General features: G+C 40.5%; 5 protein-coding genes across 9 annotated transcripts; 3 read left to right on the forward strand and 2 right to left on the reverse strand.

Moving 5' to 3' along the window:
* Positions 1-7,701: 7,701 nt before the first annotated feature.
* LOC124278014 (cytochrome c oxidase assembly protein COX19-like) lies at positions 7,702-15,318 on the forward strand. 2 transcript variants are annotated; one of them, XM_046713747.1, is made up of 3 exons: positions 7,702-7,775; positions 13,497-13,608; positions 14,884-15,318. In XM_046713747.1, the coding sequence occupies exons 1-3, from the start codon at positions 7,721-7,723 to the stop codon at positions 14,954-14,956; spliced, it is 240 nt and encodes a 79-aa protein (XP_046569703.1). In that variant the 5' UTR covers positions 7,702-7,720; the 3' UTR covers positions 14,957-15,318. The 2 variants fall into 2 exon arrangements, with proteins under 2 accessions (XP_046569703.1, XP_046569702.1); XM_046713746.1 differs by lacking the exon at positions 7,702-7,775 and adding an exon at positions 11,955-12,142.
* Positions 7,783-11,889, reverse strand: LOC124278013. Of its 2 annotated transcripts, none has more exons than XM_046713744.1 (6): positions 11,641-11,735; positions 11,331-11,527; positions 10,040-10,270; positions 8,861-9,621; positions 8,547-8,614; positions 7,783-8,221 (listed from the first exon to the last, which is right to left on the reverse strand). In XM_046713744.1, exons 1-6 carry the CDS (start codon positions 11,690-11,692, stop codon positions 8,184-8,186), a joined length of 1,347 nt encoding a protein of 448 aa, XP_046569700.1. In that variant the 5' UTR covers positions 11,693-11,735; the 3' UTR covers positions 7,783-8,183. The 2 variants fall into 2 exon arrangements, with proteins under 2 accessions (XP_046569700.1, XP_046569701.1); XM_046713745.1 differs by lacking the exon at positions 11,641-11,735 and adding an exon at positions 11,800-11,889 and having other exon boundaries at positions 7,784-8,221.
* A 6,190-nt stretch (positions 15,319-21,508) lies between the features above and the next one.
* Positions 21,509-25,682, reverse strand: LOC124278015 (transcription elongation factor, mitochondrial-like). Of its 3 annotated transcripts, none has more exons than XM_046713748.1 (4): positions 25,551-25,682; positions 23,884-24,249; positions 22,663-22,812; positions 21,513-22,201 (listed from the first exon to the last, which is right to left on the reverse strand). In XM_046713748.1, exons 1-4 carry the CDS (start codon positions 25,620-25,622, stop codon positions 21,770-21,772), a joined length of 1,020 nt encoding a protein of 339 aa, XP_046569704.1. In that variant the 5' UTR covers positions 25,623-25,682; the 3' UTR covers positions 21,513-21,769. The 3 variants fall into 3 exon arrangements, with proteins under 3 accessions (XP_046569706.1, XP_046569704.1, XP_046569705.1); XM_046713749.1 differs by having other exon boundaries at positions 21,514-22,201; positions 25,557-25,682; XM_046713750.1 differs by lacking the exon at positions 22,663-22,812 and having other exon boundaries at positions 21,509-22,201.
* Positions 25,683-27,282: 1,600 nt separating this feature from the next.
* LOC124278017 (3-galactosyl-N-acetylglucosaminide 4-alpha-L-fucosyltransferase FUT3-like) lies at positions 27,283-30,975 on the forward strand. Its single transcript, XM_046713751.1, has 2 exons — positions 27,283-27,389; positions 28,800-30,975. The coding sequence occupies exons 1-2, from the start codon at positions 27,358-27,360 to the stop codon at positions 30,010-30,012; spliced, it is 1,245 nt and encodes a 414-aa protein (XP_046569707.1). The 5' UTR covers positions 27,283-27,357; the 3' UTR covers positions 30,013-30,975.
* Positions 30,976-32,572: 1,597 nt separating this feature from the next.
* Positions 32,573-38,358, forward strand: LOC124277919. The gene is made up of 2 exons (XM_046713645.1): positions 32,573-32,871; positions 38,112-38,358. The coding sequence occupies exons 1-2, from the start codon at positions 32,573-32,575 to the stop codon at positions 38,356-38,358; spliced, it is 546 nt and encodes a 181-aa protein (XP_046569601.1).
* Positions 38,359-72,089: the final 33,731 nt, after the last annotated feature.

A 72,089-nucleotide genomic window follows, 5' to 3' on the forward strand; every position in this document is an offset into this window, starting at 1 on the left:
ACAGACTATTGAAAATTACCCAGGCATGTAAGATATAAGAGGTCGATACAGATTAATATTTTCATTTTCAACAGGTGAAAACATACATATAGAAAACCACATCACATTCTTTCCAGGCATACAGCCTGGCCAGTGAATACTGTTTGCATTTTCGTCAAACCTGAAGCCAGTCCGTCAGGATACTACCTACACAATGTATGTTCCTCTCGCCAAGTGCTGTGGTACTTACCAAGAGACTTTACTAACACGTTTTAGATCAATCCCGATCCCGTTAGTCGCCTCTTACAAACATGGGTTACTAAAGACCAATTCTAACCCGGATCTTCAAGGGTAATATTCAGTGAAAGTGGTTAAGTGTAAATTTAAGGTTATTGGAAACTGAACTGAGTTAGGCCATGGTGTAAAACGCCATCGGTTCAATGAAAATCACAGACAACCAAGTTTTCCTGCCCAACCTCTCCCTCAGCTATGCATCATTTCACACAATCTGACCTCCTGGGGCCTGTTTACTTTGTTAGTACTTTTGTGTAAATAGAGATTATCATGAATTGGTTTTCGCTAAAAAGGTGCTAACTATTTCACATTTTAACCACGGGACGTCACATGTTGACCCACGTTACCATGCAACTAAAGTAGCCATGGCAATGCGGCCAGCGAATAAAATGAAATCAGGCGTGGAATGAGCCATTCCGATAAAGGGCACACCGTTGAAGAGACAGCACGTGGCGAGTGGACGGTTAATATGCCTGGCTAGTGATACTAACTGGACGCCAGAGTGCTGAAACACCTACCTGCATGTGAATGGAGACTTTTTTCTGAAGTCGGAAAACTAAGTGTGTTTTTTTTTTAATTTTAGAAGAAGAAGAGCTTTATTCAGTATTTATGGCCACATGACCAAGAGTACAATTCAATAAACAAAATATAGCACATTGACAGGTGAAAACTTTACAATTTATACAGGTAAATATAACTTAAGATAAATTACAATAATTTTTAGGAGTTTTACATTCTTTGTTGCAAGCAGCTGATTAAACTTTGATCTGGTTGGACTGACTGACTGAGTTTGGTTTTACGCCGCTTTTAGCAATATTCAAGCAACATCTAGGCGGGGGACACCAGAAATGAGCTTCACACATTGTACCCATGTGGGATTCGAACCCGGGTCTTCAGCGTGACGAGCCAACGCTTTAACCATTAGGCTACCCCACCGCCCCTGATCTAGTTGGAGATATAATATAAAAATCAGGAATGTATAATGATCGTTGTTGTGAATAAAATGGACATACGAGCAAGAAATGATACTCATCTTGTATCAAATTACATATCACATTTAATGAAATCAGCATTTACCTTATTATAACGGTTATGTTGAATTTTAAGTTATGACTCGTGCATCTGAATTTGAATAAAACACGTAAGAGATCTTTATCATAACAAAACTCTGATATATATATATTTCAGCTTCAAGTACACATTAATGACCAGTACAGATACTAGTATATGACGAGTAATGATTTAAGAATGCCGAAGAAGTGATTTTTGCATACCAATTTTGATTATCTATATCTTTACATCTCTGTTTAAAACCATTTACAAAACTAGTTACATCGACACTATCTTGCGATAACCACACAAAACCATCCAGGGTGAAATAAAAGTAAACGTTCACGGGATACCCAATTGCGACCACCTTTGTAGTCGTATGTTTTAAAACATTTCATAGCATGCCCTTGGAATACGATAACTTTCCATATTCAGGAGTCTACACCAGTACTTTATACAATGGGCGAAATACAGTAACAGTATTTAGATGTAATAATAGATATATAATAGATACTATAATAATAATAATAATAATAATATAGATGTATAAGTCTTAAAACGTGAATTTGAAGTTTGTCCTATCTGAAGTGATTTACTTTCATTGTTCTTCACGTTTGAAAACTCAAAACCATATATCTTCAAAATATTGTGGTCGATCCCTTCGTGTTCCCGACTCGCAACGCTTATATGTCTTGTGAAAGTAAGTAAGTGCTGTTTTAAGGACCATCAGCAACACTGTAACATACCTATTCGTGGAGACAGTTGTGACAGGGTACGACGTATATTAGCAAGGAAACGAAATTTCCACAATATTTCTCCATATACACTCTGACCGGGCTTTATGAACGCCGGTTCAAAATCAGCAATTTCCTTCAATAGAATCCACTGAGAAAGTGAATCGAAGCAATGTAATAGCGACGACATAACTTTTTAAATCATGAAGACTGAAGACAAATTAATTTCCTGTATTTTCTGGAAAAGATCGATCTCATTTAAATCAGATCTTAATCCTCACCACCGTGACTAAGCGATCCGAGGACGTACCGTTACATGTGCAGATCAGTCGACATTAGATAAGAAATCACCTTTCGCGAGCACTGGTTTGAATGACAGCTTCCATCCTAGACGATTCTTTGAAAAATACTGTGACAAAGTTCTCCATTCCTAATTTAAAAACAAAACTCCGAATATATTTATTGGGAAGCCCATTTCTGGTGTCCCCCACCATGATATTGCTGGAATATTGCTAAAAGCGGCGTAAAACTTAAAGTCACTCACTCACTCGAGTAAACGACGCACTCAGCAAAATTCCAGATATATGACAGAGGCCAGTACCTGTTTCGTGTCTGGTCCAGACAATCCAGTGATTGATATTTCTGAGCAACGACCCACACTGTCGGGGTACGATACGGGACCACCCGATCCCTTAGATTGTCCCACGAAGCATTGGTTGCTAGGAAACCGAAACACCCAACAATGCGTTTTGTACAATGTTCCTTTTCTTGTCACTTTAATATGTGAACATAGCCTGAAATTTTCTATGTATTTCTACCACTAAGGTGAAACCATCCCGCACACGTTTCATGCTAACAAAACAAGATTCACTGTCCAGACAAATCTTGGATTTGAACTCACGATCCATCTGCACAGGAGTGTCATCAACGACTGGGCAATCCGTTTTATCTTTAACTTGTTGAATTAAAATCAATATAAGTATAATGTGTTTCGTACAAATGAGCATTTTAAAGTTCTGAAAAGTAGATAAGTTTGCCTTACAATTCGGATCAGTACGGCGAGCATGGTGACACAAACAAGCCAAAACCTTGAAAATAATTGAAAATATTTTATTTCATTCACTTTCTTAGATAATCACAGCTGTCTTTTTAAAATCAATATATATACATGTAAATATATACATAAATATATATGTATGTATGTGTGTGTGTGTGTGTGTGTATGTGTGTGTGTGTGTGCGTGTGTGCATGTTTAACGCCGTAACAATCAAGTCATATAAGGCATGTACTGGAATGTTGTTCTTGAATTAAAACAAACCGTAATGATGCAAATTGTCAGTGCCGCACATATATTAGCCTACTGTCTATCGCCTGGCATATATATATATATACACAGGATTATGCTTCTTCGCAACCTGAATCGATGCATCAACTAAGGACACCTTTGGCTGAAAGCCAAACAACGTGTGTTTCAACCAATGGCCGTCAGTCTTCAATAACCGTGAACCAATAAGATGACAGGCTTGTTTCTGTTACTGCACATTCGAATATTCACGCCTTGGATTGGTAGTTTGGTTCAAAACAGTACAGCCAGCGATATTCAGACGATCGAGAGCGTGTCAGCTCAGAATAGCTTCCACTCAACACAGTGAACCAACCCATTTACTTCAGCAAGGTTTCGACACGAACATGCTAGGTAAACAACTATAGCGGTGAAAGATGTGTCACGGTTACTGAACATAAGATGTGCCTTCACATTACTTCTACGTTCAATATACTTCGGTGCTCGGGTTTGTTTGTTGTTTAACGCCGCACTCAAATATTCCAGCTATATGGCGGATGTCTGTAAATTATGGAGTCTTGGCCAATCAATCCAATGATCAATAGCATGAGCATCGATGTACGCAATTTGGACACTATGACATAAGTGCAGAAACGAAACAAAAAATGTTTGTAACATATGAAACTGTCAGTAGGAAAGTAGAATGTATCCATTTTCAACACACTGACGTACATAATTGTTTAGAATATCTCACCATAAAATGACATTACAAAATACCAAATCAATTCAAATTGGTAAAAAGTACATCCTGTTTTAAGCCAAATCAGACGGACATCAAACAATTAACATGTAACACATATCGGTATTTGAGTATTGCAACACTTGCTCCACACCGAGATGAAGAGGGATGGACAGCTGGGTTGGGCATAGCCATGAAATTCTCCTTTCTACGTCAGCAGGTAAGTGGTCGGTAAAACGCAATACGTACATAAGGCTATGCTGGATAGAAAAAGCGGGGCGTACCTTTCTGCGACCTCACTGCGGACGTGTGTTTTTAAAGCAGCTCTAACGTAACTATAGATCCTACTAAGGATAAGTTAGACCGGCGCTGAGAACGCGTTTACGAGAAGTAGGCGGTACGGCAATGAGCAAACTCATTTGGTTTGTGAAAGGTAGAGCAGATGTAGGCTAGTGCACGTGCATTACATGACGATGAAATTGATTCCGCGCGTAGCTGCACACGCCTTGCTTCACCGATCGCACTACACTTGATAGCGGACAACCCGGGGCCCCTTCGCTAACAATGGCTGGCGCCAGTGGGCGGCACCCATACATGCAAATACGAGTCAATTGTCAGGTCGGTGCTCAACTTATCCTTGTTTGCCAGTACCTATATATACCTTAAGTCATTTTATTCATAGGTAGTTGTCTTAAGTTCCATAGAGCAAATAACTGGGGCTCAACATTTCCCGCGTTTTTGACAGTTTAGACAATAGTGGTGCCATACGGGTTAAATGAGAGAATTTCCATAATTCTGAGGAAAATCGATTGGGCGAATACTGACATTTTGTTCTGTTAAAGTTGCACATTGCGCGATCTACCTAACCAAAAACATTTTACGTGACAAATTAGGCAGGAAAATTTGAAAGAGCATTTATTGGTTTTGTACGTTTTAAGAAATAAACTACATGTTGTGTTTTAATTTGTGAAGTGACCATGGTAACGTTTCCCGAACTATTTTGATATTTTGGGGCCAGTTTTACAGTTTCCGTTTCTTCTAAATAATCAACACACCTAATCCTGTGGACTGTCTAATTACCCTTTCATTTATCATTAAACAATATCATTATCTATGTGTTACAGCCAAACACTGCTTGGGTGCCATTTTCCAAGCCTTTTTCCGGCAAAAATGTTGACACGCGGTTCCTGCTTACAGAACAATGGTGTGAGGACGTATTGTACTAAACTGACGTACAATTAATATATTAATAACGCATACATACACGTACATGTATTTAAATCATAACATGAAATATTAATGAAAATTGTTATTCGTGTATAAATATAATTTGAACAGAGATGTGTAGCCTTGCTCCAAGGCTGTACTGAATGCTGAGCCCATGGATGTATGGTAATTCTTTCCTTTGAAGAGGCAAGTCAAGATATACAGACCCTGAAGCAAATATATCCAAGAAAGCCCACGCAAGTCTAGAAAATGTGTCCTGATTTCCACAGCTTCTGAAAATGAAGAAAGTCTCAGGGCTCCTTTTCATTAAATTTTATTTTTTAACTATACTACCCATCAAAAGTTTAGACTCACTAGTGTAAATGTTCTAAACTAGATTTTGCAAAATATTCCCTACTGTTTATAGTTTAGTTGAGTTGAGTTGGGTTTTACGTCATTATTCCAGCCATATAGTGACGAGAACAAGTTTGCATTAATGAACATTGTAAGTACATACACGGAATGAGTTTTATTTCAAAAACATATATTCATCACATTGTCATTTAAAAGTAGAAAAAGTCATAGCACTAAATTTAAAGGCAGGCAATTTGTAAGTCACATTACACAGTTACAACTTATGCCTACTGTTTATAGGTACTGTTTACACATGAACTGATGTACTGTAAAACAAATTCGTAATGTTGAAAATATTATTGTCATAAGTTCAATACATGATGGAACTCAGTGAAAATGGGGCCTACAAATCTTTACACCAAAACAAAGCTGTTCACATGCACGATATTAGCACTTACTTTTGAGAAATGTGAGGCATAATCCTTGTGAAGATTATCTGCATAAAGTGTGCAGTTGGTTCCCCCAAGTTAGTGGAGAAATTCATCTTCGATGTAACCATATATACATACATAATATATAGTGAGTGCTCCAAGTGAGTCAACTTTTGCTGGGTAGTATATGAACTTTTTTCTGTAAAATATGTTCAGTTTCAGAGACTAGTTGTTAGTCTACAGAGAGTACAACCTTGTGAAATACAGAATTTTACCGACAGTCTCAATGGACGAGCCTGACATGACAAGGTGGAATGCCTATGTCCCCCCTACCCACTCCCTGGATGCTGTCACCATCGTCCCTTCCCTTTCTGATTGATAATGACCACAGACAGCTGGGAATGTTAGTTCCTGAGTTCAACATGGCAAAACGATATTTTGCGCTTGGTTTCTTAGCTCCTGCTTCCTCCTGGTCGTCTTTCCTCAAGCGCTTCTCTTTTACCAGGAGATATTTTTCCGAAATGTCCCTCAGTGTTTCCTGACATTCGCTTTTTGGGCTTTCTAATTTAGTTTTACTTGCTGGAATTTCTTTGTGACACTTTTCTACACACTATATGGGTGTTCAGTTCTGGACCGAAACCAAATACCTATGGGTGTTTGTAAAAGAAAAATCTCTCCATCTTTTCCCTACCTGTGAACAATTTCCTTCCATAATTTTCCACACGTAATACAAGCACTGTTCTTTAAACTTGGAGCTGTGATCATGGATATCCATCATTTGGTTGGTGTTTTAACACTAAAATATTAATGAAATCTTTCTACAGAATTTTCCATCTGTTTCCACATTGATCCATTCCATTCTTCCAGCAAAATAATAGGATACTACCAGGCCTCTATACTACTGTGAGGCTATGAGAGTGAGTTTGAGGTCAAATCTGGCATTTTGCAGCCAAGTCATGAACATCATTGTAAACAACTAAGTCTCTAAGGACCCTGGTCTGTTATTTATTATTTTGTAGAAATCATCATTTAAACTATTAATTTAACCTTAGAGACTTGTGCAAGTCTAAGCGATGTGCAATAACTGGCATTAATCAGATATTAAAACCTTCCATATCTGATGATATCTGATTCCATATATTTCAGGGATTTAACTAGACCTGCCCAGAAGCAGACATTTGGCACAAACTCTGTAGTAAATGAAAGTAAGAATTCCTAATTAGAATTGTTTTAAATCTATACACCTGAAAATTGATAAAAATAAGAACATTTAAAAGTCAAAGTCTGAACACTATCACAGGTTTTCCTACCAATTTGATTACCAATGGCTCTCCTACATAAATATTTGCATTTCATTCTAATTAAGGATTGATCACAACTACATGTAAATGAGAGTCATGATATGGTCTTCCATTACATAAACAGTACTCTATTATTCAAAATGACCACTTTAAATATCTCTTATATACAGTTATTGACTGCACAGATTTTACTGATTCAGCAGCCGCACCTATATATTGCTGTGGCTACCAGGAAAATAACATTGGATGGAAGGTGGTTCTATAGGAAACTAAACCTACCAGACATGCTTCACTTTTCTTTTTATAATTCAATAATGGTTATATCTTCCAGGATATTCCTAAAATTTTCTATGGAGTACAGTCAACAAAGAATCTATAAATCACCCCAGGCACAATATATACAAGGTAGGAAACTGCATATTTCAGTCTGATATGATAATTCATAAATAATCTACTTCAACGGTGTTATTGTTATCCTAAATGAAACCAGGCAACTGCTATCTTTCAGTATAATACGTTGACAAAGTTGTTTGTATGAACAACTTGCTTTGTCCTTTGGCTTTCTTGCTGATCAACTGCTGTTCAGATCTTCTCCCAAAACTATAGTAGGTGAACAAAGAAGCTTCTAAATGACACTAAGACCATATAGATCACATTTTTGGCAAAATCATTGATGGCAGCCTAGTTGGTTCTCAGGCATAACCAACTTCGATCTTCCTGGCGGCTACAGAGTGGCGGTACTTTCTTAGTGGGTGTTTATTCTCACTACATACACGAACTGTGCTGCTCTCCCTTGTCTCATCATGTTCTCCATCATTCCACAATGAAGCACACCAGATTACAAGGGGAATCTGAAAATGAAAGTCAATTATACATAAAAAAAGTATAGTTAAATTTAATGAATAATACTGTAACAGTGAACAGAATGAATGTAACACACTGTTAACAATGGGTAGAATTACAATGAGTAACATTTATGCATAATACTGTAACTATGAATAGAATTAATGTAACATACTGTAACAAACATGGGGTAATGTTGTATGGAATTTAAAGCAAAATGTTGTGGCATTAATTATCCCCTACTTCTCAAATTGACAACAGATAGAGTAATACACTCATAATTTGTTAAAATCTAACATGTTTAACTAATTTTTCAATAAGTAACATATTTACCTGGGAAGACACAATCAGAGTCATGCAGACAAGACACAGCCCACTCACAGAAATCTGAATCACTGTACCTATCAGAAGAAACAGACCTGTTACATTGTTAACAAACAAAAGCAATTTATCATGTTTATTGGAAAACCATACATTATTAGAACATGGCAAACTAGAATGTCAAACATATTAAGGGAAACCATTTTAAAGGACAAAATACCTGTGAGGTTTATTTTGTATTGTTTGTCATTTCAAAAACTCCTCAATCAGTAATCAGGTTCAGAAGCAAGAAATAGTACTGAAACATCTATTTTTCTCAGTCTTACCTGAATCTCATAGCCCCTCTCCCATCACAAAGTGTCTTCTTCTCCGATTCCAAAACAACTCCATAAGCTGAAACCATTTCCTCTAATTCGGTAGTGTTTCCATCTGTAGGGATACCTTCAATCTGTATCACATTTGCCCCAACAATTGTCCAAGACTCTTCGTGTTGTAACTGAACTCTTTTCACATTCTTCACATCACAAGAGTCAGATGTGACTGTTTTCTTTGAGTCTATCTCACCACCACTTGAGTCTTTTACGACTGCTTCTACAGGTAAAGGTTCCATCTGTGCAGATACCTCTAAAATGTCCTTCACAGAATTATTTTCTTTATTGGTAATTTCTTCTGCGTGGCAAATCACATCCAAGTCTATCATAGTACTGTCAGTATGTATATCTTTGTGGGTATCCTGAGAATTTGCAGAAGCCTTTTTAGTTTCGCTTCTGTTCTTATTTTCTGATTTTCGTTTCTTCTTTGACTTTCTGTCTTTCATTGGTTCAAAAATAATGTCTACGTTAGTTACTTTCTTGCTTAGTCTTGGTGGTAAAGGTGGGAATGTCCTTCCTGATGTAGCTGCATTGTTGGTATTCATGTTTACGTCATCATGAGGTGTTCCTCCAAGTGTTGGGAAATCATTTTTAGATTGAACATCAAAAGATTTTGTATGTTTCGGTGGTGGTAGAAAGGGACGACTCACCATCCCTCTCTGTGATGGCAGCAGGATTTCTTCCTCATTTCCATTCTCTTCATCAGACATGTAACACTAGAAAATAGCACTTGTGATGTTACTATTGTTATGACAATGAACAATTAAGTTAATGTAGTACCATCAGAAATTCAAGCATCATTCGGACAGACACTTACTTCAAACATAACCATGATAACAGGGAAGAGTAATTTATTTAACAAACAATCAAAAACATAGTACGAAATGTCCAAAATCACGGTCTCAATCAAGTCATCACTGAATTAGACTTAGAAGTGAGGCGTAGGAACTTATTTAGAAGATCACATTATGTTTTCTCAGATTTGCAGGTGATCTTGAGTATTCCATGTTAGAAGTTTGATTGAACATGTTGAACCAGTCACTGTTAGCCACAGGTTTAAGATATGAAAATATCCTGGCTTCAATTATTATTTAATGACTTTCAAAAAGAAAATTCTTTAAACTCTTAACTTACATCAGAATCATCAAAAAGAGTTGTTCCTGAATCTGATGAGCATGTAGAACTTCCAAAGGGATACTGAAACAGTGATTCTCCAGTTGTCCCTATTGAAGCAGGCCTAGCTGTACTTGCAGGGAATCTTTTAAGCTGTTCTGCTTGATCGGCTGCATGCTGGGTCAGTATGCGTGCTCTTCCTCTTCCTGCACGCTTCTTGGTTGGAAGTATATTTGTTAAATCAATGCTAGGCTGGAAATAAATACAACTGTAAATAAAACAGCAAACATCTCACTCCCAGCATAAAGAATAGCGTATTAAACAAACCGTTAATCATGTCTCTCATTGGGTGCATTTCATTATCTACATTTTATCTGCCACTCAAAGAAGTTATTTGATCTGCGGTTGAAACCTAAGGGAAATTGACATAGAAAACTATTCTTAAGCACTTAATCATTGTCTCTTCATAGTTTAAATACTGCAGACATAACAGCAAATGCTAATGCACTAACATATTTATGCATGCTATACATAATAATGACCTACATAAATGAAAATAAAATGAACATTTTTGTCTGTTATAAACCCACACATGAATGCAGTTCAGTTTTGCAACTCTATGCATGACAGTAAAGATATTATAGACTATAAGCATACAGATCACTAATCAGTCAGTGTAATACCACTGTATGACTAATTGTCAGTCACAAATACCTATGGCATCACTTGTATCATTGTATGTATAAGTGCAATGCATGATATATATGAGAAAACCTAGCAACTTTTAGTAATATTTACTACCATAATTCCAAATACACATCTGGAATACTGAAAAGTTCTGACTACAGGGATTTATCAAGGTATTCTTGGAAACAAACATTCAGAATAACTGGAATAAAACATTTCTCATTTCGTATGTTATCATGCTGTTATAAAACTAAGCGTTAATAATAACAGTCTTACATTCGCAAGATTATTGCACTGAACATGTTAATTATGTGAAAGATAAATACAAGAACAAAATTAGACTTTTCCAATTATTTGTCAGCCACTGGCACTTATATTACGACAAAATCAAAGATATTTCCCCGGCTAGAGACCCATTGCCAGATTTTAATGCTGACGAAAGTGTACCCAAGAACAATGTAATAGGTGAAACTGTATCTAAAATACTAAGATTCCTTGTTATTGTACATAATTGTAAGGCAACACCCATAAATGATAAGACTGAATAATCTAAACATGCACAGGAGAAAACATTATAAACATATGTCAACTGAATATTTTATAAACTTAAAGGCAATAGACTTACCAAAGCATTAGCTGCCACCAGTGTTATTCCGCGAGGTAGTCTTGGTATAGAAATCTCTGCCTTTGTTTTTCCTCTGCCATAGCAATGTGTCAGAACTAGAGCCTTTACTGCAGATCTCGTTTCATAGCAAGGGACACAATCTTCAAAACTATCGAGTTCCAGGTGGTTTTGAAGACGTTCTAGAGACAACATGGCATCTGTGAAAAAATCTTTAATGAATTAGTTCGCAATCAAACATGCATGTAAATTTGATTGACATGTTATAGATTACAGATCTTGCATGAGGTGCAATTCTGAAAATATTTCATACAGTCATATTTGTGGAAATATTCACTGAGTAGACCTTGAATCAAAGCCTTCATTGGCTTCAGCTTCAGAGATTAATTGTAATCAAGACAGACGAAGCCATACTGAAGTCAAATTTGAATTTATGTTGAGGCTCGGAGTTAATGATTGTTTGTCCACTCACATATCCTTCCAAACCTGAACAGCAAGTGAAACCCTTAGGTCGGCTCTATCAGGCAGGAAGGGGTCGGATAAAAAAATCTATTTGGATAAGACGAGCAGATGATTCTTTCGGGATTAAATTGAAACAAACGTAGTGATTGGTTAATTCAAGCGGACCCGCCAATGAAATGGCAGGTTACAAAACCAAGTCAAGGGGAGGCAACTCTGAACACCAAAGTTCTTTTGGGTCGTCGCTATTTCACTCTCAATCGGAGTGAGACCGAAGATGGCAACTCAAATGACATTTCAAAGAAGAGGCAACGCTAAACCCCCAGACAAAGGAAGTTTTCCTCTTGATCACGAAGGTATGCTGATTGTGATTGCTAAAAATATCAACAAATGTTTTAACATTGATCTGACTGAATAATAGTCTACAGCACGATCAGTAATTTGGAGGATACTGAATTATAATATAAGGATAAGAATATAGCTCTGAATTATGGGAGTCTGTTGTTCTTAAGTTTCAGCTTCCCAGCAAACCTCGCATTATGACGTGAACGATTGAGTGAATGTCACTGTACCCTGACTGCCTGGATGATTGCTCATAATATCGACCACTGGTATCATGCTTAACACAACTGCTTATTTGTGAGTTGACAAGTGCAATAGGTATTGTGTTGATAGATGATTGATCGATTAAAGCTACAGCTGAAGGCCAGCCTGATGATAATTGCTGAATCTGAATAGGATAATCCAGCGAACATGGTGAATCACCTCCTGAGCATGGATTTACGCATTTGGGTAATGTGTCTCAGAATTGATCTCAAAATGATGTGCTGAACAGAACCGTATCCTAAATTCATGGATAACCTTGATTTGTGGACCGCGGAAATTATCATGCTGGCTCGTAAATTAAGTCTCGACTGACCTCACGAAGTGGTACTTTTGATGTACATACAATGCCACGCCTCGCTGACAAAAAGTCCGAATCTCTGCATTACATGCAAGTACACTAAATATAATTGTCCAGCACTGAGATAAATAGCCCCCTGGCCCAGATCACTAATACTACCATTACCAAATTTTATTTTTACAAAATGTCAAGTAAAAAAGATACCGTTAGCTCCAACCTTCTCACTTCTGGTTGTCTGCTTTCCTTGGTGTCAATACTTAGTGCAGTGGGATGTCGTACATAGTGGTATGAAGTAACCGAAAATGTAATCCACGAAACAAGGTGACGTCACATTTTATGGGTACACGAATGGGTGATGGTTGTAAATGGCTTCCGTAAACAAACGTTTCATTCACAAGTGGAATATTAGGCATTTTCAATTTGCTGAATCAATGAATAAAATAATCAGTGCATATACTAAATGAAATCATGCATTTAAAATATGAATTTCGCCGCACTTCCCTTATATCCACGAATCAAGGTTACGCGAGTGTATGGTGAAAAGTAAACACAAAATTTCTTAACAGGATTTGGTTTGTACTCATTCTTATTTTTGTGGATAAGATTTTGTTCAGCAGCGTTAATGCTATAAAGCGGTATTGGATGGGGTGGATAGGGGTGACAGTTTGAAGATTGTTGTATAGTCTTTAAAGTACCATACTTGTCTTTCAGGTGGTGGTGAAATGGTTTGTGCATTGAAGAAAGTCTTGTATATGGACTCAGGTAGCATGTTCAGCTTTAAATATATCTCTTTTCATTTTCACCAGGTGAATGCAAAGACTTCATGTTCAAGTATATGCAATGCCTAAGAATAAACAAGCACTCAAATTCCCAATGTAGAGACGAATCAAAAGATTACCTGCAATGTCGAATGGACAGGTGAGAATATAGTATTTTTTCAAAGACCTGTTTATTGTTTTGTGTTACAATGAGCCTTCTCTAATGAATGCAGAGTTGAAAACTAAAAACGGTTATGTTTGATCAAATGTTTGCTTATTTTGATGTTCTTCTTGCTTGTATTTATTTCATATTAATTTTAATAGATATCTTTTATTTTTGTTTCATTATTGAAAATGATGGTGTCATGTCAGTAGTTAACCACCAGTTTACATTACAATGTCAGGAGGTCAGCAACAGAGATTGACCAAGGTCATCCTTTTATATTTGAGAAATAAGGTTCCAAGGATGACAGTATGTGGCACACTTCACTTGATTTCCAAGAATTGTATGGTCATGTAGCGGTTGCTGAAAAGTCTACAGCCAATCATAAATCATAGAATGTTGTGATTTCAAAGTTAGACTGAAGAACAGCAACCACTGACTTCCAGGATAGAGTGGACTTCTGACCGGAAGCAAGGCAACAGTCCAGTGGTGGTCATATGCAACATGTCCTCTACAATGTTAATACATTTACCGACTTCATCAGCAATACAAGATTGCATCCCTCAGAACCTGCAGTGTTAATTATTTACATCTATTCTCCAGTTGTATGTGTGTAAGATACAATATTTTCATTCAGTAAAACCCAGCAACAGTCGTAAACAAAGAAGTGGCCTGCTGTTTCATGATCCACAGTTAGGGATGGAAACTATGTAACAATCAGAAGTGTCTCAGGCTCTCAACGTGTCACTTGCTGCCTGAAAAGGAGCAAGTTCAGGGGTGGAAATAACTTTAACATTGCTAGTGTACTCCGGTACAGTGGCACATGTAAAATCACTTGCCCTGATAATTTTTCCACTATACCGGCCGTTTTCTTGTTGATTTTTTAAATAAACAACATAATTAATATTGAAAAGTCAACTGGACACCGGTACAGTGTGATATACAAATTTGCTTGCCCGACAGAAAAAAACACTGGACTCAGGCGTCGGGCAATGGGTTATTTCCACCCCTGAAGTTGTATGGACTGACAACATCTATATTACAATGGATGTGGCGTTTCGGTGTAGATGCTAACACTGTCATCAAGAAAGTGAAATGTCGCATCCATTGCAATAAAGAAGTTGTCCATATAACTTGTTCCTCTTCATCATATCAACTTCTAAATGCCATTTGAAGAAGTTCACTTGCTGCCTGATGCATAGTTTATTGGATTGGATTCGTATACTAAATCCTTTGAAAATACACAAATGATAATGATAAACTTTGTTTCAGGAATCTGATGACCAAGGAAAGCTGGGAGAAGCTGGGTTACACTACAGATTCACCTAAAGACACACAGTCATGACAGATGTGACATGTGGACATAAACCTTATTAGTAAAGTCCGAATTCCTGAATGCAAAACATAAGATGTTACTACACATCAGATTCCAGTATCAGTGACACGATGGACATATACTGGAATTTGCCTTTGTCTGTTTTGTCCCAAGGACTCAGTAACAGGCTTTGAGGTCCTAGTTATGAAAATGGAGTCTCAATGTACCAACAACAAATATGATGTAAATAATTTGTGAAACCTTATGCTTTGTTTAGGTATTTATTCCTTTGTTTAGACTGAAAATATGTGTGTGATTGAGAAATAATCTGACATGTCAATAGTTATATTTCTTATCAAATAGAAATTTTGATTAAATTTTCCCATATTTCTCAAGTGAATTTACAATTGAATTATAGCAGTGATTGAGTCACACAATTTGAGCCGCGGGACAAAAAGTGTTAATTTAGTGAGTATGACCTCATGATCAGCTTTCTTTATGTTCAGTTTCTTTAACTCTGTGTTGGAACTCAGCGTTTACCATGGGGGGGGCGCGGTGGGCAAGCTGGCTAAGGCGCCAGGCTAGTGATCCAGCGAGGTTGAGGTGTCGGGTTCGAGCCCACCTGTGACCTGTTGCAAAAACCTTGGAGTCAGCTTTTTGTGCAGACTCTTTCAGTGTTGTCACAACCCCTAGTGTACAGAACACAACCCTGTGCACTTAATAGAACCCACGAATCCATTGGTATATGACCAGATGGTAGCCACATGAATACGTACAAACACATAGTTGCGGGTACAGCAACGTGCAGTGAACTTGGACAAAGTACTGTGATTATGTGTCCCAGTCCACCCAGCTGTGAATAGGTACCTCGTTAGGATGAGAAAGCCACAATAACTTAGTGCGCCTAGTGGCAGCAAGAGTTGCATACTCCCCAGGGAGTTGAGATTGATAACACAATGTGCCATTGAAATTGACATCCAATGATCGAGGGGAAAAATACCAGCGCCTTGAGCAAGCACTAGTTGCCTGGATATGTGCGCTATATATCGTATAATAATAATAATATACAGTCAAATCCTGATGAGTCGAATGCCTGTGTCTCGAATATTATGCATAACTCGAAGTACCTGTCGGTCCCGACCATTCCCTGTTATAGTTGTCATCATTTGAATACCGGTTACACGAATTCGTCTCATAAATACACACGGTGACTCGAGAAGGAAATTTTGTCCCATGAGATTCAAACAACAGTAATCTTGTATACATGAGCCGAAGTTACCCAATGATTTGTTAATTGGTGTAGCTAACTGATCCAATTAACAAACCAGCTCGGCTCGCACCTTTCCGCTATTGTCGGGTGAGTTCAAAAGGCAGATTAGTGATTTTACGGAAACGGAAAAATTAGCACATGACATTGAGTTAACTCAATCCAATTGGTTGCGTTACATAGCAGCTTTCATTCGGTTATTACTATTCATGATCTGTATATCATGGCGGAATTACAATGTTCCTTGGCAAGCGTCCACGAATTTGTGGATAAATGTAAGTATTTTGATATGATGTGCTGAATAAAGGAATTGTTCAATATTCGATCATCGTTTTTTCTACCCTCACAGACATACCTATGTCTCGAATACATCGATAAGTCGAATTTATTACTTGGTCCCCAGCGATTCGACTCATCGGGATTTGACTGTAATAATAATAATAATCTATTCATATCTGAACCATGTATATCATGGAACAATTTGAAAGGTATTTTGTTTTAAGTTTTCTGATTGTATGCTGTGACATTGTGGTTGGGATACACCTCATTGGTATTTGTCAACAGCCTGTCAATTCAAATAGAAAGTCAGAATGGAAGATTTGGATAAAATGCTTCATGCCAACATGAGAATCTCTACAACCACTGAAACTTTGGTATTCCATGAGATTACTCTTATCAATGACAAAGGCCACCACAATCTGACTTGGAACTAAGGTAAAATCTCCTACATATAAACGGTAGCGCAGATAGGGTTGCGGAACAGAGAAAAACATGACCAGTCTCCCTATATGCGAGCAAAGGGTTGTTAAATATTTTTAATGTCAAAATAACATATCGCCAATATCAAAGGTAGACACCCATTTCCTCACAGGGTTGTGTTCTCAGATTTCCAACCTCATATTTAATAATTACTCATGTAAAATATTTATCATTCAACATTTTAAGCACCACTCATGGCATATCAAATCGTTTTTCGCCTCCATTACCCCTGTCAGCTTCCGTTCAATTGAGTGAAGGAACAAGAATAAGCAGAAATTAAAAAGAATTATCATATATATTATTACTTATGCATATAATCTTCATGACATATAAAGCATAAAAAATACCAACCAATATTCAAGTGAAAATAGAAGAGCACAGTAACAAATTTCTGGGCTAAAATTCGAACTGGTTTCCATAGAAACAAAAGCAATGAAAAAATACAGAAATCCCATTGTCTTTGACTGATAGATGGTCCATCTATCAAAGCAGCTATTTTTTAGTTTAATGCTTGTTTCTTTTTGCGGGGTAGTGCTGCCCTATATGATTTGACCTTATTTACGAGAGATATTTTCAGGTAATGGTCACATTCATCAAAATACAAATCAATGAGCAAAGAGTACAGAACTTCTAAGGAATCATCTTCATGCCCTTCACTTAATTTAGCAGATATGAAGAGTTCTAACCACATTGAAACTACAGGGAAAAAACAGAATGTTTGATCTGAGATGTGCATCAGACCTCTGGGTGAAAACTGTTTAAAGTCTATCTCTGACAAACTTGCCTTGTCCTCAGTTTGGCTATTAATTTCACATTCACTCACCAATTTTGAAGCAGTAATTGCTTAACTTTGTCAATTCTTGATTGTTTAGAAAATCTTCCTTGTCAGGGCATCAGGCTTCGTCAGCACTGATTTTCTAAGTCTCTGTCTGATTCTTGTTATACATGCACCAGGTATGTAACATACTTTGGCACGAGGCATGTCAGTCACTTCTTCAGCATTGTAGATAACATGTTCTTCCTGTGTATCCATGATCTGACTGGCCTCTTGATGTACATGGACTTGCAAGATATAGATAGAGTTTTGTAGATGTTTTCTTGCTGTAACTCTTATCTTGTACTTTGGAAAAAAGTCACTGATAGCTTGCCTTGTGATCTTCAGAATTCAGGAAAATGGTTAACATGACATAATATTAGTCAATGGTTTGTCTTTGGTAGGATTTGCTTTCTTTAGTTACAACTTTTTTCACAACTTCTTCTGCTCCAGTCTTCCCTGGTATCTTTTTTCCTCTTGTGTTCACATGTTGGACAACATCCTTGTACTCTACATCACAAAACTGACTGAAGTCATACAAGACAGACTTTCTCTTTGTAGATTTGTCAAACCGTTAGTACATGTCCACACTAAAGTCTTCAGTATCAAAGTTCACCTCACACTGAAGAGAATCAGAAGCCTTGCAAGCTAAATAGTGCACCAAGTGACATGGACAGCCAACAAAATAGCAAGATTCAATCTGGTCTTCCACTTGGGACTGAAGCAACAGGTTGGTCTCTCCTGAATCTTTTGACTTAGAGAGGTGAATTTCACCATGCATTTCATTCATTTTCAACTCAAAAGCCCATACAGTTTAATTGGAGGGAGTTGCCCCTCACCATATTGAAGAGGTCTTCTGAGACTTTCCATCAGGTCAGTTGGACGACCATCACCAACTCATTTATGGCAGATATTAGGTCCCCTCCTCACTCGCATATTGGAAGACTAGTCATTTTTCTCTCCGTTGCACAACCCTATTTGCCTGTGACTGAAGTTTTCATAAAATGAAATAACACCTATGTCTATCAAGTCAACAGTCATTTATTTTTTAAGGTTGACGTTGTGATATCAATGAACATATGATAAAATTCAGACATGTTTATTTACCGCAATATTGCTCTTTCCAATATTAATGTATTCCTCTGAAGGTGTATCCGTTCAAGGCATCAAATATTCAAGCACTTTAGCTTAATATGAAAATATATACAATAGCAAGTTAACCCTTCATCCAGTGGAGGTGAACTTCTGTACCTGTGATATTCAGGGTGATGTATGGATGATACCTCAGATGAGAGAATAAAGCAGATGTGATCTGAGAAGTGTGTGTGAAATGTACAGCTTGCTGACATAACAATTATGTCCAAGACCATATGTGGCAGTTGTCATTGAACGGAAAACCCCATTGCTAGATTGACATTTTTATTCTGATTTGATGTGACCAACAGCAAATAATATGTATTCAGCATCAATAAAAGCATTATTGATCTTTTTTAGAACATTTGTGAATGGTTAGACCCATGCTGAGCCAGTAGTTTTGCATGTTTTAACCTTTCAGAGACCAGTTCTAATAGGTCGCACACCGGGCTTGTGGGAGGGCGGCTGTAGATGAATTATATTATGAGTCACTATTCACCATGTTCAGATGAAATGTGAAGTGTATTTTCTTATATAAATAATAAATTACATCAGAACTGTAATATATTCTGCTGATTTTGTCAAACATATGCCCATAATACAGAGGACTTACATTGATTGATACCGTGTGGCAGCTTGACTCCTGAGAGTTTCTAGGACTTACATTGATTGATACCGTGTGGCAGCTTGACTCCTGAGAGTTTCTAGGACTTCAGTCCTGTCCCACAACAAGGCACATGTAATACATGTGGTCTCACTTTAGGCAAGTGAGTTTGTTCGAAATGTGTCTCCTTCCACCCAGCAGTAAATTGGGTACATGGTATCAGTGTATGAAATAAGGCTCGTCCGACAGCCCGAGACGGGCTAGATTTCTGCCGGACGGTCTAATTTTAAAGCTAGCCAGCCCGATGGACAGGTGAAATTTTTTTTTCAGATAACGTGTCCACTGGCACTGTCTGTTTAGTATTTAAGGACTGGTTAAATCTCTTCTGGGCTGGTAAGTTTTTGAAGTGACCAGCCAGGATGTCTGGTTGGGTTTTTGCCTTATTTCATACACTGATGGTATGATACGACATGTACGATAGTAGTCTGAATTTGAACTTTGAACGCCTGACAGGCGATCAGTCGTATTCTCCACAGGGAGTGTTCTGTACTCGTTGACCAGGGGTAATATGTCAGCGCTTTGAGCATGCAATGTGCATCAATAAATACACAATATACATGGACTATTATTATTATTCAGTTGCTTAAGCCAGCTGAGGGACACAGCATAGAGCTCAGGTTATAAATCAGTTGAAGTTCAGCAACGTTGGGAGTGGAGAGTCCTTGGATGGGTGACCATGTTTGGCAGCTGGACTCCTGAGAGTTTCTAGGACTTCATCCTGCCTCACAACAAAGCACATGTAATACATGTGGTCTCACCTTAGGCAAGTGAGTTTGTTCAAAATTGCCTGTTCACCCAGCATGAAATGGGTACCCAGTGGGATAAATCATCAGCTCTGGGGTAATAATGTGTTTGCACTTTGAGCGTGCACGAGTGTGTGGAAATAGGCGTTTTATAAATGTTTAGTGCCGATTTACAGGCTAGTGTACCAGATGAACTGTCTTGGCACTTCTATCACGGGGAAGATTGTGCCTATGCTTGTTCTTCACCAGCTGTCATATTGCTGACTGCTAAACAACATTCACTCACTAAACATTTATAAAAAATCCAGATGTTTTGTAATAAAATAAGACCTAAGGAATGATCAATCAAATGACTTTTTATCTATTTTCGGAGGTACCTTAGCATGTATGCATGCTTCTTGAGACAGGAAGCAGTAGACACATTAACAGTGATTAGACTGACATGTAGTCCCCAAAATAAACTCATGTACACATGATAAAATCTAATTCTATAAAAGAACTATGGAGTATTAAGGAGCCTGTAATCTATGGAAATTAATGCCCCCCTACAGTGAAGCAATGACTGCTTCCTTGCAGGTAAAACGACATGAAAGGAACCCTAGTAAAACTTCCAAAACTGTTTCCAAGTGCTCCTTCCAGGGGACAGAGAGATGGAACAAACAAACCATCAAGTCTCTTAGTTTCAGAGCTGGTACTGAAAAAGGAATGAATACAGATTTCTAGAGGTGAGAATAACATGGGAGTGAATGTTTATTAAATAATTTGCTCGGGGCTGTAAGAGAGACCAGAGATGCAGACATAAACCAAGATGTACAACAAAATAACAACAATAACAAATATGGCACCAATTTTAAAGCTTGACACTACAAGTCAAATAAATAATCCATTTGTTGTAACCTTACACTGGAAAGGTAGTTAATCAGCTGGATTTTTGGCTGTAGGATTAGTCTGGTAACTTGTCTGAGACCAATCCTGGAATTTTAAAACAAGAAGGATGCACACTTAATCAACTCTCAAGGCATGTAAACTGAACAAAAAACATGTTGACATGTACAATGTCCTTCCTCCCTTCTTCATCAGTGGATCCGTGAAGATCCGAGTTAGAACTGATCTTCAGCAACCCATGCTTGTTGTAAGAGGCGACTAACGGGATCTGGTGGTCAGGCTCCCTGATTTGGTTGACACGTCATCGTATCCCAATTATGTAGATCGATGCGCGTGATGCTGATCACTGGATTGTCTGGTCCAGACATTATTATTTACAGACTGCCGCCATATAGTTGGAATATTGCTGAGTGCGGCGTAAAACTAAACTCACCCATTCTTGATCAGTGACAGTGTTCATCATCTTTTATAAGGGTGTTCAAATAATTCCAGCACAAATTAACCAGACAAACTAGCCTTGCATACAGCCATTCACAAAATCACATGTAACCATGGTAACAAGACACCAAGATGGCCTTCACAATGGCAGTCTATGACTCCTTAGTACTATCAGCTTATAGAAAGCCACTCCAAGCAGCAATGAGTTCGCATACTTCTCCTTCTGTACATTGTTGAGATTCTTAAACGTGTCCCAGCGAGCATATGGGATGTTAACATCGCTGGCAACATCCGACTGCATCCTCTCAATGTCCTGCAGAACATGCTGACCACTCACCCTCTCCCCACCCACTGACAGACCGAAGAACTGGCTGACCAGGGTAGGAGCTACCATGTATATCTTGTGATCCACACTTGATTCAAAGTCACTGTTTAACAGAGTGAAGAGCATAGCATCTAAAATCTTCATGTTGAAAAGGAACGGCACCATGCGAGGATTGATGTTACGGAAAACTTTTCTTTCCATCACATATATGTCTGCTTCTGGAAGTTTGTCTTTTATCAAGTGCAACTGAAAAAATAAAGTCATGTAAATTAGTTTACTATAATCATGTTTTACTTTATGTCTTGTTACATAAATCTGATGACTTCAACTTTCATAAATGTGTAAGATATCAGAAACTGAAGAAGAGAGTGCTATAGAGCCAAAACTGAAAGAGAAATAGCTTACGACTCGCTCAAAAAGATGATTTTGAAATGTGTTTGTATTTCTTGTCTGAGCACTAACCTGTTGTTTTTTAAAGAAGGCCAATACAGAATTTAAATAATTTTAGGTGCCTCATATCCTGGAGTTTAACCCTGTTCATACAAATGTCCCTCCTGTAAGCTTAGCAGTCTTCATGCAGGCTCCACATACAACCAAAGGTATTTGTCTAGATTGATAACTTTCAACAGGTGATACTGTGTTGCGTTTTTATATTTTCATGTACATCTGTAAATCACCATGGTAACAGAAATTATCTGAATTCTCACCTTCTCAAGGAACTGATAAAGATCAAGTTTCTGATTTATTCTATCAAAGAGGCTGATGTGATCCCAGCCTTCCACAAGCAAGTTGCGATCTATCTTTGTCCAGGTGATGCCATCGAGTTGAGCGTCCAGAGTCACAAGAGTCCTCACATTCTACAATCAAATTATCTTAGCTATAGTCGAGGGGATCACCCCTGTACACACGTGTACTCACAGCACTCAAGAGACCCTTACCCTAAACCCCTTTTAATGTTTTTCATAAAACACAGCAATAACTTCATTATTATCCTCGGGTGGTGGGGTGGCCTAGTGGTTAAAGTGTTGGCTCATCACATCAAAGACCCGGTTCGATTCCCCACATGGGTACAATGTGTGAAGCCCATTTCTGGTGTCCCTTGCCATGATCTTGCTAGAATATTGCTAAAAGCGGCGTTCAACCATACTCACTCACTCATAATCATACCCATGAAGGTCAGGGATAGAATATTGATCTTCAGTAACTCATGCTTGTCGTAAGAGGCTAACTAACGGGATCAGGTGGTCAGGCTCGCTGACTTGGTTGACAAATGTCATCGGTTCCCAATTGCGCAGATTGATGCTCATGCTGCTGATCACTGGATTGACTGGTCCAGACTCGATTATTTACAGACCACTGCCATACAGCTGGAATATTGCTGAGTACGGCGTAAAACTAAACTCACTCACTATCAACCTGATACTGTCAAAGTAATGTTCCACAAATGGAACAATACTGAACTTCACTGTAAAGTGAGTGGGTGAATGCTGGAGGAAAGCCTAAAGAGATGCAGACCTTACTCTCTATAAACATAATCAGGGTGACCCACAATTTGAACCCATGAGGATTAGTTTCTGGTGTACCCAAGGGAGACAACCCTAAAAAACAGACTGTGGTGATTCAGGCAACCAGGCCATCTGTGGATAGCTATAAATAAACCTGTCATGTAATGAAACAACAAATTAATTTACTTACCCTACGTTGAGATGGGCTTATGTCAGGAAATGAGAAAAAGTCCTAATTTGGAGTTTCCTGAGCTGTCTGTTTATGAACACCATATGTATGCTTCCTTGAAAATGCTTTTCGTTTCATGGTTTTACTATATACTTGAACCATGCTTCTCTCACTTTCAACCCCAAAACTCCTGATGTATTTGATTGGCCCCAGGAAGTAATACTGTGTCAAATATGCAAACATAAAACACAAACCTGGCAGGTCTTTTCCGATATGTTTGGCTCAGCCCTTATTCGATCAAAATCTGCCCTAGACGTCTTATCTCGAAGAGTTTCATAATCCAAAGTACGGAGAACATTGCAAATCTTCTGGATTCCTAAAATGCCAACTCCAGGTACTAGTAAAATATCCGACAATGTCTGGAAGTTGCCATTGTCTTTCCTGTGCCTCACAATGGAGGAGGCCTTGTGGTGATTCAGCTGCCTTGTGTGCTGCAACTCATATTCGTTACATCGGTTGAATGTGTCAAGGATCTTCTCTTTCTCAGCATCTGAGTACAGAGAATCCAGAATACTTGCTTCTTTCTGGAATGTCTTCTGGGCTAAACATCTACGAGCAACCTGGAACAAGTGTCATCACAAATGAGAAGGTGAATCAGCCCTCTTAAATGCTAAATATCACCGCCTGCAAATAATCATGTTTGGCCATGTAAACCAATGTTTGACAGTATGAGCATGAACTCCCACTGAGTTGGATGATGCACAATTTAATCAACCAGTTCACAAACTGTAACCACCCAATCTCCATGTGCTACATACTGGATACATCCTGGTCATGGACAAGTGAGTGAATGATAGATTAAGGTTTTATGCAGCTTGTTGCAATATTCTGGCAATTTGACAACAGGACACCAGAAATATGCTTCTCATGTTATACACAAATGCATTTTTTGATGTGACAATCAAACACTCTGACCTGTAGGCTTCCCTACCATCCAGTCATGTATGCTGCACCTTGAGAATATTGTAACAAAATGATTAACGATGGTCTAAGATTAAACAAAACATTACAGAAAATTTCCATAAGGCCAAATAAAAAAATGTTTTGGTTCTGATTTCCTCTTTGAAATGTAGGGTAGGTACGTAGGATTTATTTTTTTTACCTTTTTTTAGACTGACTGACTGACTGAGTTTTGGTTTTACACCGCTTTTATCAATATTCCAGCAACATCACGGCGGGGGACACCAGAAACTTTTTTTAGAAGTAAAGTACAAACCAATAATACATTTATCAATGTGTAATTGTTTTTCAATCAAGCTTGCAGCCATCATGTCAACTTTCTCTATCAGAGTGACCGATGTCTGTTGGTGACAGGAAAAAACAATCGTATCTGAAAGCTTATTTTATAAATACCGCCTAAAAAAGATAGGGTCGGCACCAGAATTCAAGGGTCGGTCGGGTAATCAGAACCACAACATTTTCTTTTTTAGGCCTAATCTACCAGGGATATACAAATTACAAAATGTATCATATTTCTGTTAAACACACAAATCACAGCATGTAGAAGCAGTTTTTTAAAGAAATGTAAATACACTATAATCATGGTAATGTAGGTTCTGATCATTATTATAATGACTGATGTATTGAAACATGAAATGTAACAACATATAACATCTTTTAGTTTAAATAAGTATTGATGTTTGGAAGTATTTTCACAGCTAGGTATAATTCATATGTTTCAGTGAAGTGACTATTTGTTACCTACAGTGTGATCCGCAAACATCAAGACTATTTATCATGTAAAATTGTTTAAAGTGTCAATCATAATCACGGAGATATAGGGTTACTGCACCGCAGCTTGTTGTGCTATTTCCGAACATCAAACTGTCATTCACAACAGTATTATGGTCCTTCTACCTACACTCACGTTTGATGCGAACAGACTTTTCCTTCCAACAACCGGTAATCGAAACATCGAACAAATGCACTGCATCACTGCACAAAACTTGACATTCGTTTCAAAACATGTGATGCCTATTTACGGAAATGAACTGAAATAACCCTCTGTTACAAAAGAGTGAAACTGATTATCTCCCTTTGGTTTACATACCGTTAAGGGAATTTATGTATACATATATTTATTATGTCTTAGAGACGAAGTACATACATGGTGTTTCAAAAGTTTCAGTTAACGCTTCGTCTCTCGCGAAATAGTTTCCAAATTTTGCCTGTATATGGAATAATTATCAGGGGCCGATTTGGGATTGAAATCCAGGAGCCGGTTCGGCTTGGGGCCGGTTCGGGTGTATCCCTCAGGAAACAGCGATTTTGAATTAAGGCAGATAATATATATTAATTTCATGGTTACAACATATCAAGTACATTTTTTAAGATTACATGAATCCCCCACTCTGTAGTGAGTAAATGGGTGTAGTTTTACGTCGCTTTTAGCAATATTCCAGCAATCTAACAGCGGGGAACACCAGAAATGGGCTTTACATATTGTACCCATGTGAGGAATCGAACCCTGGTCTTTGGCGTGACGAGCGAACGCTGTAACCATTAGGCTACCTCACCGCAACTGTCACTAGGAAAACCATGGACAAACACTGGTTGGAACCAAATTGTAGGATTCCAACATGTCATGGTAGAATTATCATTGGGGGTGATGTAGTCTGTCTTACAATACCTGAACCACCTTATTTTCCCTACTGCATAAAGTCCTAAATGAAGCAAGTCTAGATTTCCACAGGTTCAGGTTCTGAATCTCTGGTATCAACTGGGCTCCTTTTCAATTTATATGGGTATATTTGTCACAATCAAAATTATATATATTCAGAGACTAAGCGTTAGTCTAGGGGTTATGGTGTGAATGGATCTTGGTAGAATTATGTGTGATACAAAAGAGGATGATCAGTCCGCATACTAGAGGGTGTGTCAAGTTAAAGCTTAAAGATATTGTGAAGCAAAGCAATGATAAATCCAGCGATAGCCACGACTCAGTGTTACAGCAAAAGAATTGGGTTTTAACGAACCTTCCATTTATGTCCCAGGAATATAATCACCGTAACTGATTAGTTAAAATTTTACATCGCATCGACGATATATGCAGAACACTACTTTAACCCCCTCTCACACACACACACACACACATACGCACTCACGCACACACACACACACACACACACACACACACAAAAACAAAACAAACTATGATCGGTTCCTAATGAATTGTTGTTTGCATTTCAGCCCAGGATCCTGATACTGATATTAATATTGATTTATTGTAACACCGCATGGGGGTGGTATTTGTTCAACAATGTTTAAAGTTATGTATATTTCACTACCGTAACAATAAACTGTGGTTTGTATTTCAGCCCAGGGCTTGATACTGATATTAATATTGATTTATTGTAACACCGCACCGGTTTTGGTCATCATTATCGACCCGCCTTGCCAAGAGTTCATTCAAGAGCGAAGAATGTCGCCAAGCAGGGTTTTAAAGTTTATATGTTTGTGATTGTCACCATCTAGGTGTGTTCAATATAACAGGAAGCCGGGTCTACTGGAGTCACCCGACCTACTTACACAGCAGTAGGTGAAGTTATAAGGGAAAAAAACAGGGGTGATAGGGTTGTTGTGTCGTTCACGAAGTGTAAACACAATGTAACCTGTATGTTAGCGCAGAGCTCTCTGTGTAGAAGGTACATATTGTGTTCACGGCAGCCATGATTTTCAGATCCCGCCCTCGGCATCACCTGTAAGTACACTTACATCTTACATATAACATGGGCTTCCTTGTCTTACATATAGCATGGGCTTCCTTGTCTTACATATAACATGGGCTTCCTTGTCTTACATATAACATGGGCTTCCTTGTCTGCAACAAAAATTCTATCAATCATTTGTTGAGAGATTTATCAAGGAATGTGACGAACAACATGTGTAAAATTAGTCCTGGTAACATAGGAGTGAATGTATTAGACCCCGAACTAGACTAACGTCTCTGAAAATATATAATTTTGACAGTAACAAACAAACCCATATAAATTGAAAAGGAGCCCCAGTGAGACCAGAGATTCTGAACCTGAGGAAATCTAGACTTGCTTCTTTTAGGACTTTAGCATTGGAAGGAGGGCTTGCAGCTGGGAAAATAATGTGGTTCAGAGACTGTGAGACAGACTACATAACCCCCAATGATAATTCTACCATGACATGTTGGAATCCTACAATCTGGTTCGCCAGGGGTTTCCAACCAGCGTTAGTCCATGGTTTTCCCAGTGACAGCTGCGGTGAGGTAGCTTAGTGGTTACAGCGTTCGCTCGTCACGCCAAAGACCCGGGTTCGATTCCTCACCGAACCGCAATATTTTCCCTCCCGCCCATCCCATTGTGCAATGCTAAAGCTCTAAACGAAGCAAGTCTAGATTTTCATCAGGTCTTCCATCTCACTGGGGCTCCTTTTCAATTTAAGTGTAAATATTTGTTCCCGTAAGGCTTACATATATTCTGAGAATCAGTGTTTGTCTTGGGGCTATGGGGAGGTATTTACACGATCAGTCAGTCAGAGAGTAATGTGTGAAACATATTCCAGCTTTATGTGGAACATACACAGACTTCCCACGTTTACCACTTGGTTGACACACAGGCGTGGAGGTCCTTCAACGCAATGAATGACCTGACGTTGAAGATTGTTACAATCGAGAAACGTTGAAGATTTAAGACCATTCTAGGTTTAAGGTCTCAACATACGTTGATGTAGAGAGCACGGTTGCTTGTTCTAATCTTGACTGATATCGGTTCTATGGCCTACTTACGGATACAACACACAGCTGTTTATACGATCTTTACTTTAACGCTAGGCAGATAACAAGAATTGTCATCTGTTAATGTCTGTATGTGACATCGACCTTGGGCTGTCTATGCAATCCCGCCATCTCGGCGGCAGTCCACATTGGTAATGAATGTTTCTTCCTGTTTATGAGCTACGGGACAGTAGGATAGCTCGATGGTTAAAGTGTTTGCTTCTGTGAAGCCCGATTCTAGTGTCTACCGCTGTGATATTGCTGCAATATTTCTAAAAGCGGCGTTAAAGCAACTCACTAATGTATACTCATGTATAATATGCTCACTAAAACATTAACCCGTATGTTTTGTTTTCTTACTCACAGGCTGCGTATGTTTGTAGTCTGCGTGGTACTGCTGATGTCGGTTCCTATATATCATCTCATCAATGCGTTTTGGCTGAAGAAACATAGTCTCATCTCTGTCCCATATACGGATGGGATCAGAAGAGAGATATCCCGAATTGAGACTTACCTGAAGTCGTACCAAGTATCGTCTCTGAACGTCAATGAAGTTCAAACTGATTTGATAAAACCTGAAACGCTTGAATATACAAACTTGTCCATAAGGTCTCAGATCAAAAAGAAGGAACGTACACACAAACTTATAGTTTGGCATATGCTCCCACATCGTTATAAGCATTACAACGCACATCCTGTAAAATGCATGTATTACACGTGCATATACTCTTCCAACACGTCTTATATACAGGAAGCAGATGCCGTCATTGTTGACGTGTTTTTGCTATCACGAAGTCAAAGCAAGGAAATACCGGTGAGATCTAGTCCAGACCAGGTGTGGATATTCTTTGCGCAAGAGCCATGGACTAACTACAATTATCGTTTTCCTAGAAAGAATTGGAATAGTATCTTTAACTGGACACTCACGTATCAGAGGCATTCCGACTTCTGGGCTCCTTACGGTCTTCTGAGACACCAACCAGATCAGAAACAACCTGACTGGAACAAGGTCATGGCACTGAAAACAAAGAAGGTTTTGTGGTTCGTAGGTAATTGTAAATCGGGAAGTAAACGAGAAGAATACGTGAACGAGTTAAAGAAGTATATCCCAATCGATATTTTCGGGCGTTGTGGGAGGCCCCAGCTTTACTGTACTGCCGGTAGTGAGTGGGACGAGGATAAGTGTTTCAAACAGTATAAATTTTATCTAGCGTTTGAAAGTAATTTTTGTAAAGATTATGTCACGGAAAAGTTTTTCAAGACATTTCAAAGGGGCCGCCGTATCATTCCTGTAGTTCGAGGCAATGGAGATTATGCCAAACATTACCCAAAAGACACGTTCCTGAACACAGCTGACTTCCGGTCGCCTAAAGACCTGGCTGCGCATCTTTTATATCTGGACAGGAACTCCACTGCGTACATTGAACTTCTCAAAACACACGCGCAGTATAAATATCACAGTGCCGGGAGGAAGCTATGTGAAATGTGTATACGACTACACAGATCGGGGAAACATCGGCAGTCGTACCCGAATATCTCGGCGTGGATGGACACTTGTGACAACGTTTCAAAAGGTTAGGACTTCATGCATCACCAAGCAACGTTGGTCAGTGAGACGAGTCGACACCTTCGATACAGAACAGTCCAAGCGCAGAGGTATTTGTAATTTTGTTCAATTATGCCCCCAGAATCTAATAACCCATTTGCATATTAGAATATAATGGTAAACATCTTCACGATAATCATATTGATATACTTTCTTTCACTCTGTAGAAAAACACATTTTATAGATTGGCGTCTTTTTTATTGCAATGGTAACATAAACTACCCTGCAAAAGAAAGTTATTACCGAGTTCACTTGACCAAAAAGTCGAAACAAAGACGTATGTGAGATTTATGATAATTATTTTCTAAACAGAAATCATTTTCCAATAATTTGACTGAAAATTTTCGAACCGCTGCGTTGTTATCGATACCATGCTGCGTTTTGACGAATGATTTCTGCTTGGGCGCAAACCTGCACCACCGGGTTTTGGTTTTTTATAAAGTTACTTTAAAAGCGAGAACTTTCTTTTGCCCGGTAGTTTAGTAATGTATAGCTACATATATAGATATATCCTGGCCAGTCGTTTGCTGAGTTATAGACTAGTTATGTGATTTGAGCTTTCTGGACGTCAGACGTGTTCGCATGAAGATTTTACTTTACATAGAAATTCATATATAAACATGGAGATATTTGTGATATATTGGCGTTCCCATACAAGTATAAAAATTTGTTAACTGTATAATGTATTTTAGGCCAGAATATATGCCAATAAATTATTGTGAAATTCCTACAAGGCAAAAACTTAACACTTAAATGCCATTTGTCCATCAAATAACTGCACAATACCTGTCTATGTTCATTGTTAAAGCAATATTTCTTATACATTTTTTTAAAATACATAAATGTGAGCCTTTAATTTCCAGTGTGCATTTTCCGTTTGTACCATAGGTCTATGGCTTATGGTAGACTTGAATAAAGAACCACTAATGAACAAAATGATTTTGATGTCTGTTTTTTACGTCAGTATGATGAATATGTCTCAGAAAAGGAGGGTATGGGGTCTGTATCCCTGCGTACACCCCTGCTGACCTTGTATGCTGAAAATATACTCTGCCAAAAAAGAAACGCAAAAGTGTTTTCCAGACGTTTACCTTTTGTACTATATAAATAATCAACTGATCATAATAAATTGTTAACTTTTGGCAGTGGTCATTGTTACTGACCGAGGTTCATCATGGCACGCACAATTGAATGTCAAGGTCATCTGTTCTCAATATCTTGTATGGCCCCCACGAGAGTCCATGGGACTGCCTATCATCATTGCCTCTGGGAACCAATCAGATTTCGAATTGTGGTCTTGAGAATGTTCACACATTCTTCCTGCAGTACCTGTGCCAACTATTGGGGGTTCTGTGGCTGTCGTAATCGCAGAGGTTGATGTAGAGAGAGTGAGTGAGTTAAAATTTAAAGTCACATCGGCAGTTTATCAGGCATATCGTGACTAAGAAAGTTGTAAGTTTATAAATGAATAAAATTAAATTTAGAGAATATACTTACCTGTCTGCAAAGGACAGTAAAATAACTAGAATATCACAGTTATAAATGTCAAACTAGTATGAAGATCTAAAACATCTTAACTATGAAAGACAATACAATATAAAAATACAGGCTATAGATTGCCAACAACTGAAGGTAGATCACCATACCAGGGACCATGGGGTCTTACAGTACATATGCTTCCTGCATGGACCCTAGCTAGATTTACACCATCCCTTCAGGGTTGATGTAGAGAGCATCCAATACATGTAAGATGGGGTTTAGATCTGGAGACCTTGAAGGCCATGGCAGAATTTAGCTGTTATGGTTCATCAAAAAGGCCGTTGTGAGTCTTGTCGTGTAAGGCGTTGTCGTGTTGGTAATTGACGTTCGCTTGTTGGTAATGGGAAGGACGTGTGGCTGAAGAGTTTCAGCTTAAGGTTGCCGTACAATTGCCCTGCACGTGTCTCAAGTCAGTTCTATGGCCCTCATTACTATACTCCCACCACTATGTCCTCATATCGTATGACATTCCCTCATAACGTTCCCGACGACGTCAGTATGCCACGAATTGATAAATTTGAGGATTCGTGGAATTGTGCAAATGATCTGGATCAATTCAGGACGCTCTACGATTCAGTTACGATACAGGTAAGATAGAGGTACGAATATTCGTGGGATTCGGCTGGAATCACACGAATGTTGTCAAGGATTCACTCCGATTTACAAGAATCCATTATGAATACTGCCCGAAGGTTAGGAATCAGTTACGATTCAGTTCAGAATACGCTGAATGCACGACTATTCTTGACAATTAGTGGGAGATAGGTATAAAAAGGTCGTCACCCCTGTTTGGGTAACAGTTTCAAACTGGATGTTCAGCGTAGAGCAGCTGTGGTATTGGCCCTGGAACTGGAGTAACACCAGATGCTGATTGCTAGAAAAAGACTGCTTCGAAGGAGGGGGAGAAGAGCCCAGGTGATGGGTTAGATCGTGGCTGACACCAGGTAGAAGGTTAGAATATGGTCACTACAACAGACTGATGCAGGAGCTGAGGATGGAAGATGAGAATGCCTTTGCCAACTATGTGAGAATGCCACCCCACATGTTTAATGAGCTACTCAACAGGATTAGCCCAGTCATCCAGAGGAGGGACACCCACATGAGACCAGCCCTAGATGCTGGAATGAAGCTAGCCATGACCCTCAGATGCCTGGCTACAGGAGACCGATATCACACCATCCACTATGACTTCCGATGTGGCTACATTACAGTGGTATGGATTGTGCAGGAAGTCTGTCAGGCCATCATACAGGAGCTGAAGGATGAAGTCATGCCACTGCCAAGGACCCAGGAGTACTTTCTTTTCTTTTTTTTAAAGTTTTATAGGTGTTCGGGCAACTGGGCCCATTTTCACCTTGCCCATCAGATAGGTTTGCTAAGTTTCTACATTTTTATAAAGTAGTTAAGCTGCCACACGCTTTAATGTAAGCAAGAATCACATTCTGAACATCATTGCGAGTGATAGTACTTGAACACAACAGTCCAGTCAATGAGATGTCAATATTAAGCGCTGTCAAAGATTCCACCATCGCCTTACGTTGAGTTACATATATTTGGCAATGCAGTAAGAAATGAGCAACATCATCTAGCTGATTACACACTGTGCAATTTGCAGGAATATCATTATTAATAATGTTTAGATATGCACCAAGACCACAACGCCCAAGACGAAGTCTGGTTAAAAGAACCTCTTCTCTACGATTGTTTCTGGATAATTTTGCGCTTTAGTTACAAAAGGCTCGATGCCATAAAGATGGCGTCCTTTTAAGGATGAGGTCCATCATTTCTCTTGAGCATGGGTCTTACTGACGGTGCATAATTCTGCAGGAGAGGGCAATATTGTCTCATCCTGTTCTGAGACGTCAAAATCTAATGCAGCTTTTGCCAACTGATCAGCTTTGTCATTTCCAAATATTTCAACATGAGCAGGTATCCATGAAAATTCAACATCTAAAAGATCTTTACTTAATTCATTAAAAAGGTCAAGTATAATATTGATCAAGTCTTGTCTTGCTGAGGAGGCACCTGTTCGAATTGCCCTTAAAGAACTGACAGAATCACTGAAAATGACCGCTGATACAGGTCTCAAAAAATGAATCCAACACAAAGCTTCAATGATTGCTACAAGTTCAGCAGAGAATGCAGATAAGTGATCAGCTAATCGTATAGAACTTTCTCTGTTATCAGTGGCTATGAAGATACCTTTACCAACACGACCGGACACTGGGCACTTAGATCCATCAGTGTAAATCTGCATTGCATTGATCCATTGTAAACTTCGGATATGTTCCTCCGCAAGACCTTTAACACGAGGCGCCGGCTCAGATTTATTTACTTGTTCCAGGACATCAAAATAAGCTGATGGAAGGTCAAGCAACCATGGTGGCTTCTTTGGAAGAACACTAACATCAGCTATGGCAACATCACGTACATTATGATGGAAAGCAGTTCTCTGAGAACGCATCCCATAAGGCCCCATACGTCTTTCCAAGGATCTAGGAAATACTCAACACAATCTCCCAATACAGCTGGAGTAGGGTGTTTCATTCCAAAAGATTTCAGTTTTAGCATGTACCGAACTTCTAACAGTTCACGTCTGAGATCTAAAGGCATTTCACCCGATTCAACATGTAGAGCCTCAACAGGGGTAGTTCTGAATGCTCCAAGGCATATTCGTAGGGCTTTTGACTGAACAACATCTAGTCTTGCCCTTTGTGTAGCACATGCAGATCCATAGGCTAGACAGCCGAAATCAAGTCGTGATCTAATGAGGGCACGATACAACAGTAACAAACACGTCCTGTCTGCACCCCATTTGGTACTGGAAATACTTCTCAGAAGGTTCAAGACTTTAGTGCATTTCTGAATCAAATAGTCTATATGAGGTTTCCAGGTAAGCCTCTTATCAAACCAGAGTCCCAAAAACTTGACTTTATCCACAAACTCCAAATGGGAACCGCACAAAACCAATTTTGAAGTATGAGGAATCTTCTTCCGAGTAAAAATGATTGCAGACGATTTAGAAGCTGAAGTCTTAAAACCCCAATGGACACACCAAGTCTGTACAAGATGGAGAGATTGTTGAATGCCATTAAAGACAGTGTCAAAATTACTGGGCCGTCTCCACAACGCCCCATCATCTGCAAACAGTGATGTTTCGACCAGTACATTGATATTCCCAAACAGGTCATTAATCATAACATTAAATAAGGTTGGGCTGATTACACTACCTTGAGGTGTTCCATTCTCTAATATGTATATATCCGACAGAGAAGTTCCAATGCGAACTTGTATGGTTCTATCCCTCAAGAAATCGTTTATCCAGTCAAGCATGCGGCAACAAACTCCAAGCTTATACAGTTTTATTACCAAACCGTCCCTCCATAACATGTCATAGGCTTTCTCAATGTCCATGAAAACAGCCAGTAGATATTCAGTGCTTCCTAGTGCCTTTTTAATTTCGGTTTCAATTTCAATTTTAATTTCGGTTAAAAGATCGTTTTTTTCGAAAGCCTGACCTGAAAAGAGATTGTTCTTATCCATGAAGTAAACCAGGCCGTTATTTACCATTCTCTCCATTATTTTGCACACGTTGGAGGTAAGAGCAGTAGGCCTGTAGGATGTGGCTTGAGTAGGATCTTTACCAGGCTTTGGAATAGGAACTACAATTGCCTTTTCCCAAGAAATGGGAAGCTTGCCTTCCAACCAAATGTGATTAAAAAGTAAAAGCACAGTTTCAAGGCTGATAATTGGCAGATGTGTGAACATATCAAAAAATAAATAAATCGTCACCTGGAGAGGTATTGTTTCGTCCAGAAATGGCGTTCCTTAATTCCTGTAAACTAAATAAAGAGTTGTAGTCAGCGATATGATGTGTGGGACAATGTAAGATATCTGAATACTCTGATTCAAGTGACTCCTTAATTAGCCGGAAGTCTGAACTAAAGTTATCCGTACTAGATACGTTTTGAAAGGACTCTGCCACTGCATTACTCTTGTCAATATTTGTTGTTGCTGGTGTGTCTTTCCCAACAGATGGAATAGCCCGTTTGGAACATGAACTACCAGAAAGAATTTTCACTTTTCTCCATACCTGAGAAAGAGGTGTATTTTTATTTATGGAACTTGTGTACTTAGACCAAGAGAAACGTTTGGCTTCAGTAACAGTTCGTTTGAGGAAAGCGGAAGCGCGCCGAAACTCTATCAAGTCAGATGGTAAAGCTGATTTTTCAACCATTTTCTTTGCCCTCTTCCTATCATCATGTGCTGATTGACATGCATCCGTCAACCAACAGACTGGCGGTTTAAGAGGACGTTTACCTGAACTCCTGCCCATGGTCGTATTAGCTGCATAAATAATGTTAGACACAAAGCAGTTTCGAATTTATAGCTGGCGTGATAGTGTCAGAGCACAAAGCAGTAAATGCAGACCAGTCAGCTTAGAGAAAGTCCACCGCTGAGCTGTTTCTCTTAGTTCAGTTATCGGGTCAAGTTGAAGCCTCATAAACACAGGATAATGATCACTGCCAAAAGAATTCTGAAAATACACTTCCAAATCACAGTGTGGAGCTAATCGTGGACTGACAATGGTCAAATCCAGGGCAGAAAATGAAGCAGAGGCCAAGTCATACCGTGTCATGGAACCATCATTCAGAAGGAAAGAGTCTCAATGGCCTTACCTCCAACATCCAACTTAACAGCTCCCCAGAATGGATTATGACTATTAAAATCACCACATAATAATCATACACATTCAAAAGAGAAATGTAATCATCGCTGGAAGCATGAGCTGTATTGTAGACGTTAAAAATCGAGACCGATCTCGTATCCTTCAAATAGATAGTGACTGCATTCGCTTCTATTTCGGACTGTGGCAAGCTAAGTTCACTAAATGATAACGAATCCTTTACGAGTATAGCACAACCACCTCTTGACCCGATCGGACGATCTTTACGTAGACAGACATACCCTTCCCAACGGAATCGCTGATTAGGATTCAAAAACGTTTCCTGAAGACATATAACATCTGGCATGAGATCAAGACTGTTGACAAAAACTTTAAAACCTGGACCATTAGCATTAATAGATCTAGCATTCCACTGAAGGATTAAGAGAGCCATAATAAGGATTATGACTTCCATTGTTGACCCTTAACCATGCTCGTCAGATCCTCAGATGACAACTTTAACCCCAGCAGAGAATGTGCAGCTGATGCTATCGTCTGTAGACCATCCGAATTGAAGGCACGATTCGTTTCAAGGTTGGCAACTATGCAAATAACAAAACTGAGAAAATCAACTGGAGAGACATTGTTGAACTGAGGTGTACAAGAGGTTTCATGCATAAGATCAGTAAGAGAATCAGTCTGACATTAAACCTCTTGGGTGTCAGTCTGCGTACTTGCTGTCACCATGACAGGTCGAGATACCACATCAGGAAATGGAACAACCGGAGACCTTTCGAACAGCCTGAGAATAGGAAAGTTTACCCTCAACTCTAAATTTCTGGATTTGGACTGCTTCCTGATATTTAATACATCCTCTGTAGGCAGCAGAATGAGCTTCACCACAATTTTTACATTTAAGAGAACTTCCATTGCACTCCTCATACTTGTGCTTCCCTCAACATTTAGCACAAACATGATGAGTGCTCCTACACTTAGCAGAGACATGTCCAAAGGACTGACATTTAAAGCAGCGCAGAGCAGGGGGGACGTATATCCGGACTGGTAATCTCTGGAAGAAAATAACAACATGATCTGGTAAAGACTGACCAGTAAATGTAAGCAAAACAGATTTATTAGGAATTTTATCAGGGCCACGAGTCAGTCGCACAGCAGAGCATAGTGGAGGCAAAACAGGTCTTACGCCTTCCTCAATTTCACTCATGCCAACATCCAGATCGATACCAGAGATAACTCCACGAGATTTCATTAGTGATTCAGGCTCATAAGTGGTAACATAATGTTCACCAAGCTCTGTAACTTGCTTAAGTTTTTGAGTAGCCTCAACAGTTTTAGTTGTAACACTAACATCCCCCCTGGCCATCCGCTTAACACTGACTATGTCAGTAGTAACCTTAGCCAATGCTCTCGTCAAAGCCCGCTGTTGACAAAGGGTTGTTGAAGTGTCATTATCATCATCATCATCATCATCATCATCAACATCTGCCTTAATTATGACAGTGGTTGACTTCACCTGAACTGGCTCATCATAAACAAATGTAAGATCAGACCATGCAGTAGGAGGTTGCTTAACAACACAAGCTTTCTTAGAAGTACCATCTGGAATGCGACCGATTCGCTTCCTCCCAGAGGACACCACTTTGAAGCCATCCTCACAGTCCATTCTGTTGTCAGCCATCGTCGAGGAAAATCCCCAACAACAGACTGCTTAACCCACGAAAACGAATAAACGTAGAAGTTTCAATACACTCCAACAGGAGAGAAAATCAGAAAACAACAACAACAACAAAAAAAAGGAACAACCATGAACAGCCAAGTATGCTATGACACTGTTCAATTTGCTCACAAGCAAAAGACGTCCGTACTCAACGGCAGTCAAGACCGACCTCCACAGGAGGACTGGAAGGCCATCGGCCAGCAAGTTCCAAGACCGGTGGAATGTTCCTCATGCCCAGGGGGCCTTGGATGGCAAGCACATAGCCATCAGGAAACCACACAACTCAGGCAGTGTTCTTCAAGTACAAAAACTTCTTCTCCGTGGTGCTGTTGGCCTGGTGGATGCGGACTATAAGTTTATCTGGATAGGCACAGGTTAAAGAAGGTCTCTGAATATCTTCAAACATGTCCATCATTACATCAATCAAACTAAACGATTCCTCTGTTCATCCTAATCTGTTATATTATCAAACTCAAGATCTCTCATGTATATGTTCTCTGTTTCTCACGTAACTATATTTTGTTGTAAATATTGGGAGAGGGCGGCATTAAGTTGGGTAACTTGTGCCCAAGCATTTTCTTCAATGAACAAAATATGTTTAAATAAAAAAATCAGAGAAGGTCATCAATCCGACGCACAGTTGTTTGATGCTTCAGAACTGAAAGAGTGCATTGATGACAACACCATAAACATCCCTGACAGCAATCCCCTACCCAATGATGACAGAGACACACCTGGGGGATGGTGCTTTTCCCCTGAGGACTTTCCTCATGAAACCCTATGGCAGGAGGGGTCTGGACAATGACATGCTGTGGCCAACTACAGATTATCCAGGGGCAGACGGGTGGTGGAGAATGGTTTTGGAACAATGGCCAAAGATGGAGATGCTTCCTGGGGCACACTGGAACAAGGACCTGATGTGGTGCGGTTACTGATGGGGACAGGAGTCATCCTCCACAACTTACTGAGGATCAGGTACGCTGCCATTGGAAATGCAGACGTGGACAGGGAGGATGAGGACCACAACAACATCCCTGGTGCCAGGAGGCCAGACCAACAGGTGAGGAGATACCCTAGATCCAGGCACCCAACAGAGACAATCGTGAGGGCAAAGTGATAGGGGACTATCTTGAGGCCCTCTGGCAGAAGTGAATGTTAACTGAATGATAACTGTTGATATTTCATGTTAAAATGTTTTACTATGTATGTTAATAGTGTCTATTTATGCTCGTTAGCGCTAATAAAATGCTCCGTTTATTAAAAGGGCTTGTATCGCTCAACTGACTATATCCCTCGATCAATATGTTAGAATTTCTGCTGTATGCCATGAATGGGGTTTTTTTCAATCCCCACACTGCCCCAATCCATCTGTGAACATTTCTGCTCGGACAGCGGGTGGTAAAGCAAACGCAAAAAAAAAAAACAAACTTTGGACTTTTATAAATCTTTTTGAAGTTTAATTGGTATGACATAAAACTGAAAGACAGAAATACTTATCTAAGTACATTCTTGCTGATACGTGGATACATGGCACAATCATCAGCAGCTGATGACCTGACGTCAGTGTTAAACTCCTTACATACCCAATTTGCCGGCAATCGTAGCTGATTCTTAGATACACTCCTCACAAAAAGTTAAGCAACACACATTTTTAGTCTCATTACATTTTCATTTATTGCAATTGCCAATCATGGAATGATGCAATAGAAAGGTGAAACGTATGTGCACATGATTAACAAAATGAAATGAAATGGTATTGAGCAATACCAGACTTACAAATCATCAAACGCATCCCCGTGAAACAGTCGTTCAAAATGTGCTGCACTAATGGAGCAAAATGTTAACATTAAAGTTCAAGTCAGTTTTGGACAGTGAAGCAGTGTTCAGTCAGTAACGCGTATGACCACCATGAGCACGAATGCAAGCTTCTACACGTCTTTGCATTGACCAAATGAACCTTTAAAGTTGCTGTTGTGGAATGTTCTGTCATTCTCTTTGTAACGCCAGCTCAAGTTGATCCAGAGTCTGGGGTGAACATGAAGACTGTAAACACGACTTCCAATAATGTCCCAAGCATGTTGAATTGCAGGCCAGTCCGTATGTGTGATGTTGTTGATATAAGCAACATCATTGACAACCCTTTCTCAGGCATTATCATCCATGGACGGGCATTATCATCCATAGAAATGAAGTTAGGACCTGCTTGTTGTACCAGAGGAATGATTACAGGTGGTTTACAGGTAGGTTTTAACCGATCAGAGTGCATGTGTGAAGTGTGGAACACGTGCATGCCACAGATTTTGCATGTTGTTTCTGAGGGTGGTTGTGTTCGGGTGATGTAATCACTGTTATCAGATAAATCAATTGACAGTCACTAAAGGTTATGCATTCTTCTAATATTTACCTTTCAGTAACCTTTTAGGCAAACATCGCTATCGAGATTGATAAAGATATTACACTGAAAATACTTGTTTAATTTTTTTGTGAGGAGTATAGTTCTTACTTGCTTCGGCGTGTACTTGTGGGATTCGTGACAGATTCGTAGCTGATTCGTGGTCAAGCCACGAATTGACGAATCCACGAATGAGTTAAAAATACCTACGAATCGATTACGATTCGGTTACGATGCCTAAGAATGCACTGCGAATTTGTTACGAATTAACTACGATTATTTTTTTATTTTTCGGCATTTCGTGGCCAAAATTTTGAACAGTTCAATTGCTCAAGAACTGACTACGACTATATTACGAATTAGTTAGGAACTTCACGAAATGATTACGATTCATCTACGAATCCTCAAATTTGTCAATTCGTGGCGATTCGTGGGATTCGTGGTCTGTGTGGAATAGGGCTTAAACCCGACGTCTTCCATCTGTACTCAGAAGAAAAAAGGGCTAAACAAAACACGCCTCCATCGCTGTTGTGGCCATACCCTGTGTCCTTGACATCGTTGACGATGGTCAATCAATCAGAATGACGCCTCCACCTGCGCGACTACCTGCGGCGCGTAGATGGTTCCTGAAATATCGCTGTAGCTGAAGAGGTGGTGAGTCTTGAGAGCTTGACGACACGTGGAAAGCAGGACACGTGGAACGACACGTCTTAAACTAAGTCGCATGTTTGCAGTCGGACGATAGCGTTGTTGAGCTAAGTTTCTGTCAGTCATGGCGTGTTTCACTTTTCACTTTCTGTACAATTGTGATGGCAGAAATTAGAAAACCCATCAAGTCATGTTGCATTTTCATTTCATGTTGGTGTGTTTGGCTGCCACGCACCCATGTGACTGCGTTAATGCGTTTCCCCGACGTTTTCGGTATTTTTTGTCTTAACTTATTCCGGAGGCACACATGAAAAATTCATCAACTGATGAAAGAGCAAGCCTACATTCCGAAACGTCGTGTTATTCACAATAAAGAAGTGTTGACATCCATAAATTTTACTTTTCTGAAACTCAACAGCGTAAGCGTTTATGAATCACTCTCAAATAGTGATGATACCATGTGTCCGTGTGAAGGTAAGCGTTTATGAATCACTCTCAAATAGTGATGATACCAGATGTCCGTGTGAAGGTAAGCGTTTATGAATCACTCTCAAATAGTGATGATACCAGATGTCCTTGTGAAGGTGAGCGTTTATGAATCACTCTCAAATGAGTGATGATACCAGATGTCCTTGTGAAGGTGAGCGTTTATGAATCACTCTCAAATAGTGATGATACCAGATGTCCGTGTGAAGGTGAGCGTTTATGAATCACTCTCAAATAGTGATGATACCAGATGTCCGTGTATGAAGGTGAGCGTTTATGAATCACTCTCAAATAGTGATGATACCAGATGTCCTTGTGAAGGTGAGCGTTTATGAATCACTCTCAAATAGTGATGATACCAGATGTCCGTGTGAAGGTGAGCGTTTATGAATCACTCTCAAATAGTGATGATACCAGATGTCCGTGTGAAGGTGAGCGTTTATGAATCACTCTCAAATAGTGATGATACCAGATGTCCTTGTGAAGGTGAGCGTTTATGAATCACTCTCAAATAGTGATGATACCAGATGTCCGTGAAGGTGAGCGTTTATGAATCACTCTCAAATAGTGATGATACCAGATGTCCTTGTGAAGGTGAGCGTTTATGAATCACTCTCAAATAGTGATGATACCAGATGTCCTGTGTGAAGGTGAGTGTTTATGAATCACTCTCAAATAGTGATGATACCAGATGTCCGTGTGAAGGTGAGCGTTTATGAATCACTCTCAAATAGTGATGATACCAGATGTCCGTGTGAAGGTAAGCGTTTATGAATCACTCTCAAATAGTGATGATACCAGATGTCCGTGTGAAGGTAAGCGTTTATGAATCACTCTCAAATAGTGATGATACCAGATGTCCGTGTGAAGGTAGCGTTTATGAATCACTCTCAAATAGTGATGATACCAGATGTCCGTGTGAAGGTAGCGTTTATGAATCACTCTCAAATAGTGATGATACCAGATGTCCGTGTGAAGGTAAGCGTTTATGAATCACTCTCAAATAGTGATGATACCAGATGTCCGTGTGAAGGTGAGCGTTTATGAATCACTCTCAAATAGTGATGATACCAGATGTCCGTGTGAAGGTGAGCGTTTATGAATCACTCTCAAATAGTGATGATACCAGATGTCCTTGTGAAGGTAAGCGTTTATGAATCACTCTCAAATAGTGATGATACCAGATGTCCTTATGAAGGTAAGCGTTTATGAATCACTCTCAAATAGTGATGATACCAGATGTCCTTGTGAAGGTAAGCGTTTATGAATCACTCTCAAATAGTGATGATACCAGATGTCCGTGTGAAGGTAAGCGTTTATGAATCACTCTCAAATAGTGATGATACCAGATGTCCTTGTGAAGGTAAGCGTTTATGAATCACTCTCAAATAGTGATGATACCAGATGTCCGTGTGAAGGTGAGCGTTTATGAATCACTCTCAAATAGTGATGATACCAGATGTCCGTGTGAAGGTAAGCGTTTATGAATCACTCTCAAATAGTGATGATACCAGATGTCCGTGTGAAGGTGAGCGTTTATGAATCACTCTCAAATAGTGATGATACCAGATGTCCGTGTGAAGGTGTGATGAGGTGATACCAGATGTCCTTGTGAAGGTAAGCGTTTATGAATCACTCTCAAATAGTGATGATACCAGATGTCCGTGTGAAGGTAAGCGTTTATGAATCACTCTCAAATATGAATTTATGAATCACTGTCAAATAGTGAATCACTCTCAAATAGTGATGATACCAGATGTCCGTGTGAAGGTAAGCGTTTATGAATCACTCTCAAATAGTGATGATACCAGATGTCCGTGTGAAGGTGAGCGTTTATGAATCACTCTCAAATAGTGATGATACCAGATGTCCGTGTGAAGGTGAGTGTTTATGAATCACTCTCAAATAGTGATGATACCAGATGTCCTTGTGAAGGTAAGCGTTTATGAATCACTCTCAAATAGTGATGATACCAGATGTCCGTGTGAAGGTAAGCGTTTATGAATCACTCTCAAATAGTGATGATACCAGATGTCCGTTTATTTATGAATCACTCTCAAATAGTGATGATACCAGATGTCCGTGTGAAGGTGAGCGTTTATGAATCACTCTCAAATAGTGATGATACCAGATGTCCGTGTGAAGGTGAGCGTTTATGAATCACTCTCAAATAGTGATGATACCAGATGTCCGTGTGAAGGTGAGCGTTTATGAATCACTCTCAAATAGTGATGATACCAGATGTCCCAGATGTGAAGGTGAGCGTTTATGAATCACTCTCAAATAGTGATGATACCAGATGTCCGTGTGAAGGTGAGCGTTTATGAATCACTCTCAAATAGTGATGATACCAGATGTCCGTGTGAAGGTGAGCGTTTATGAATCACTCTCAAATAGTGATGATACCAGATGTCCGTGTGAAGGTGAGCGTTTATGAATCACTCTCAAATAGTGATGATACCAGATGTCCTTGTGAAGGTGAGCGTTTATGAATCACTCTCAAATAGTGATGATACCAGATGTCCGTGTGAAGGTGAGCGTTTATGAATCACTCTCAAATAGTGATGATACCAGATGTCCTTGTGAAGGTGAGCGTTTATGAATCACTCTCAAATAGTGATGATACCAGATGTCCGTGTGAAGGTGAGCGTTTATGAATCACTCTCAAATAGTGATGATACCAGATGTCCGTGTGAAGGTAAGCGTTTATGAATCACTCTCAAATAGTGATGATACCAGATGTCCGTGTGAAGAAGAGCGTTTATGAATCACTCTCAAATAGTGATGATACCAGATGTCCGTGTGAAGGTAAGCGTTTATGAATCACTCTCAAATAGTGATGATACCAGATGTCCGTGTGAAGGTAAGCGTTTATGAATCACTCTCAAATAGTGATGATACCAGATGTCCGTGTGAAGGTGAGCGTTTATGAATCACTCTCAAATAGTGATGATACCAGATGTCCTTGTGAAGGTGAGCGTTTATGAATCACTCTCAAATAGTGATGATACCAGATGTCCTTGTGAAGGTAAGCGTTTATGAATCACTCTCAAATAGTGATGATACCAGATGTCCTCTGTGAAGGTGAGTCCGTGTTTTTTATGAATCACTCTCAAATAGTGATGATACCAGATGTCCGTGTGAAGGTGAGCGTTTATGAATCACTCTCAAATAGTGATGATACCAGATGTCCGTGTGAAGGTAAGCGTTTATGAATCACTCTCAAATAGTGATGATACCAGATGTCCGTGTGAAGGTGAGCGTTTATGAATCACTCTCAAATAGTGATGATACCAGATGTCCGTGTGAAGGAGAGCGTTTATGAATCACTCTCAAATAGTGATGATACCAGATGTCCGTGTGAAGGTAAGCGTTTATGAATCACTCTCAAATAGTGATGATACCAGATGTCCGTGTGAAGGTGAGCGTTTATGAATCACTCTCAAATAGTGATGATACCAGATGTCCGTGTGAAGGTAAGCGTTTATGAATCACTCTCAAATAGTGATGATACCAGATGTCCGTGTGAAGGTAGCGTTTATGAATCACTCAAATCAAATAATCACTGATGATACCAGATGTCCGTGTGAAGGTAAGCGTTTATGAATCACTCTCAAATAGTGATGATACCAGATGTCCTTGTGAAGGTGAGCGTTTATGAATCACTCTCAAATAGTGATGATACCAGATGTCCTTGTGAAGGTAAGCGTTTATGAATCACTCTCAAATAGTGATGATACCAGATGTCCTTGTGAAGGTAAGTGTTGATGAATCACTCTCAAATAGTGATGACCAGATGATCCAGATGTCCGTGAAAGGTAAGCGTTTATGAATCACTCTCAAATAGTGATGATAGCGTTTATGAATCACTCTCAAATAGTGATGATACCAGATGTCCGTGTGAAGGTGAGCGTTTATGAATCACTCTCAAATAGTGATGATACCAGATGTCCTTGTGAAGGTAAGCGTTTATGAATCACTCTCAAATAGTGATGATATCACTGTGAAGGTGAAGCGTTTATGAATCAAAAATAGTGATGATACCAGATGTCCGTGTGAAGGTGAGCGTTTATGAATCACTCTCAAATAGTGATGATACCAGATGTCCGGGGAATTAGCCTTGAAGAGTTAGACGTTTATGAATCACTCTCAAACACAACATTAGTGATGACCAGTCTTTCTTCGACGTATCCCAACAATGTTCACATTTCATAACACAACATTATATATAATAAGAGTGATTTTGTATTGCGCCGTTTTCATGTACAAGGCACATGCTCAAAGCGCTACACAATCTGATTACTATTATTATTAATACCCCGGATAACCCAAGCAGCCTTGGTCTCCTTTCAGTTAACGTTCAGACTCCATTGGGTATCAAGCTTCGAACCCACGATTCTGGTTCAGCTAAGGGAAGCAACTAATTGCGATGCCTTAGAAGACTTGGTCTCACGCCCCTCACTCACCCACACCACGGCGTGAAAACCCTTTGACCTTGACGTTTTCAATAATCTATCCAACTGTCACAATTGTCCATCCAGCTGGAGATATCAGGGTACGACTTTCTGTGTTGGTCTAATGTGTGGAGGTTAACACACATCTCGCAGCTGTTTTCTGCGAAAGAAACATATTCATACTGCGCATGTGTTGTGAGAAGGTCAAGATAAGCAGTGGAGTTCCTGTCCAGATATAAAAGATGCGCAGCCAGGTCCTTAGGCGACCGGAAGTCAGCTGTGTTCAGGAACGTGTCTTTGGGGTAATGTTTGGCATAATCCCCATTGCCTCGAACTACAGGAATGACATGGCGGTTATACTGAAATGTCTTGAAAAACTTCTCCGTGACATAATCTTTACAAAAAGCACTTTCAAAGGACAGATAAAATTTATATTTTCTGTAACACTTATCATCATGCCCATCCGCAGTGCAATTTCCTTTCCCACAACGCCCGAAAATATCGATTGGGATATACTTCTTTAACTCTTCCACGTATTTCATTCTGTTGCTTGTACCTCCGCAGTTACTTACGAACCACAATACCATTTTTGTCTTCTGTGACATGACCTCATTCCAGTCATACTTCCTCAACTGCTGTCGTCTTCTCAGAGAGCCATAGTCAGCATGGAAATCAGACTTTCTTTCATATGTATAGGTCCAATTAAACACACTATTCCAGTTCTCTTTTGGGAACTGATTGCGGTAGTTTGCCCATGGTTCCAGAGAAAAGAATACCCACACCTGGTCCGGATTAGCTCTTACTGGTGGCTTCATGATGAAGGTCCTCGTCACCACCCATGCGTGAAATACAACAGCGTCTGCTTGGTGCAGGTAGGACGTGTTTGTAGAGAACACACATGTGTAAATACCGCACTGAACTTTTTGTTCGTTGTATTGTTCCCAGAAAACTTTAGTTTTATACCAAACAATCAGTTTGTCTGTATGGCCATTAAAACTGTTGGGAGTCGCTAGTGACCTATTATCTCGCGTGTCAGGTCTGTTCAAATCATCTGGAACTGCCTTTGGGCGAATTTCAGATGGTAGCTGGACTGACAATTCATGATTCACATTTTTACCAAATGCATTTCTATTCACATGTATGTTAAAGTAAATCAAAGCACAAGAAGCTTGTACGACGATAAATGCAGCCCAAATCTTGAGATTCCTGAGAAGAAAACACCATGGTTTACCATTCAATAGCAACAAGGTATGAAGATAAAACAAGGACTACAGATCAAATTAAGAATTCAGTCAAAGTGGCTCGAACCTCATGCATACCACATAGAATACACCGAAAAGAGGAAAAGATTATATTAATGACACACATCAATAAATGTACGGTCAAAGTGGACCATAAAATATAGAAAAGATACAAATACAATTCAATAAGTTACATCACAGTAAAACATATCATTAAACGTCCATAACGTCGTTCCATAACAGGCATTCATAACATGCACACATAACATGCACACCCATAAGCTACACACATACGACCACCCACACTTACACATCCCTCCTACATGCACATGCATCAAATCGTTCCACATACACACAAAGAAATATACTCACGCTACTGTCTACAATCATCCAAATTACACATTGTCACAAACACATATGGAAATTAATTAAGCAACATCTAATTCATATAATTATGTAAATTAAGAAAACATATTTTTTTCTGAATGATTTATTAACTGTATAGCATAATATATATGTGGAGACATTCATTGCATGTGCAACAGCGCGCAATGCACGGGAAATGTCATACCCCAACATTGTTGAAGTCACGTTTTCCTGACAACATGTCACACTAACTCCTTTCAGTTTTGACTGAATATTTAGAACCATAGTTGGCACGGCACGCCGTAAATTGTCAGAGGCGACAAGGTGGCAGATTCTTGGAATGAGAAATGCAGAAATGTCCCTTAGACAAATTGCACATCAAGTTGAGCCCAATCTTTCCATCATTTCAAGACTCTAGAACAAACACAGGGCTACTAATGATGTTAAAAAAGTCTTCCAAGACCTGGCAGACACCATAAGACAACAATAAGAGAGTATAAAGAATTGTTGAGACTTGTAAGGCGCCGTACATGGGACCTAATACTCATGACATGGTTTAGGCAACAGTGGTTACTAAGGAGAGCCATTTCCTGCAGGACCGTCAGGAATACATGCCCAGAAGACCCACCAAGCGTATAAAACTGTCTCCAGCTCACAAAGCAGCACGACATGCCTGGTGTAACCAACGTGTTCGCTTGAACATTGCATCAATGCGGAGGGTTCACTTTATTGATGAGAGTCGTTTCCTATTGCATTGAGTGGTCGTACACGTGTCTGGAGACAAAGGGCCCCACCTATGGTTACCCGCAATAACCAGGAGGCGGTCCAGGAGATCATCCCAATGCCAGCCATGAGTCCAGATCACAATCCCATTATGCATTTGTAGGGCATTTTAGGCCGTGGTGTTCGACAGAGAGACCCACCTGTCCAGACTCTCAAGGAATTGACTGCTGCTTTTAGAAGAAGTATTATGGGCGTTTTTTCTAGGCCACAGGCCCACAGTACATAACATGTCCATAGTGTGATTACAAATAAAGTGATTCCTGAATCTGGTTAACGCTTGCTTCAGTGGAGGAGAGCTGATTTGTGTGAGATAGGATTTCGCATGCAGAACTGTTTTGTAAGTCGAATAAGCTGCCAACTTGCAGTTAGATGATACTGAAGCCCGCCATCGTTGAATGTTTTAGTCAGACACTCTTTGTTTCAACTCAGACATGAAAATATCAATATGTCCAACATCTGCATAATCCAAGCGTACCCGAATCCGAACTGGAATAAGATATAACATATGTTATATTTGGGATTACACTTTCTTTGTTAAGTACACATTCTAGTACTTTTGTTGGGCTGAGTCCCATCGGGGATTCGAACCCACACCCTCAGAGTCAGGCACCTAATCGCCAGCACACAAAGTCAGACGCCTAGACCGCTCAGCCACCGCGGCTTCCACAAAAATTGAAGTCGGACAACTGGTAGTCTAGACTGCGGACTTAGTGAACCCCTCTGATAAGTGTTAATGGTATCCTCCACAAACTTCCACAGCTTGTAAATTACAAATGCACGGCATGTCTTTTAACAAAGTAAGCGACAATTTTCGAAGAACTGTGTCTCCAAAATACATTCCCGCATTCTAATGTCAAAAGTGTGGACATGAAACAAAAAACCAATGGCAGAGGATCACATTCTTCTCTTCACCATCTAAATTCTGTGATAAGCTATAGTGAGTGAGTGAGTTTAGTTTTACGCCGCACTCAGCAATATTCCAGCTATATGGCGGCGGTCTGTAAATAATCGAGTCTGGACCAGACAATCCAGTGATCAACAGCATGAGCATCGGTCTGCGCAATTGGGAACCGATGACATGTGTCAACAAAGTCAGCGAGCCTGACCACCCGATCCCGTTAGTCGCCTTTTATGACAAGAATGGGTTGCTAAAGAGCTATTCTACCCCGGATCTTCACGGGTCGTGATAAGCTATAAACTGATATAGCTGACATTACCAATAAGAATGGTGAAACACTAGCCGAAATTCTTCATCTTCTAACTACGTTCATTGGTTTCAAAAATATCAGAAACTAGAGAGAAAAAGTAAGTTTTGATTCTGATAATGGGGAAAACTATAATGAAGTGGTTTCCCTTGATGAGTTACATAACACCCTGGACAAAGCTCATGATACTACAGCAGGAGCAGATAACATACGCTACCAGCTCCTTAAGCATTTGCCTGACTCTTGTATTGAAACCATTTTAGATATATTTGGATTACATGAAATTTTCCTCCATCATAGAGGATAACCGGGATCATAGAGATCCCTCAAATTATTCCCCAATATAATAAGTCGTGTCTGTAAAACCATAGTTGGTTAATAAAATATAAGGTTGGTATTTGGAAACCAATAATTTTAGTTTACATATCCAATGTGGTTTCCGAAAAAATAGAAGTACTATTGACTATTCAGTATGTCTTGTATCTTTTGTTAAATGTTTTTGTAAATAAGCAACACGTAGTATCGGGTGTTTTTCGATCTTGAGGAAGCCTATGCTACCACCTGACAGCTTGACATTTTAAAGGATTCACACTATTTTGGTTTGAGGGGCAGTTTGCCTCGTTTTATGTCACAGTTTTCACGGACAGACAATTTCAAGTACGAGTGGGTTCCATCCTATTATCTAATCATTACATTCGGGATCAGTGTGATCCACAAGGTTGTTACTCTATTAAGTATCAAGAAAAACAGTCTGTTATCCCAAGTAAGGTGATCCAACTTTTTTGCCAGTGGTCTATAGACAGGCTTTAATCTATTTCAAATTATGTGTTGAAACATTACCTGTTTTAATGTGGAAACAGTTGGTTTTATACCTACAACTGTGATTAACTATTACATTGTCATTTGTAGACATTGTATTTAAGGAGCAAATAAACTTTGTTTTTTTGTACTCTTTTAACTATTACATATGAAAGATTTGTGATCAGTCTTATGTGGAACACCAAATTCATTCTTTAAAAACGTGTGGTTAATTAGTACCAAGCGATTAAAAGTTGCAAAAAAGTCGCCTGCTTCACTCTCGCCCGCCAACGAAACCACAGACAGGTTACGTAACTCTGTCGCCAGAGCACTGCAGTGACGTCATATGAGGAAGGATTTTCAGTTAGTTGTATAGAAAGTGTGTAGCAAGCTCGTCATTTTGATGATTTCTCGACATCAACGAAAGACATGCCAAATCGTTGCGTTGTCGACAATTGCTCCTAGAGGTCGGACGATGGTGTCTCCATGCACAGATTTCCACAGGACCCCGCAGTTCGTGCAAAATGGGTTGTTTGTAAGTGCGAAGCGAGCGTTTTGGAAGCCTGAAACGATATCTTACTTGTGTTCAGATCGCTTCACGGAAGTTAAAGAATCAAAACTACTTACGAGTCGTAGTAAAATATGGATATGATTGATGACTATAAAGATGTTCCATGACACAGCTTGTAACATAACGATTTCTGCCTCAGAAGCGAGGTTGTGGTCGAAGTAACAATAATACTGTAAGTAGTATTATATTGACTCTCACCTCGCTTCCACGAGAGAAATTGTTATGTTATAAGCTATGTCATGCAAAATCCTATTGGCCATCAATCAAATACATATTTTACTACCAGTAGAAAGTAGTTTTGATTTTGTAACTCGATGAAAACAAACCTCAATAGCATTTATACTCAGACTGGCGGATAGGGCGCCGCCATTTTTGTGGTGAAAGTCACGGGCTAAAGTCTGTTCGAATTAATGAGATTATGGTTTGTGTTCATCAAGTTAGAAAGTCAAAACTACTTTCTACTCGTAGTTAAATATGTATTTGAATCATAACCAAAAGCATTTTGCATGCCACACCTTATTACATAACGATTTCTTCCACAGAAGCGAGGTGGGGGTCGAAGTGACAATACTGCGCGATAAATTTCCTGCTACATTCACTTGGTTAACGTCCACTCACTAGTATGTAGATACTAGTCAATGTACGTCTTTATATTTGGTCTTATAATCCTAATTAGTTTATTATCATACTTGTATGCATTTTGAAACTAAATAAAATCAGACGGTCTGCTGATACTTATAGTGCATTTATAACAGGACTGTAATATCTAGACATTTTATAGTTTGCCAATGTGAATCATAATTCGCACACACGCCCTAGTGTATGTCTCATTACACTTAACGGCGAAAACAACGATTCTGTTGAATGCTACGACAAATGAATAAAAACAAAATGCAGCAGCTGTTCCAAGTAATGTGTCTTTTAACAGTCTAGTATACGAAAAAGTGATATATCGTTTCAGGTATGTCACATTGGTGTATAGTCTCATTGGTCACCCAAGATAGCACACCTGGCAACTGATTGCATAATGTCCGCCATTCCGCCAACGGTGATTTAGTTAGCCAATAATGAGCAATCAATCACTGTATTGGCGGTTAATCCTTTTAAGGAAGGACGTTGTTTTTACGCAGACACAGACACGACAGAGTGTATTCAGTATAGACTAGTAAATCTACATACATAAACACTACCTTTTGACAAATCCACTGTGTAAGATAAAAGTCATTAATCAATCAGCGTGTTATCGGTTAATCCTTTGATCGATGTTTATAATGTTGAATATTTACTCCAGACACAAGAAATGCCAAATGGGAGCCTTTGTCGGGTAATCTAAGTGGTGTTACCACTAATTATACCTGTTATAAATTCATTAACTGACCATCAAGTGAATGATGAGAAATAACATGTGTAGGTTTATACCACCTAACACGGGTTACAACGAGGGAGTATTAATTGCTGTATTGGATGCAATTTTAATTGCATGTGAAAACTTATGGGCCGACACTGTTTTGAGAATACAAACAGGACTTCATTGTTGCATAAGAAATACATATAAGCATTTGCTGTGTGCTAAAACTGTATGTACCTATTTACCTAAGTAAAATTTCAGATTCTTCTAGCAATGGCAAAATAGGGTTTAAACAACCCTATTTACCGATTCAAATAAATCAAATGTCAATTTTTTAATATTATACGTAATAGACGTCATATTTTTAAATGACATGATTAAATATCGAGGTAAAAAAACACAGAAATGGGATCAATTTGGATCAGTCATTATACAAATAAGGCCTAACGACACAAAGCGATGTTGACAGAATCGTCTATGAAAACAAGTTGTAACTCGGAAACTAGGCAAAGCAGGAGACAACATTATATGACAGTAGATTGTGAGAACATATAGCTTTCATTTTCCACAACAGTTGTCACGATTTCAGGTTTATACAAACCTGTAAACAAGATAATTTACCCCCTGAAATGTAGACGAATTCTGCATCGGCCCTCATATCTATTCCTCATATGACGTCACAGAGACGCCCCGTTCTGATCGGTTGAAATTTCGTTCGCGGGTGAGAATTGTGCACTGTTGTCAAAAAGGTCGATTTAAGTTGATTAAAGATCGAAGTGAGTAGTTTTAATGACGGGGTTTCATTTATAGCGATGCCAGTTAGTGATTTATGTATTTGTACCCCCCTAGAGTATATGTGATCATTAATAAAAACTAAATTGTTCTCATCGCGATATAACTGCAATATTGCCGATGCGATGTAAAATGCAACTCACTCACACATTTTCCAGTATGTTTTACCGATTTAGTTGTTCCGTTAAAAATAGAACTTCTTTTGTTTATTGTGAACAACTAACAACATAATGACAATGTGAAAAATACATATTCCAAACTGAATAGTCACAGACAACTGTAGACAAACCTTGAAAAGCATGAATTTCCTTGTACATACCGTGTTATGAGACGCATGGCCTCACCAAAATGTGTTCCCAAGTCGATGTAAATACAACGGAGTAACTAATTTTCAACCATTAATGCAGGGCGTCTTCAGTGCATGTAGCATCTGGAAACTAACAGTAGGCTTGCAGACGTATGAGTGTGCCCAGGTTAATCTATCGATTTCATGTCTCAATATATGAAACGCGCGTTTATCGTTTCATTATTTAAATGTTGCCTATTGTCGAGATGCGTCATTTGCATAATTCAGAATCACGAAGAATCCTTGTCAGACGAACAGAAGAAAGATGCTAAAGGCGCACAGACAAAACACACATATTTTCCGAAATTACGTTAGTTTGTTGTCAGTCTGGAGACCGGAAGCTCTCAGGGATGATTTCATGACATCCTCGTGAAGGTCAAACGCAAATCAGATTGGAAATGACTTGGTTGCTTAGCCGAGCGACGTAGATTTACTTCGAGATGTCAACAGCCCTTTGTTGATGTGCCCTTTGGCACAGAAACCTGGCACCCGTGAAGAGCCACCTCCTCGTGGTGGGTGCTGGGTAACGCTAAGCGCTCTTCAACCCCCCGTTGTGGACCCGGGGGTATATTTGGTCCACCAACCCATTTGTCGTGGGTTGCGCCCCTGTGGCGGTGGAGGACGGGATTCTGGTGGTTGAGGGCACTGGTTCCAGGAACAGTGTTCCTTTTCCCAACACACCACTTCGCCCCTGACTTCACCTAGACGGGTGGTAGAACTGGCCCGGTTCTATCAATCGGCTAGTCACGCCAAGCCCCGTGCATGGTGATTATATATGCACAATAAATTATTATTTGGGTCTTGGAAATTTAGATTTGCAATGTTTAAATTATTGATAACTTTATATTGCCTAGAGTCCTATGCCAGAAGGCGGTGTCTCATGGGCCAATCTGGTGATGTTGACCTCCAAATTCAATATGTGTCCAATTTCTTGTCATGTGCAAGAACCAGTCTGATATTTAATTGGTATACAAATATTGCTATTTGTGTCATACTCGCTGGAGTATAACATCCCTGTATCCCTGGTGTCAGCATCTTGGAGATCCGGTGCTAATTGACATCGTCCTTGTTGACACTCCATGGTGGTTGGGGAGCAGGGATGATGAATTATTTCCCTTTCATTATGACGTCCCACAAGTTGGTTCATCTCGGAAGGAAAAGAAGAGGAGACTGAACGAGTTAGATCACTCTAACGCAAATATTTCTGCAAACGTTGAATCATGGGCTCGATTCTTAGTTATTGAAGCTACGGATTTTCTGCCAATTAAACTAAACCCGTTTGCTATTTCAAAAGCTATCTCTGGGATTTGTGGCGAGGTAAAGAATGTCACTCGTCTCCGTACTGGGTCACTTCTGGTGGAATGTGCACGGAGGCAGCAATCTCTCAATTTGCTATCAGTTAACACATTTGCAAATGTTGAGGTTGCTGTGTCTGTGCACAGAACTCTAAATACTTGTCGGGGTATCATACGTGACCGGGCACGGTGTTTGTATGATATGAGCGAAGAAGACATTGCTACAGAGCTTGTGGACCAAGGTGTTACGGCAGTAAAGCGTTTCACCATCAAGAAAGAGGGAATCTTTACTAAAACAAATACTTATCTGTTGACTTTTGCCAGATCTTCGACTCCGCAATCTATCAAAGCAGGTTACTTTAACATTGGGGTGGATGTGTATGTCCCCAATCCACTTCGGTGTTACAAGTGGCAGCATTACGGACATGGGTCTCATTCATGCCGTAATTCTGCAATGTGTCATCGATGTGCAGACAACCATGACGGTACAGACTGTCAGAACGATTTTAAATGTGCAAACTGTGACGGCCCACATGCTGCTTCATCCAGGTCCTGCCCTATATATCAAAGGGAATCGAAAATTATGAAAATCAAATGTGAAAAGAATATTCCTTATCTTGAGGCCAAGAAACTTTTCACAAGTCAGTCTTCAACTCACTCACTCACTCACTCACTCACTCACTCACTCATATTCCGCCGCAGTCACCCGCTCGGCAGAAATGACCTCTACTGCATGTCAGACTGACTTGACGCAAGTCAAGTCAGCTCAACCTTTTTCATCAACGTCAGCCATGGCACCAACTACCCCAGTCACTCAATCTACGTCTGGTTCCCAGACAGATGACATTGATTCCGTTATCCCATCTCAAAAGTCTATGTCAAAACCAGCCAGCGACCAACCTAAAAAAAAAGAAAGGAAAACAACAAACAAAAGACAAACCACCTTCTGTCCCTTTACCTCTAGTGGTTCCAACTCAGAATGCATTTGGACCTCTACATATGGAGGTTACTCCGTCCTCACAGGACAGGCAGAGGTACAGTTCCTCACACACCCGTCAACGATCGCCAATTGAGCCACCATGACTCAGTTGCCGACTTTAATGCAATGGAATTGCAGAGGACTAAGGAATAACTTTAATGAGATACAATTATTAATACAGGATTTTAAACCATCATCATTATGTCTACAGGAGACATATCTAAACAAATACAGATAACTTTAATCTACGACAATACAGTGATTATCACACTTTTTCTCCTATAGGAGATAAAGCAACAGGAGGTGCATCTATTTTGGAACGACAGGGTATAATACATAGCCCTGTCCCTCTTAATACCAATCTCCAAACTGTAGCTGTTCGTATTACACTGCACATGGCACTCACGTTGTGTAGCTTGTATATACCTCCGTCTTCTGATATTCGACTGTCGGATCTGAAGAATCTATATGATCAGCTTCCGAAGCCATGCCTCATCATGGGCGATCTGGGGAAGTGACCATACTAATACTAAAGGTAAACTCCTTGAGGAAATTATTTCCGATAATCACCTATGTATATATAACGATGATTCTCCCACTTATCTACATCCAGCTACGGGAACATATTCTTCCCTGGATCTGCCAATTGCCGACTCCAGCTTGTATAATGAATTTGAATGGGTGGTCCATGATGACCTATGTGGGAGTGATCACTTCCACACCATTCTCAAAACAGTCAATCCTGGTGATGATCCACCTTTATCGAGAAGGAACTTTGCCAGGACTGACTGGTCATTATATGACACTCTGTGTGCTGAACAATTAACTCATGATCGTTTTAGGAACAGTGAAGATCCTATTCAGTCGTTTTCTGATATCCATTGCTGACAGAACAATTCCTCAGTCCTCTGCGGTTCCACATATTCGTAAACCATGGTTCAATAACGAATGTAAACTGGCCAGAAAGTGTAGGAAGAAAGCAGAAAAATATTTTCGCCGACATCCTACTGTCCATAATTTAGATAAAATTAAAATGTTAAATGCCAAGGCGCGACGCGCTTTTAAACAGAATAAGTGTCAGTCTTGGCGAAACTATGTTTCCAAAATAAACTCGCGCACACCGATGTCAAAGGTGTGGAACATGATACAAAGAATAAAGGGGAAAGGTTCCAAGTCTACCGTTCATCATTTAAAGGACGGTGATAATTTGTTAACTGATAAGGCTGACATTGCCAATAAGCTTGGTGAAACTCTCGCCAAACATTCGTCTTCATCCAATTATGTCCCTGAGTTTCAGAAACATCTGACACAACAGGAGAAGAAAAGAATAAATTTTACCTCAGACAATGGAGAAGACTACAATGAATTATTTTCAATGCATGAGTTACGTACTGCCCTTGAGCAAGCTCATGATACAGCAACAGGGGCTGATAATATACACTATCAGCTCTTGAAACATTTACCTGAATCATGTTTGGAAACACTTCTAAATATTTTTGATACAATATGGACTTCAGGGAATTTCCCAACTTCGTGGCGTAAAGCCATTGTAGTCCCTATACCAAAGCCTGGCCGGGATCATACTGATCCGTCAAATTACAGACCAATCTCTTTAACGAGTTGCGTCTGTAAAACCATGGAACGAATAGTAAATAATAGATTAACATGGTATCTTGAAACCAATAATCTCATAACAACTATTCAATGTGGTTTCAGGAAAAATCGTAGTACCATTGATCATTTGGTACGATTAGAATCCTTTGTAAAAAATGCAATAGTAAATAAACAACATGCAGTATCGATATTCTTTGATCTTGAGAAAGCATACGATACCACCTGGAAGCATGGCATTTTAAAGGATTTACATGATTTTGGTTTAAGGGGTCGTTTACCTCTATTTATATCACAGTTTTTAACAGACAGGCAATTTCAAGTCCGAGTGGGTTCAACCCTGTCTTTTCTCCTTTTATGACAAGAATGGGTTGCTGAAGACCTATTCTACCCCGGATCTTCACGGGTCGACGCAAATAGACTGAATCATTGATCATCAAACAGCTGTCACTAAACTATAACACAATAACGCTAAATCATGAGCACAATACATTCTAACGCAATGACAGTTAATCTTTGAACATCGCGACATCTGGACAGGATGCCTATAAGTAACACTAAATCTGGCCCGTGTTGGTATCAAGCTGACGAGCGTGCATTAGCATAGTGACACTTCCATTCCATCACTATACAAACCACAAAGCCCCCAAACCGTCCAGACAAAAGTCATGAATCAGCTGTAGCATGACAAATCGCTAAACATTAAACAACAACAACCATGAACAGTGACACTGAACGTCATCAGTACGCACCTTTCCTGTAGTGATTGACTGAGATTGTATATTTAATATGAAATGCGGTAAAGCGTCTGGTAATGACGGACTGATAAATGAGATTTTCAAATCTTCAGTGGTCATTTTGCTTCCATATCTTGAATTAATATTTTATGTTTTATTTAATAAATCACATTTCCCTGCGTCTTGAAGTACTGGGCTGATAATACCTATCCATAAAGCTGGAGATATTAATCTACCTGATAATTATCGTGGTATCACACTACTTAACACAGTAATATGTACGGCCATACTCAATAAACGTTTAGTGTTCTGGGCAGATGCCTACGATAGAATTATAGAATCCCAAGCAAGATTCAGAGTTGGCTAGATTCAGATTCAGGTAGCCTAGTGGTTAAAGCGTTCGCTCGTCACGCCGAAGACCCGGGTTCGATTCCCCATATGGGTACAATGTAAGCCCATTTCTGGTGTCCCCCGTCGCGACATTGCTGAAATATTGCTAAAAGCGGCGTTAAACCATACCCACTCACTTAAGACAAGGCTTAGTCCCTTCCTTTTTTCTATGTTTATAAACGAATCAGCGTATGAAATAGAATCTCCTTGTCCATCTGGTATACAACTTCACCCTGATTTAGTACACCCTTTCTTGTTATTATTTGCAGATGACGTCATACTCTTGTCTAGCGCTGTCATTGGTTTACAAAAGCAAATTGATGTACTGGACTCTTATTGTTATGGTTATGCTTCAACTGTTAAACTTAAAAAGACATGTGTTGTCTGTTTTAAGAATGGGGGGGACTGCACAAATCGAAAATGCTCCTGCATGCAAATATCTTGGTGTAATATTTTCTAAAACACTGTCATGGTCTGCACACGTCGCAAATGCCACTAACCAGACTAGCGCTACATGGTATATGTAAATCTTTGTTATAATAATAATAATAATGGATAGCATTTATATGGGGCTAATCTCAGAAAGGACTCTTTGCGCATTGGGACGGAAAGGACAAATTAAAGGAAAGCTTGTTTAAATAAGAATGTTTTTAAACCGGTCTTGAATGAACTTAGAGAAAGGGAATTTCGGAGTTCATTTGGGAGAGCATTCCAAACTGAGGGCGCACTGTATTTGAAAGAGCGCTGTCCTGCTGACTTGAAGTTGTACTTATGGATTTTTAACAGTTTCTCACTGGAAGAGCGGAGAGTTCGTGGAGCCTTGTAAGTAGAACTCGCTGCCTTGTGTTGTATTCTTCTAGATTTCTGACACTCACATTACCCCAATATTGTTATATATGGGTCAGAGATGTGGGGATTGTCCTATCCTCATAGTAAGATTGAAAAGGTTCATTATGCTGAATAGCGAACCCGAAATCCACTCATTCATCACCTTTATTCGTGGTACGAGTCACAGTTACATTGCTGACATACATATATGGTTGATGGTACATTATGGACTTGTGACCATTGGACTTGGTAGTGATGGACGTGGAATAGGAAAAGCTGTAACAAATAAGGGGATCATAAGTCCATATAAACAATGAAATTTAGTCAACAAAATGTATAACAAACATCTCCCGTTAACTTTAAGTCTATCCATGAATACATGTATTTTGAACTGTTATGTTAAAGCAATGTACCAATAAACAAAATCATACAAGCAAGTGTTCCTTTAAATTTACTTTTATGAACATGTTAATATAAAAAACACATGAAGAAATATCAAGTAAATACCATCAATTCACATGAATATCGACCAAATTATTATAGTGAACATAACTTTCAGAAATGAAATACCAACATAATTTCCATAATTATTAGGAGCGAGTTTGGTTTTACGCCGCTTTTAGCAATATTCCAGCAACATCACGGCGGAAATATTAGGAAAGTCCACAACGAAAATAAATTCATAAATAATTTTTTTATCCATATGAAACAGGCAAAACAATACCTGGTAATAGCATTACAATGCTTAAAATATACCTGTAGCATGAAATGTGCCATAAATACAAGAAATAAAGAATACATACACTTTGGTGATTCACTGTGGTCCTATATATACTGACAGTAAAAGAAAAGCAAGTCTGGCTTTTTGTCAAGTTTTTAAATAGTAGACAACCAAATTATGTCTAATCATATATTCTATAGAAAACAATGTCAATTCAACAGCTGAAAGTTGCTGTTGACATTGAATTGCTATAAGTTCAAATTGATCACAGTCCTTCAAATGGAGATACCCCTGATGGCGAAAAGTCTCTTTAGTAGCGCGTACAGCCACCTTGAGCTTGCACACGGGCCGTGCAACGTCGCCTCAATGAGTTCACTAGAGTCTGAAAGGATGCCTGAGGCAAGTGGTTCCACTCAAACACCAATCTCTGTTCCAACTGTGCAAGTGTGAGTGGCTGTCTACCTGCAGCAATCATCTGTCCAATTTCGTCCCAGAATGTCCCATATCCGGGGAAAGAGACGGCCATGGAAGAACGTTAATGTTGTTCTGAGCCAGATAATCCATCGACACCCTTGCTGTGTGAGGGCTGTAAACGTCGCTGGCGTTGTTGACGTGTCAAAATTGGCCCCATATATGGCCATCGGCAGTCGATTCCAGCAGCCCGACAACAACGCCTAATCGTATCGCTGGACACTGCTCCCCTTGACCCATGAACTGCTTTTACTGTTGCTGCATGAGTTGTCACTTGTGGCCGTCCGGTACGGGAACGATCAGCAGCAACCCCGGTTTGCTGATGACGTTGAGGAAGTCGTGTAATGGTTGTTAGATGACAGCACAATTTTCTAGCTACAGCGTTTGCAGAGCTACCTCCATACAACTTCCCAATGGTCATTCTCCTCTGCTTAGTCGTCAGACTAGGCATCGTTTGTGTGGCGTGTACACAGGGGCGTGCCGCGCTTAAATACAGACTCGGGCCATCCGAATGTCCTGCTTCTGTAAATGAGCTGTGAAATACTTGTGTAGACTGTCATAGTTACCTAATGACTGATATGTAAAAAAGGGCTATGATATGATGTTAAACGACTTCGAAAATGGTAAAGTAAATTGAGCATCCAGACCAAGACATCTTCTATATCAAAATGGTTCTGGATACATCTGGGAACTACAACAGGTCAGTGATATAAACCGATTCCTCTCCGAATTTGTTAATCGTATTATGGTTTCTTATGACCAAGAGTGGCATTATGCTTTATGCAATGGTTAAAAAACATCCTTATATTTTTTGTATAAAACGTAATTTGGTCGTGAGTAGTATATACAATGATAGTCCGAGATCAAGTCCAACAAAAGCCTCTGTAAAGCTTTATTTCATAGATAAAGCTTTTGTAAGGTCCTTAGATCTCGCCCCCATTGTATATACTACTTTTGAATCCCCAGTTAACTTCCCGGCCACACGTGACACAATAGTGTCACTATGACCGCGATCCTGATCACGTGACACTATGTCATGTTGACCTCGATGAAACAGTTTAATGTGACAGGATACTATTGGGATTACTCAACAGTAAGTGTTAAATATTTTGCTTTGGGGGTAACATTGTGCCGTACGGTATGACTAATAATTCCTCTCTATCGAAACCTCTTCCTGGCCCATCTCTCAAGTAGTACAAGTTCGGCTCGTCAGCTTTGATGTCCACTTTATCTATGTTGTAAGTTTTGACTGGCCATATCGGATCGGTGGCTGGTTTCCGAGTGTCCCTTTCGTGTTCCCCCGACTGGTAGAGGTACCTCACGAGGGCCCTATCGGGTATCTGTTTCTCCTTCCCACGCGAAAGTTTGATAGCGTCGGCTGGTTTCTTGCCAGTGAGCCAAGTGGTTTCGTGGTTGATAGCCGACACCACTTGAGGTAGCCGCGCTACCCATTCCGTCGATCGTTTCCCGGGTTGGCCATCTCTCTCGCATACTGATGCCCGAATAAGCGCTCGGCCAAAGTCTGATTGAATCTCTCGACTATGGCTTGGCTGCGATGGGCTCCGACCGCGCCACGCCTGACCTTGGTATCGTGTTTGTCTCGCAGTTGTGACACAGCACCCATGAACTCCCGCCCCGGGTCGACTTGAAGCTCTGTGGGCCATGTCAGCGGACTGGGTTTGTATATGCGTTCGAATCCGCGGGCTACTTGGGCCGCATCCTTCGCGGTGAAGGGTTCGGCTTCCTTGTAGCGGCTGGCAATGTCAACGACGGTTAGGGCATACGTAGCGTGGTGCAGGTAAATAGATCTGCCACAGGGCTTGTTTTTCAAGCCACGCTTTGGCCTTGTCCGGGGGTACTTGCGCCATTTTGGCCAGCTTATGTACGGCGCTAGCTCCTTTCCAGTACCCACGCGGGCTATAGTAAATAGCCTCAAACTTTCTCTGGTTCCGTGACATCCCGACATATATACACCTATGTTCTTGGTTCAATTTTCTCATGCCCGTACGTGTACGTGTTGATCCCGTCGATGGCTATCCAACGCTTCGTGTCCATCGGCGACAGGGACGTCTTGTTTATCGTCAGTGCGTATATCCTGTGCCCGTCGCTTCTAAGCATGTTCATTTGATGCCTGAAAGTGCGGGTCTTGAACAGGGCTTCCTTGAATCTGGCATGGTTGATGTGTTGTTTAACCACGTACTTCTTAACACCCTTCAACTTCCGGATCTCACCATTGTTGTCCTTCAGGATGGAGTACATCTTGGGTCTCAAGCCTATGTACTCGGCTATGGGCGTGCCAGCACACTCCTCCTTCATCTTACCAAGGACCTTTTTATTTACCGTGCTGTGTATGGCATGGCCCTTGGGGTAGTCGCTGGTGTCATACAAATCGAGGCGTTTCTTCATGTCCTCGTACACGTCCTCGGTTCGAATCTCCATCAGCAGGGAATCAGTGTCCGTGTACAGCACTTCACACCTGGCGCCGTACTGTTTCTTGAGCTCGTTGTAGTAAAAGTCGTACATCAGGTGTTTGGATATATCGAGGATGCTCATCCCCACGTAAACAGGCCGGTTGAATTTGATGTGGCTTTTCTTCATGTGCAGGGCCACCAGGTCGTCGGTGAATATCTTGCTCCCGGTTGAATGCCGGGCTGGCTATCAGTTTCCTGAGCTTGTCTTCCTCTCTCGACCGAAACAGCTTCACGGTCACGCGTTTCCTCAGGTTCTCCATTGTCTTACCGAACACCGAGTTGTTCATGAGCTTGTAGAGGTTTTTCTCAAAGTCACTGGTGGCCAGCTTTCGCAGGTCCGTGTTCATTCTGATGTAGGGCTCCATCCAGGGGCTCTGGTCGAACACGAGCACCCTGTGTATTTTGGTCAGCCTCATACCCAACGACAGGTACAGCTGTAGGTTGCGATAGTGCACGATAGTGCATGATGTACTTAGTCTTATTCATTAAGTTGGACACGAGTTTTTCAACGTCTGCCACCCGCCCACCCAGCAAGTTATGTTGGTACTCGGACATCCAGTCTGGGTTAACCCTCAAACGTTCGGTGGCCAGGGGGTAGCTGTTGTGCGATGTGTGCAATGCCTTGGGGTATTTAGTGTTTCCCCCAGGATTATGAAAGGGCAGGGTAGACTCAGAGAAAAAAGGGCACTTTAAAATTCAAAAGGGCATTCAGAAAACAAAAAAAGGCACAACAATTAAGGGTTCAGTAATTTACTGTGGCTGACATCATTTGATGCAAGTTCATAAAATTGTTCATATTCTCCTCTTCTTTCGTGCCAAGAACTTGGCCCCACACTTCCTCAAGTCAATGTCAGTAGAAGACTTAGCATTCATGCTGACCATAAGTAGCTTGGTGCAGTTATTTACTTTCAGCCTGTTCCTATGGTCTGTCACAATGAGTTTCACCCTGGAGAAGACTCTCTCAACCTCCGATGTAGAAAGGATCACAGTAGCGTGGATACTCAGGAGCTTCACAATGTTTTGGTAGAGGTCTCCCAGTTGGGGCTTGAGGCTTGTCAGAGTCTTCAGGATGGTGGATGGTGAACAGGTGTCAACTTCCTCAGCAAAGAGTTCCTTGACCTGACTCCACTCAAGCTGTGTTTTATCAACATCCAGGTCAAAGTGCTCAGCCAGTTCTGTAATCTGCAAAATTTGAATATTATGTCAATATATGAAAATGTGCAAAAAGCCTGTTTTGAGTAGATAAATTTCATTCAAGTACAAGTTAGTTTTCATTTCTTACATTTACTTCTTCAATATCAAAGTTTTACAAAATCAGTTTGAGTGAATTTATTTCCAATACCTCAGCATCACCATGGAATGTCAGGAATGAAGAGTCTCCAGCCTTCCTCAGATCCAGTGCAGATAGACTTGTCAGGATGGGGGTGACCTTCATTCTCTCCTCCAGGTTCTCTATCAGTTTATCCAAGAACAGAGTCTTTGACCTTGAGACATCTCTTCTCCTGCTGTCACCTTTCTCCAGGTTATACTGCTCTCCAAGTTGATCCACGCGGGAGAGGTATGGACCAGGTTTGTCTTTCATCTTTTTCAAAGATGCCAAGCAACTTCTCATCTGAGGCTCAACAATACTTAAGTCCAGATCTCTCCTCTCAAACATCTTTGTCAATCCTGACAGGACTGAACAGACGTCACACAGAAGCAAGATGAAATAGAACTTGTGGTAGTACATGAGCTGTTTGTACAGACCTTCGGCAGTCACACTCTGTTTGTCACCAGCCCGCTTGTCATTCCCCATACCAACTGCATTCTCAAGGTCAGCAAGGATAGCAGGATAGCTTCTCCTGACAGCATGAACAGCTTTTTCATGACTCAGTCATCGAGTGTGGACAGCCTTTTTGATTGTCACGTGTCTGTGTCATCTGCAGCGTTTTCCATTTCTCTGGTCAATGTCTGCATCTGCTCAAGGCTCTTGGATCTTACAGTACTGTAATGATAGTCTTAAAAAGTCCCATTAGCATTTCATCAACTGACTCGATTTCAGTCACTGATTTGAAAGCTGAACTAACAGCCAGTTGCAGTCTATGGTTCACACAGTGGACATCAACCAAAGCAGGATTGTCTCTCTTCAGTTGTGCAACTACTCCATTCCTTTTGCCTGTCATAACAGCTGGACCATCACTTGCGAAACAGGTCATTTTTTTCTGGTCCAAGTCAGTCTCATGTAGATAGTCCTTGACATTCTCCACAATAGTGTCTGCCGTTCCATTAAGAATTTCAGCATCCTGGAGAAATGCAAGTTTTGCCTCTCCATTTTCCAGATAACGGCCCACGATTGCAAGGTGTTTTCTGGTTGACACATCTGTGTATTCGTCAAGCATCAAGCCAAATGAATTGCTCTCTTTCATCTTCTGTAGGACTTGCTCTTCTCCCACCTCAGCCTGACATTCAAGAAATTCCTGAACTGTTTTATGTCAGTGTACGTGGCATTCTTTCCATGGTTCAGTTTGGCTATATTGGGAGCACCAAGTTCAGCACACAAGTCTATGAGAGGTCCAAACAATGTCGTATGTGGCAAATTGTGCTTGATCAAAAAGAACAAAACTTTCTGTGCGTCTACCAGTGATGACGTTTCCTGCTCAGAATAACTGTGAAATATGTCATGAATGGACACAGCATCATCCTTTTCAAGTTTGACTGCTTCCTGGTGCATTTGAGAGTAATTGTGTCCAGTCTTACAGTTTGACATCCAACTTGTGTCCAAACCATGGATCCATTTCGTCCTTTCATATTCCACTTAGTGCAAACAGAACAAAACATCATGCAGCTTGTTTCACCCTCCTCGTTTGCATCCTCAACATATTTTTAGCCAGGGGCGACCTTGTTTCCACTTGGTATCGAAGACAAGCTTGTGACCTGCATCTTTCTTCTTCTGAGTTGTTTGAGGAGCGGGGTCACTGGATGACAACCGCTTGTCAATGTCATAGCTAACAAGTTCTGAATCTTCTACATCGGGCCTGAAATACACATACAAGTCAGTTTTATTTCCAGACAAAATTTATTGTATTTTGTAAATTGGTAATAAGAAAACATCCTTTGAATATTAAGAAAATAAGAATAGTAAAAATACCTTGTACTAATGAAAGTACTTTTTCACACAAAGAAAAAACATTTCAGTTGAGGATAAATTAGGGTAAAATATCAGATAAATATACACAAAAGTTTGGAACAATTACATTTAATTTTGAAAATCTTTAAGACTAGATATGGAGACAGGTAAAAATTGCCTTTGTTTATTGCAGACACCTTATCCACCACAAAATCTACGAACTTCAAATTAAGTATATATAGAAACATTATTTTAGTATTTCTACCGATATTTTAGAATATGAAAAACTACATGTATGCAGTGCAAAAAATAAACTTAGATACGTTCAGAAGTAGACATGTTTGATGTGGCTTCGATTCCTGTATCTATTTCGTGTGGAATTTTTACTTCGGTAATTCGTACATTTACAAAGAGTAAATAAAATTTCAACAGATATACCCAGCGCAAATATTAACTATAGCAAACGAGAGGGTTTTGTGTATATCTAGAAAATCGAAATGAAAAATACGTGCTTCCGAAAGATTTCTTTCAGGGAGAGGTCGACTGAACAAGGAGAAATTAAAAGTAAAAAAAACATATTAGAATCTATTCACAATCGTAATATTAGAGAGGATAATAATCACCGGTGTGTTTTAAATACTTGAGACAAGCATTGAAAAGGAAAAGGAAAAGAAAAAACTTCGGAATAATCTGAAGTGATCATCTCCGATATGGCTTCCCTTTGTTTCATTCGTTTTTATTTTCTCCTCACAAAAAGACTAAAATAAGATATGGACGTAAAGTATTTACAGCAAAGATTCTTAAACATAACAGAGACAGAATGGGCATGTTTAATTAGCTATAAAGAGATCACATGAACCTAAATTATTGCTGGAAATGTTTTCTAATTTTGCCGCTATCGGTTCAAAATGGCGGAAGTCATTGTCAAGTCGTACCTGTTTGGCGCGAAGAAATCCAGGAGTCAACGACACTTCCTTGCTTCAGCCTTCACAGGTTCTTCTCTTTTCCTCTTTGTTCTTTCTTTGGTTGGCATTGTGAATCAGAATTGAAATGAACAAAGCCGAAATCGCCATGGCTTAAATAGGTAGTTTTATTGCACAACAAAAACATCCGGGAAGGGAGCTAACTCCTGCCTTTGTTAAAATCCGGAAAATATTTGATTTTTCAAAGGGCAGATAATACGGCGATTCAAAAGGGCAAAGCGCTAAATGAAAAGGGCAGGGCGCTAAATAAAAAGGGCAGGGCGCTAAATAAAAAGGGCAGGGCGCTGCGCCCTGCCAAATAGGCCTGGGGGAAACACTAGGTATTCCAAGTCCACTTTGAGGATATAGCCTTTGTTCGAATCCAGCGCGATGCTCATAACATCGATCTCGGGAGATGTCCATTCGAATCCCCCTGTGGGTAGATACTGGCTCATGGCCCAGCCGTACAGGTTGTTGGCATCGAGGTAGAGGATGTGAGTGGTTGGCTTGTTCGAGTCGTAACCCTTCACGTATTGATTATTGGCTTTCGCATAGCGTTTAGAGGCCATGGAAATCCCACCTCGCAAGCCTTTCTCAATGAACAGGTGCATGTTGTATTCGGTGAGCAATTCCAGCTGAACTCCGGTTTTCTTCAGCAAGGCATCCCAAGATAGACCTGGGCTGGTGTAGTACCATACGGGGTCGAGTTGATACTGCTTAAAACACGTCCTAAACGTCTCGGACACGTCGGCTAGCAGGAGTACGTCTGTTCTCAAGTACAGGTCGTGGTAGTCACCCAGATTCTTACAGCCCAGTTTATTCCATACGTTAATCGCATGCCAGTAATCGTCTTGGGTGATTGTCGAGTCGGTCAGGTTGCTGTAAAATCGGATGATAGGAGGCAGTCGGGTCTCGGCGAACTTGGCCCAGCTATCCATGTACTCGTAGGGGTACACGCCCTTCCTCATCAGCAGGGGTCGAGTCTCGGCGTCGGTGTATCGGTCGGTGATGGGGAAGGTATCGTTGGCCTTGACCAGACTGTCGAGTGATGACAGGAGGAACTGAACCGAGTCGATGAACCTCAGGCCATTCAAGCTGAAGGAGATGTATCTCTCCATGTTGTTGGGGATGCACGTCAGGTTGCCATCGACTTTCACGATGGCCTGCATGATTAAGTGAGAGTCGTACCCTCTCAAGTGGTGGAAGACCACGGGGACGTTTATTGTCTTGGGGTTGATTCTAAGCTTGAGGTTGCACGCGTTGTGAGCGGTGCCTCTATACTTACCGGTGACGTGGCAGTGATATCACACCGAATCGCCGTTCAGCGGTTTATCACACACGACGACAGTGAGTGCTGCAGCCGTGAGCTAGCCAGTCGGCTTGAGTCATACGCATGTGAGCAACTGTATACAGCGCATTCCTGATAGTTTCTCTTCCTCCTGCAAACACTTTAGAAACTTTTAAGCCACGTTGGGACCTCTGTACACTACGGGAGCTTTCGTTTCCCCATCACATCGGACGACCACATATCCAAACCCACAGTCCTCGTGCTCCTGTGTTTTCTGTGTGTTGGGGGTACCCCCAGCAGCCTCAACGGGTTTGACCAAGGCTTCGAAGTCGGCGTAGATGACATAAGGCGCGGACATCTGGTTCTTGTGGTTGTCGAATTTTAGGATATTGTCGCCTTGCTTGGGCATGTCGACTCGTATGGCCGTCTGCCCCACACCTTTGCAATCCTCCCGGTGGGATTCCAGCAGGATGGGTCGGCTGAAACCGTGCAGGCATCCTACGCAAAAAGTGTTTTTTCCCAACGTGTTTTGACTGGTCATGCAACAGCCTGCTGAGGTGTTTTATCCACGTGTAGTGATACTTATCACCTCGCTGGATCATGAATATATTGATCACGCAGTGGGGTTCCCCCAACATTGGACTGACCCTGTGCACAACCGTTGTGTTGCCTTTGTGCCCTAAGACGTTTATGGCCATGTCGTTCTGTTTTTCTATTTTAGTGTTCTGGGATATGGGGGTGGGTTCGGTTATACCATCCCAGTTGAGCCCATCGTCTTGGGGATAGCTAGAAGGCCTGTTCGAATTAGTGTCAGCTGGAAACAAGGCTGACCTGATAGCTAACCTCATGCAATCGTCTCCTCTATTCTTGATGTTGACTATGGCCTGTTTTGCTTTGTAGTAGGGGGGCAAGTCTAGGTACGACCCCCCTCTGAATGGTACGTAGTTAGCTATGTCTAGATAGACCTTATCGATTTATCCATGACCCACCCGGAACCCATGTGCGTGTAGCGTTCTAGGTATTCTCATATCTGCTGAAAACTGATATCGATTGACTCGTCTATAGTCTCGGTATGAGTCACGACTTCTTGTTTACCTCGGAAGTAAGGCTGAACGTACTCAATGACCCCATCCCCCACATTCTGCTGTTTATCGAGTGACATTTTCACTGTGATTTGAAACTTTATACTTCCCGAATCGTTTAGTTCCTCATTGACTTTATCAGCGATTAGAGGCTTGATGTCGGCGATGTCTATGTTCTTATCAACATGCATGCGCCAGCCTCTCAGATAGTTACCTACAGCGCGCTCAGTGCGCATGAACTCTAGGTCAATAGCTTTATTCTGACGTAATAGTTCGACTAGCTGGGACTTCCTCATACGGGAATAACCTACTAACCCCAGCTCGCGGGCTTCCTGTTTGAGTTGTTTCACTGTGTGGGTCATTACTACGGGGTCGTGCAATAGTGCGACTAGCCCGGCTTTCCCCAGGAGGGAATAACCCGTCAACCCCAGCTCTTTAGTTGTTTTACCGTGGGAGGGGGTTGTATGCCGAGTAATATCGACAACTCTGGTTTCTTCATTCGGGAGTAACCCACTACGCCTCGTTCTCTCGCAATCTGTCTGAGCTCTTGTACACTAGGCATTGTTATATCCATGTGTTACAATCTCTAATTGGGTCACCGGCAAGGGAGGTAACTCCTCCAACCATCAAAAAATAATAAGGCGCCCATAAAATCCTTAGTAAATATCTAGATAGACCTCATCGATTATACCCTCGGCTGCGCAGCATAGTAGGGTGTTTTGTATTATTTGCAACGAGTTCTCAACAAACTCCTTTATATCCTCGCGTTGATACACATCTCCTTTCCCACCGTCAAAGTAATTCCAAGTGTGCCCAGCCCACGGTACATCAAACCGTACTTACACCATGATTGAATCTGCGAAGTCCTCCTCCTCCAGTGCCTTATAGAGTTCACCAACAATCATAGGTCTGAGGACACTGATATCTATACTTCTGCCTATATCCATCTGCCAGCTTCTCAGGCAACGACTTTCCCTGGGCTCAACTTCCACGAACTGTAGACGATTCATCATTATACCTAGGTGTACACAGGCTCTAATTGGGGCACCGGAGGTAACTCCTCCAGCTCTAAGTAAAAATTACACCCTCCATACTAAGGAGGCGTCTACATTCGTTTATGTAGTCTTTTTTCTTCTCGTAGATAAGCTGGTGCCTGGCTACGTTTGCCCCATGGGCTTTACATAAACAGTAGTGGCATTTCACTCCAATACCGCACACGGAACACGTGTAGTTCGCAAAACATCTCTTATGAAAACAGCAGTACCCCTCCATCCTACATTTCCTACCACAGGTCTCGGTCTTCCCCCTAAGTATGTACTGGCATCGGTACGGGGCAGGTCTCATCTTTGGTATACTCATATGGGGACTTAGTCTAATTGTTTTACAACCAACGCAGTCGCTGCTAGAACCAGCGCGATAAAGATCAATTCCCGGTCCTTTTGCCCCGGGGATGGTGTGTAGTACTGAGCGTGTGTTGGCTTATTGAGTGTCCTTAGCTGTTCACCGGTTAGCAGGAATAATTCTCTCGCTCCGACTTCGACATCATGGAATGTTTTAACGGCATGGTTCTCACGCCTGAGTTGTTCGTTAATGTAATCGATCCTCTGTATACGTTTCCTCGCGAACTTGGCTTGCGCGGCTTGTAATTGCTCCACAGCTATGTCGTGGCGTTTTCGTTCCGCTTCTATCTCGGCCGCGTTCGACTGCCGTAGTTTTGAGAAGAGGAAATTACTCCCGGAAAATGCCAGGGCGTTTACTAACGTGGTCGTGGGAGGTGGTACGTGGGGGACGTTGACATCGGGGTTGATACCCGGCTTCTGGTCGGCCGTGGCTACGATGATTTTGTTGTTGTAGCCCACCACTTTGTTGATTCTCAGTCGCATGTCGCTCGGAGCCATGTACAGTCCCACGTCGAACACGTAGTTGACTTTCGACCGGGCATATTCCAACACGTCTTGGTATCATCGGATGGCACCCGGTATATCAACTGGGGTGGAGATTGCATCCTCGACATTGGACATGAACTGTTTCTGCGCGTCTAAAGCAGTACCCATACCGATGATGCTGGAACGCGTTTGCGTCTGCGCACCTAACAGCGCCCAAACGTACGTTCGAATCGAATCGTTCAATCTGGTGACACCGGCACGAGTAAACCCTTTCGACGTGTCCAGCATGAACATTTTCCAATCGTCCGCGGTGGACTGCTCTACTTTCTGGACGACGAAAGCAACACCACCTTTAAAGTTCATAAGGTCTTCTCGCCATTCATTACTCAACAAAGCAAAGTCCTGGCATAGTACATCTCGTTTCAGTAAATCATCACTGACTTTTTCACGGATCGCCCCCCATCATATGGAATACCCAACCCGTGGTTCGGCCCCGGCAAACGCCAATCCGTCTTCGGGTTTAGTTCGAATTCGTTGCAAATGCGTTCGTAGGCCCGTCGATCGTACGGGTTGTTTACTGCGTCCCATGCTTTGTCCTGTGGGAGCGGAGCGCTGATCTCTTTGAGGATACGCCTGACCTGGTAGTACACATGAAACGTGAACACAGACTGACTCAGCGGTCCCTGCCGAGTGTCGTTCAATGTCAAGCCACACCTCGTTGTAGCGCACCACACGGCGAAGTTGAGTTGATTCTGCCAGAACTGCATCGGGTTGTTGAACCAAGCGTGGACTGCCTTGACGTTAGTCACCGAAAGTTTATACCGGTCGAACACATCTATAAACTGGGCTCCGA

Source organism: Haliotis rubra, unplaced genomic scaffold (genome assembly GCF_003918875.1).
Source record: "Haliotis rubra isolate DU_JTF1 unplaced genomic scaffold, ASM391887v1 Scf23, whole genome shotgun sequence".
Classification (NCBI taxonomy): Eukaryota; Metazoa; Mollusca; class Gastropoda; order Lepetellida; family Haliotidae; genus Haliotis; species Haliotis rubra.

What these genes read in the sequence shown, in the direction of transcription:
- LOC124278013 (XM_046713744.1), bottom strand. Translation starts at nt 11,692, where the DNA reads ATGAAGGCTTTGATTCAAGGTCTACTCAGTGAATATTTCCACAAATAT. An exon ending in CTCTTTTTGATGATTCTGAT is followed by an intron (nt 9,622 to 10,039) that starts GTAAGTTAAGAG and finishes GCTATTTTCTAG; the next exon opens with TGTTACATGTCTGATGAAGA. An exon ending in AGAGGGGCTATGAGATTCAG is followed by an intron (nt 8,615 to 8,860) that starts GTAAGACTGAGA and finishes TTCTTCTGATAG; the next exon opens with GTACAGTGATTCAGATTTCT.
- LOC124278014 (XM_046713746.1), top strand. Translation starts at nt 12,064, where the DNA reads ATGGCAACTCAAATGACATTTCAAAGAAGAGGCAACGCTAAACCCCCA. An exon ending in TTTTCCTCTTGATCACGAAG is followed by an intron (nt 12,143 to 13,496) that starts GTATGCTGATTG and finishes CATTTTCACCAG; the next exon opens with GTGAATGCAAAGACTTCATG. An exon ending in CTGCAATGTCGAATGGACAG is followed by an intron (nt 13,609 to 14,883) that starts GTGAGAATATAG and finishes ACTTTGTTTCAG; the next exon opens with GAATCTGATGACCAAGGAAA.
- LOC124278015 (XM_046713748.1), bottom strand. Translation starts at nt 25,622, where the DNA reads ATGCAGTGCATTTGTTCGATGTTTCGATTACCGGTTGTTGGAAGGAAA. An exon ending in TGTTCGCATCAAACGTGAGT is followed by an intron (nt 24,250 to 25,550) that starts GTAGGTAGAAGG and finishes CACTTGTTCCAG; the next exon opens with GTTGCTCGTAGATGTTTAGC. An exon ending in TTTATCAGTTCCTTGAGAAG is followed by an intron (nt 22,202 to 22,662) that starts GTGAGAATTCAG and finishes TTATTTTTTCAG; the next exon opens with TTGCACTTGATAAAAGACAA.
- LOC124278017 (XM_046713751.1), top strand. Translation starts at nt 27,358, where the DNA reads ATGATTTTCAGATCCCGCCCTCGGCATCACCT. An exon ending in TCCCGCCCTCGGCATCACCT is followed by an intron (nt 27,390 to 28,799) that starts GTAAGTACACTT and finishes TCTTACTCACAG; the next exon opens with GCTGCGTATGTTTGTAGTCT.
- LOC124277919 (XM_046713645.1), top strand. Translation starts at nt 32,573, where the DNA reads ATGGAAGATGAGAATGCCTTTGCCAACTATGTGAGAATGCCACCCCAC. An exon ending in CCACTGCCAAGGACCCAGGA is followed by an intron (nt 32,872 to 38,111) that starts GTACTTTCTTTT and finishes TTTGCTCACAAG; the next exon opens with CAAAAGACGTCCGTACTCAA.